This window comes from Oncorhynchus clarkii, chromosome 31, assembly GCF_045791955.1.
Source record: "Oncorhynchus clarkii lewisi isolate Uvic-CL-2024 chromosome 31, UVic_Ocla_1.0, whole genome shotgun sequence".
Taxonomy (NCBI): Eukaryota; Metazoa; Chordata; class Actinopteri; order Salmoniformes; family Salmonidae; genus Oncorhynchus; species Oncorhynchus clarkii.
Genome location: NC_092177.1, coordinates 24,547,328 through 24,619,416, shown reverse-complemented (window position 1 = coordinate 24,619,416; position 72,089 = coordinate 24,547,328). Strand labels below are relative to the sequence as shown.

Below are 72,089 nucleotides of genomic sequence, written 5' to 3'. Positions count from 1 at the left end.
TTGTGGGACGCTGTTATAGACCACCAAGTGCTAACAGTCAGAATCTGGATAATATGTGTGAAATGCTTGATAATGTATGTGATATCAACAGAGAAGTATAATTTCTGGGTGATTTAGATATTGACTGGTTATCATCAAGCTGCCCACTCATGAAAAAACTTCAAATTGTAACCAGTGCCTGCAACAGGTTGTCAGTCAACCTACCAGGGTAGTTACAAACAGCACAGGAATTAAATCATCAACATGTATTGATCACATCTTTACTAAAGCTGCAGATATTTGCTTTAAAGCAGTGTCCAAATCTATAGGATGTAGTGATCACAATAAAATAGCCATATCTAGGAAAACCAAAGTTCCAAAGGATGGGCCTAATATAGTGTATACAGTGCCTTGCGAAAGTATTCGGCCCCCTTGAACTTTGCGACCTTTTGCCACATTTCAGGCTTCAAACATAAAGATATAAAACTGTATTTTTTTGTGAAGAATCAACAACAAGTGGGACACAATCATGAAGTGGAACGACATTTATTGGATATTTCAAACTTTTTTAACAAATCAAAAACTGAAAAATTGGGCGTGCAAAATTATTCAGCCCCCTTAAGGTATTACTTTGTAGCGCCACCTTTTGCTGCGATTACAGCTGTAAGTCGCTTGGGGTATGTCTCTATCAGCCAAAGAGATCAGTCTTGGTTTAATCAGAACAGAGAATCTTGTTTCTCATGGTCTGAGAGTCTTTATGTGCCCTTTGGCAAACTCCAAGCAGGCTGTCATGTGAATTTTATTGAGGAGTAGCTTCCGTATGGTCACTCTACCATAACGGCCTGATTGATAGAATGCTGCAGAGATGGTTGTCCTTCTGGAAGGTTTTACAATCTCCACAAAGGAACCCTAGAGCTCAGTCAGTGACCATCGGGTCTTGGTCACCTCCCTGACCAAGGCACTTCTCCCCCGATTGTGCAGTTTCGCTAGGGGGCCATCTCTGAGTTATTGGGGACCTTCAATGCTGCAGAAATGTTTTGGTACCCTTCAACACAATCCTGTCTCGGAGCTCAACAGACAATTCCCTTGACCTCTTTGCTTGGTTTTTGCTCTGACATGCACTGTCAACTGTGGAACCTTACATAAACAGCTCTGTTCCTTTCCAAATCATGTCCAATCAATTGAATTTACCACAGGTGGTCTCCAATCAAGTTGTAGAAACATCTCAAGGATGATCAATGGAAACAGGATGCCCCTGAGCTCAATTTCAATTCTCATAGCAAAGGGTCTGAATTAGAGGTCGACCGATTAATCGGAATGGCCGATTAATTAGGGTCGATTTCAAGTTTTCATAACAATCAGAAAATCGATATTTTTGGACATCGATTTGTTTTTCTTACACCTTTATTTAACTAGGAAAGTCAGTTACGAACACATTCTTATTTTCAATGAAGGCCTAGGAACAGTGGGTTAACTGCCTTGTTCAGGGGCAGAACGACAGATTTTTACCTTGTCAGCTTTGGGATTCAATCTTGCAACCTTACGGTTAACTAGTCCAACGCTCTAATCACCTGATTACATTGCACTCCACGAGGAGCCTGCCTGTTACTCGAATGCAGTAAGAAGCCAAGGTAAGTTGCTAAAAAAAAAAAAAAAAAAAAAAAAAGCACTGTTGTTGCTCCAACGTGTCTTTCTTAAAATCAATACACAAGTATATATTTTTAAACCTGCATATTTAGTTAATATTGCCTGCTAACATTAATTTATTTTAACTATGAAAAATGGTGTCACTTCTCTTGCAACAGAGTCAGGGTATATGCATCAGTTTGGGCCGCCTGGCTCATTGCTACCTGTGTGAAGACTATTTCTTCCTAACAAAGACAGCCAACTTCGCCAAACGGGGTAATTTAACAAAAGCACATTTGCGAAAAAAGCACAATCGTTGCACGACCGATTTGGACATATTTGTATAAAAGACAGAACATACAGAGCTCCATGTACATTTGTGTAAATATATTAGTGTATATGATGAAATATTAGGTATGTACCTTTATGATTTATATTTATATTTACCTGTTTGAGATATATTCATTTGTTGTTAACTTCGTTTTTGGCCCCCCTCTTGCCCATTCATTGTACTGTGGTAATTGTGTTAGGATAAAGGCAGGAAGTTGGGCCTTCGGGGGGAGGAGTCCTTGCTAGACGCGGGAGCGGTCTTGTTTTTTGACCATACAGACATACAAACAGGTCATATTGTGTATTTTCCATGTCAAGTCATCTCTGCTTTAAGTTGATTGCAGAATGATTTTTTTGTTAGATATAAGAAGAATAAACATTTTTGTTGCACCATTTTTGTTGCACCACGTTTGGAAACGTTGAGTGTGGACTGTATGCGTACGAAACAAACCCGCTTCAGACTTGGGCAGTGGCTATGGTAAAGAGGAAAGGAAGCCACTACGGTACCTAACCATAAACATCAATGCCTTTCTTAAAATCAATACACAGAAGTATGTATTTTTAAATCTGCATATTTAGCTAAAAGAAATCCAGGTTAGCAGGTGTCACTTCTCTTGCGTTCATTGCACGCAGAGTCAGGATATATGCAACAGTTTGGGCCGCCTGCCTCTTTGAGAACTAATTTGCCATAATTTTACATAATTATGACATAACATTGAAGGTTGTGCAATGTAACAGGAATATTTAGACTTATGGATGCCACCCGTTAGATAAAATACGGAACGGTTCCGTATTTCACTGAAAGAAAAGTTTTGTTTTCGAAAGGATAGTTTCCGGATTCGACCATATTAATGACCAAAGGCTCGGATTTCTGTGTGTTATTATGTTATAATTAAGTCTATGATTTGATATTTGATAGAGCAGTCTGACTGAGCGGTGGCAGGCAGCAGCAGGCTCGTACGCATTCATTCAAACAGCACTTTACTGCGTTTTTCCAGCAGCACCTCGCAATGCTTCAAGCATTGAGCTGTTTATGACTTCAAGCCTATCAACTCCTGAGACGAAGTTGGTGTAACCGATGTGAAATGGCTAGCTAGTTACCGGGGTGCGCGCTAATAGCGTTTCAAACGTCACTCGCTCTGAGACTTGGAGCAGTTGTTCCCCTTGCTCTGCATGCGCTGCGGCATTTGTGGAGCGATGGGTAACACTGCTTTGAGGGTGGCTGTTGTCGATGTGTTCCTGGTTCAAGCCCAGGTAGGTGCGAGGAGAGGGATGGAAGCTAGACTGTTACACTGGCAATACTAAAGTGCCTATAAGAACATCCAATCGTCAAAGGTATATGAAATATAAATCGTATAGAGAGAAATAGTCCTATAATAACTACAAACTAAAACTTCTTACCTGGGAATATTGAAGACTCATGTTAAATGGAACCAGCAGCTTTCATATGTTCTCATGTTCTGAGCAAGGAATTTAAACGTTAGCTTTTTTACATGGCACATATTGCACTTTTACTATCTTCTCCATCACTTTGTTTTTGCATTATTTAAACATGTTTCATTATTTATTTGAAACTAAATTTATTTGATTGATGTATATTAAGTTAAAATAAAAGTGATCATTCAGTATTGTTGTAATTGTCATTATTACAAATAAATAAATCAAACATTTGTTTTTTTAAATTGGCCGATTAATCGGTATCTGCTTTTTTTGGTCCTCCAATAATCGGTATCGGCATTGAAAAATCATTTAAAAAATCATAAAAGAATCAAAATCATTAAAACCTGTTTTCGATTGTGATTATGGGGTATTGTGTGTAGATTGCTGAGAATTTAGGCATGTTCATCTGGTCAGTAGCCATAGATTTCACGACCAAGCACCTTCCAGATGGCAGAGGAAAAAAATGACGGCTACTCGGGCTCAGTAATATATAATTTCTATGCTGCACTAATGTGAAGTGGGGATAGCTGCAGGAACCGGACAACTCCTGCTTCATTCATTATTCAAGTCGTCACAACGCTAGCAGCATACTATTTTCAGGCTACTCTACTTAAAGTACCCAATAGAAAACATCACCTAACCTACTTGCCTGGCTTCTATAAATGTAACTGCGGACTATCATGTGTCGGCTACACGCGGCCTCTGGACACTTATGTTATTCATTATACACTGCTCAAAAAAATAAAGGGAACACTAAAATAACACATCCTAGATCTGAATGAATGAAATATTCTTATTAATACTTTTTTCTTTACATAGTTGAATGTGCTGACAACAAAATCACACAAAAATTATCAATGGAAATCAAATTTATCTACCCATGGAGGTCTGGATTTGGAGTCACACTCAAAATTAAAATGCAAAACCACACTACAGGCTGATCCAACTTTGATGTAATGTCCTTAAAACAAGTCAAAATGAGACCCAGTAGTGTGTGTGGCCTCCACGTGCCTGTATGACCTCCCTACAATGCCTGGGCATGCTCCTGGACAGTCTGTGGTGCAACGTGGCGTTGGTGGATGGAGCGAGACATGATGTTCCAGATGTGCTCAATTGGATTCAGGTCTGGGGAACCAGTCCATAGCATATATGCCTTCCTCTTGCAGGAACTGCTGACACACTCCAGCCACATGAGGTCTAGCATTGTCTTGCATTAGGAGGAACCCAGGGCCAACCGCACCAGCATATGGTCTCACAAGGGGTCTGAGGATCTCTTCTCGGTACCTAATGGCAGTCAGGCTACCTCTGGCGAGCACATGGAGGCCCCCCAAAGAAATGCCACCCCACACCATGACTGACCCACCGCCAAACCGGTCATGCTGGAGGATGTTGCAGGCAGCAGAACGTTCTCCACGGCGTCTCCAGGCTGTCACGTCTGTCACATGTGCTCAGTGTGAACCTGCTTTCATCTGTGAAGAGCACAGGGCGCCAGTGGCGAATTTGCCAATCTTGGTGTTATCTGGCAAATGCCAAATGTGCTGTAAGCACAACCCCCACCTGTGGACGTCGGGCCCTCATACCACCCTCATGGACTCTGTTTCTGACGGTTTGAGCAGACACATGCACATTTGTGGCCTGCTGGAGGTCATTTTGCAGGGCTCTGGCAGTGCTCCTCCTGCTCCTCCTTGCACAAAGGCGGAGGTAGCGGTCCTGCTGCTGGGTTGTTGCCCTCCTACGGCCTCCTCCACGTCTCCTGATGTACTGGCCTGTCTCCTGGTAGCGCCTCCATGCTCTGGACACTACGCTGACAGACACAGCAAACCTTGCCACAGCTCACATTGATGTGCCATCCTGGATGAGCTGCACTACCTGAGCCACTTGTGTGGGTTGTAGACTCCGTCTCATGCTACCACTAGAGTGAAAGCACCGCCAGCATTCAAAAGTGACCAAAACATCAGCCAGGAAGCATAGGAACTCAGAAGTGGTCTGTGGTCACCACCTGCAGAACCACTCCTTTATTGGGGGTGTCTTGCTAAATGCCTATAATTTCCACCTGTTGTCTATTCCATTTGCACAACAGCATGTGAAATTTGTCAATCAGTGTTGCTTCCTAAGTGGACAGTTTGATTTCACAGAAGTGTGATTGACTTGGAGTTACATTGTGTTGTTTAAGTGTTCCCTTTATTTTTTTGAGCAGCGTATAAATACAAACATACACAAATGTTTATTAATAAATATCATGAATTTGGCATATTATTTATTGGGACAAATCTCCAAACTTGCTGTGTGGCACTGCCAGAGGAGCAACATATCTGTGGCTCTTCCATGTTAAACACTGACTTTGAGATAAAATTGTGTTGATTAAATTGCAAATACAACAATAAAATTGTTAGCTACATATTTATCCATTTACAGTGCAATCATGTCAAATTTTTGCCATTTTCTCATGTAGGACATTTGGTGGAATTTGCAGAAAATGAAACACTACTCTGTTGTAGTTCTCTGTAGGTTCTGAGCATTCTGCTGCCTCCTGTTCTTTGTCTTCGCTATAGAGAGAAAGAGAGCGAGAGAGAGAGTTTACGTCACATGCAAAGTTACACATTTACAGTTATTCTTGGTTTCTCTTGTTGGGATCACTTACCAAATTCCATCTTCAGCATGATCTTCATGCCTATACCCATGGCCAGGATCAGCACCACAGCAGACACACCACAGATCACTATGACCAACATCGTCACGTCTGACACACATGGAGACAGCACAGAGGGACAGACATGGGGACAGCACAGAGGGACAGACATCGCCAGGAATTGGTAGGAAATAAAAATACTTTTCACACAATAGGCTCATTTGCAGAGTAGTAAGACAAAGCAATATCTTGACAGATCCAAATCTAATCATAAATGTAAACATTGTAAATATTCAAGTCTCAAATATGATTGGCGAATATGTCTACCTTCAACTACAATCTCCTTTGGTTCTGAGGTGAAGTTGCCACAGGGACTCTGGATGGTGCAGGCATATTTCTCCTTGCCAGAGGTATCTATACCAACCTTCTTCACGGTGAGCATGCTACTGTTCTTGCCCTTCAGGTGGACTCCATCCATCAGCCAGACAAACACCAGCGGGCTTTTTGGTTCCACCGGCAGGTTATGGGAACACTCAATGTCGAGGTTATCACCCTCCTGCACTTTGAACCCAGAACTGGTGTTGAGTAACACTTTAAAATCTGTTGGGTTAAAGAGAGGTTAAGAAATGGTTAAAAAGTGTTGTCATAGTTAGGGTCAAGAGTTGTGTGTGTGTCAACCCAAAAAAAAATAAAAAATCACACACACACACACACACACACACACACACACACACACACACACACACACACACACACACACACACACACACACACACACACACACACACACACACACACACACACACACACACACACACACACACACACACACACACACACACACACACACACACACACACACACACACACACACACACACTACCTTTTGAGCAGTACTGTTGAACTGAAAGAGGCAAATAAGAAAAAATAGAATATTAGAGTCCCTGCCTCTGGTGTACAATATATCATCTTCATCTCCTCCTCAATGTTATCTCAGAAACATAATGTCAGAGAGCCATGTAAACACTGCGTGTAAAACCATTTCCATGACAGACTGACAAGGTGAATCCAAGTGAAAGCAATGATGCCTTATTGATGTCACATTTTAAATCCACTTCAATCAGTGTAGATCAGGCGTGGGCAATTCCAGTCATCGAGGGCCTGATTGGTGTCATAGTTTTGCCCCAGCCCCAGCTAACACACCTGACTCCCATAATCACCTAATCAAACTGATCTTCAGTTTAGAATGCAATTTAATTCATCAGCTGTGTTTGCTAGGGACGGAGAAAAAATGTGACACCAATCAAGCCCTCGTGGACAGGAGTTGCCCACCCCTGGTGTAGATGAAGGGGAGGAGACAGGTTAAAGAAGGATTTTTAAGCCTTGAGACAGATTGGGTGCGAGTGCCATTCAGAGGGTGAATGGACAAGACAAAAGATTTAAGTACCTTTCAATGGGGTATAGTAGTTGTCGGTGCCAGGTAAAAATATTCTCAGTGTGTAATAGTTCCCAATCTTTCTGATTGTGACGTCATGTTGTATAATTCTTACAGCACATGCTTGCATTTGTGTGGATGGCTGAGCTCGTGTAGATGTCTCTCTCACACACTCTCCCTCAACCTTAAAGCTGTTCGTTGGGCATGTGCATTTCTACATCTGCAAATCTGGACTCGCGAGTCAAATTGCTGAGAGTTGGTTTGAGGAGATTGTTGCGATCGCAAAGACATGGCTCTGCTTTTTCTATTGACAGTGCATACAGTAAAGTTGTTCAAGACGGCTCTCTCAAAACAGGACCTGGGAACATCTGCTGATCTATCTACTAGGTTAGTGCTTATGTTCTATCTTTCAAAGTCACAAGTGATCGATCATAAGCTGACATTACTTCTCCTTCGCTAGCGAACCAATTCTGAATAAAGATGTTCAACTCCATCATATTGTTGCTGATGTATTACAGATGGCAGAACTGGAGGTTACAGCATTCGGGTGGAGACACAGGAACTCCATCAGTCAGCATGGTGGTGGAGGCACAGGAACTTGCCTGAAGAAATTATTCTGATTGTCTTGATGAGTTTCTAAACTACCATTTGCTTACAATTAACATGACTAACAGTACCCTTCCACGTAAATATTAACACTCCACAGAGCTGGGCTTTACAGAAGTGGCCAGAAAAAAAACATTGCTTAAAGACAAAAAATAAGCAAACACGTTTTTTGTTCGCCAAAAGGCATGTGGGAGACTCCCCAAACATATGGAAGAAGGTACTCTGGTCATATGAGACTAAAATTGAGCTTTTTGGCCATCAAGGAAAGCGCTATGTCTGGCGCAAACCCAACACCTCATCACGCTGAGAACACCATCCCCACAATGAAGCATGGTGGTGGCAGCATCATGCTATGGGTATGTTTTTCATTGGCAGGGACTGGGAAACTGGTCAGAATTGAAGAAATTATGGATGGTGCTAAATACAGGGAAATCCTTGAGGGAAACCTGTTTCAGTCTTCGAGATTTGAGACTAGGACGGAGGTTCACCTTCCAGCAGGACAATGCCCCTAAGCATACTGCTAAAGCAACACTCGAGTGGTTTAAGGGGAAACATTTAAATGTCATAGTCAAAGCCCAGACATCAATCCAATTGAGAATCTGTGGTATGACTTAAAGATTGCTGTACAGCAGGGGAGCCCATCCAACTTGAAGGAGCTGGAGCAGTTTAGCCTTGAAGAATGGGCAAAAATCCCAGTGGCTAGATGTGCCATGCTTATAGAGACATACCCCAAGAGACTTGAAGTTGTAATTGCGGCAAAAGGTGGCTCTACAAAGTATTGACTTTGGGACTTTGGTAAGTATTGTCTTTTATTTCTTGTTTTATTTTAATTCCAGGTTGTAAGGCAACAAAATAGGAAAAATGCCAAGTGTGGTGAATACTTTTGCAAGCAACTACGTGTGTATGTATATATGCGTAGTTGATGCCATGACACAATCACTCATATTCCACTAACATTTCAAACAACCGCCATATAAAAATTGATAACTCAACTATCCATTGGCAGTAGGGCATATATGAAATGAATACTTACCAGTAGCATTGAAGCATTGGTTAGTGTCTGAGCACAGGATGTCACAGATGGCTGAGGGAGTTGGATGGAGAGGAAGAAAGCTTTGAATATAGATTTTGTCTGAGTTTCAAGAAAGATCAAGTTAACACAGAAATACAAGCTAGAATACTGTAATGGTCTAATGTAAAAGTCTGAAGGTCAGGGGAAGGAGTAGGTTTGCAAGCTACCGGTAATTTAACAGTTACAGGAACATTCAGTAATTTAGGTCATTAACATGTAATCTATGGCAATCTATTAAAATGTATGTAATTTATACTTGAATACGTTTAAAAAATGTTAAAATATATATATATATATATATATATATATGATTTATTTGTATATCTGTGTCCATGAGTTTCTAGTGGATAGAGCATATGGTTCAAGACAAAAGCCTAATTAAATGAAAATAATGCATTGTTGATAAGATGCTTTTTTCATTAACTCTTCGACCTATTGACTTTCACAACTGCCACCAAATTAGCACATAAACATTTACTCCAAAGACATATTGACATAGAAAAATAAATTTAAAAAAAGGATGTTCATGCTGAAACCCTTTATCAAACACAAATATAAACCATCAACTTAGTGAATACCATTGGTTGATGGTTTATATTTAGGATAAGGTTTTACAGTTTCGTCATTCTATTTCTTATTTAAAAATTATCTAATTTGATTATCTTATATCACATGGAAAATAAGGCCACACAGAGGGCCAGAAATAATTACAGAAACCTGTCAGTTTAATGGTAAACTTAAAGTTACCAGTAATATGCCCTCCCTTTGCAACCCTAGGATTGAGTAATGAAGTGGAATGGTTACCATTGTCTGGTAATCCCGCAGCAGATATTCCAGGTGAGTGGGTTAAGTTGCACTTTAGACACATCAAGGGAACACAGGTAGAACATACACTACCTACGGAGAAATATATTGAGAAGGTTGAGGCGGAGAGAGGGAAAGGGAGGGAAGAATGACAGCAGGGATAAAGGGAAAGAGAGAGGTGTGTGTGTATAGAGGATTGGGTCACAGGAGACAGAGAAGGGCAAAAAGTGAAGGCTTCAACAGTAACTAACATAAATTAAATAAACATAAATCCAGAATATTCACGAGGTAATATCAAACTGGATTTTTTAAAAAGGGAAATGGGATTGTTCCTTACTGATCATGAGAAGGCAAGCAAGTGAATACAAGCCTGTCCCTGTCCTCGCCTTCATTGGTACCATCTGACAAAGATGAGATGTCATTCAGTTTCTATTCATTCAAAAATTCATCAAAATAGAAATGGGTTCAAATGTAAATGAAACCCACTAACAATATTTAATTCAGGACATTCTCAATGTCAAAAACCTAGAAATGTTACTAAAAACTTTAAAAATAAAACCTGTTGATAGGATCATTAAATACATTAGCCTACATCATTACATTGAATAAAATATTTTACCTCTTGTGCTGGATCTCTGGTCATGCACGGAGTTCCCTGGACGAGGAGTGAGTGAGCATCTCTACAGAAAGTTATTGTACACTGTGGCTGATATAAACACTGATATGAATGCAAATCACCTCACCACCCACAGCCCACTGCTACCAGACAGTAACACAAGCAATATACAGATAATACCGGAACATGTTTGTGCCCTGCTTGGCACCTGGAGTTTGATGTTCATGAAAAGGAGTGATAAGACTGTCGGTGCTGCTATTGGACTGTTTTACATGATTCAGAACACATTTAGTAAGTCTCCTTACCCGAGGAGCAGATCTTTAGTTTCTTTAGCATGAGGCAGTTTGATGGACCCGCTAGACAGGACTCTAGTCTATCGCATGGCCTTACCTTCAATCTAGCTCCTTATGTGGAGTGCCAAGCAGAGACGCATCGGGTTCCATTATTACACCCTTTGGTATGATTCAGCAGGGGATTGAACTCCCAACCTTGTGGTTAGAGTGTCCACCCTAAGGCCACCGAGTTGGTTAGAACAAAATGCCAGCGGTCAAACCTGGACATGGCTATAATATTTCATATTTTGGCATCATGTCTGCCTCCAACACATATTTGCACATGCACACACACTATAACTCATGAAGACTGATGTCAATGCACCTCTTATCAGAATTAATTGCTGACTTTATAGTTGAACCATGCAAATTGTGTGTTGACTTCCAAAGGATCAGGAGCCCTTTTCACAGACAGCACATTTCAAACAAATTATGAGCAGTACAGTACAAAAGTACACTGCATCATGGGATATGAATTTCAACTCTCCTCACTACCTGTCAGTCTGGCTCTGAAACCATAAAGGTCTGTTCTCTGGACTTCAGATTCACTTCCTCTGTGGCCACCAGAGAGTGCTGTTGATCAAACAAATACAGTTACCCATCACATTTCTCCCCCTTTTGGTTTCTTTTACCATTTAAAACTTGCAGTGATTTGCCGTCATTTATTCAGGCCTGCCTAACTGAGGATAAACACATTTTTCTCCTCCCAGAGAGCTCAAATAAATCAATTCCTATAAGTCTGGGCAGGAGAAGGTCCCCTGACCCATATATTCCTGTGACAGCCTCTCTGCTCTGCTCTCCTCTGCTGATGGAATGACATTCTATTGGGCTGAGAGATTACAGCACTGTCCCCTAAAGCAGCAATGTGGATGTGCCATGTCCTGCCTCATAAAAAAAGAGAATCTGTTCTGTAAACGTTGGTTTGTTACACTAAAAGCCACACTAGTACGAAAAGGTGAAGAATAAGAGAGATGAGCTGCTATTTCTTCATTTTGATCACGCGCCGGACAAATATTTAAGGTCCACTTGATTGGCTCCACTTGATTGGCTCCACTTGAATGGCTCCACTTGATTGGCTCCACTTGATTGGCTCCACTTGATTGGCTCCACTTGATTGGCTCTACTTCATTGGCTTTTAGATTTGATCCATAAGTGTTTCTAGCACCATGCCCTGAGCTTTGACTTGGAGAGAGGCAAGGTGAACTAAATTGGTGATCCAAACAGTTTTTGTAGGTAGGCTATGGGTCTATGTCTGAATTATAACGTATATTCTTATGTTTCTAAATAGTATATCTTCTTCAAATGCATCTTTCCTTTTCAATATTTGCAGACTCTTCAAGCAGTAGTTTATATTTTTAACTGCTTTCTTATCAAACACCTCTCTCACATAGTGCTATGCAAATACATTTTAATTCAGTCCCAAAAGCTTTTTCTCCGGAAGATGGTGGCCTTCAGCGGGCTCTGCCGAAGTCTCTCTCGGCTGGCGAAGAGAACTGCTCAGTACAAGTTTGGGAAACTGAACACCTACAACGATACCTGTCCACCAACTCAAATAAAGGTATGCCTAATTGTAGAAAGACTCAAACAACTCGTTGGCATTTTTGGAAATAAATTAGACAATTTTCTTCTGGAAGTATTTACTTTGAGTAGCCTATTGAATGTTTTAATCTTTGACTGGATGTGCCTTTATCCACTGGCAATTATAGGGCTGGCTGGTGACACCGCTATCTCTAATGGGGTGGGAAGCGCAGTCACAGCTCTTGTGGTTGGATCCACAACCTGTTCTCATAATGCACTGTTGGTGCTATATCAGGTAGCCATATTTGCTCTGGTGAGTTTTCACCTGAGTTAAGTCTCTCAGCCTACACTGTCTAGTCTGAAATACAGTAGGACAGGAACACAAGCACACCACCCACATCAGAGAGTTTCTCAAGAGCCAAGATGAAAGCAGTTTGATCACTGTAACCCTGCTTCCCCTTTTGCGGCCCATTGCCACAGCAACCCTTCCTTTCAGACAGGAAATGACAGGGAGTCCTGAATGAGGAGGACCTAAGTGTGTCAGTGCAGGGTGGATCACTTCGCTGTGACACCCTCAATGGGTGCGCATAATTTTGGATTCCCACCGGTACTTCAGCTATGTCTAAGAACATAAAGACTCTGGGTGTTCCTGGTGTTGGTCACATGGTAAGTTGTCTGTTTCTCTGTAGACTTGGGTTGAATTCAGTGAGGTGTAATGTTACATACTGTTCAGATAGATATATATCATGTGAACAGACATGCATCTCTGCCATGTATAGCAGGAGTCAACTCAACAAAATTCTATCTGCATTGTTCAAAACGTTGAGTCCTTCTGGATTGCTCTCCACTGCCCTATCTAGAGCTGGCCTCAAGTCAAGATTCCTTCTGGGTCACCTAAGGATCTATTGCCAATGCGCATGCCCCACCCACCTCAGGATCTGTTTTTTTTCAGCCATCTATTTCCTGTGTTTGAGGGGAGCAAAATTCATTTGACACAAATCTCGTAGGATTGATTCCTTTTGTTTTACTCCTGCAACTCTTCCATACTCTTTGTGCCATTTATTTTTCTTCTAAGGTGTTATTCCCTTTTAATTTTTGCTTAAAATGATATACCCAAGTCTAACTGCCTGTAGCTCAGGCCCTGAAGCAAGGATATGCATATTCTTGGTATCATTTGAAAGGAAACATTTTGAAGTTTGTGGAAATGTGGATGGAATGTAGTAGAATATAACACAATAGATCTGGTGAAAGACAATACAAAGAAAAAAATAACTGTTCTTTTGTACAATCTTTGAAATGCAAGGGCGAGGCCATAATGTATTATTCCAGCCCAGGTGTGGTTTGATTTTGGCCACTAGATGGCAGCAGTGTGTGTAACTTTTTAGCCTGATCCAATGAACCACTGCGTTTCTGTTCAAAATTTGGAATCGAGACTGCCTAATTTGTTTTAATTACTTCATGTTCAAAATTGTGCACTCCTCAAACAATAGCATGGTATTATTTCACTGTAATAGCTACTGTAAATTGGACATCGCAGATAGATTTTCAAGAATTTAAGCTTTCTGCCAATATCGGATATGTCTGTTCTTGTTACTTACAACCTCACGCTAATCGCGTTAGCTCAACAGTCCCGTGGAAGGGACAACGATCCCGACATTACAACTGTGGAAGTGTTTGTAATGACCTGTCTGTGCGTAATGCCTGAAATGGGATACATTGTCTTTCCTTTGAATCTCTAAGAACGCTAAAGCTTTTGACAGGGATTTAATGCATCGTCTAGACACTTGCATCACAAAGAGCTCCTTTGATGGATGTTCATTTTTTTTTATGCAATTGAAGTCATTTTATACAGTTTCAATGTTTACAAATGCGTTGAAATGAAAGCTACTTCTGAAAATGAACACTCAGATTAGTGATTTATGTCTGATCTCACAAATAATGTGAAGTGTGTAATCTCGAGCTAAGTTTATTTATAAAAAATTTAATAGGGTATCCTGATATTAACACACTTGGTAAATTCTGCAACAGAACGTGACAACCGTAATTAATGAGGAAGTATAGACAGTGCAGGTAGGCCTAGGTGATGGGTGGTTGCAGCTCTGTTTCTCTTATGTTAATTTATATAGGTAAATACACCCAGTGTAGTTATGCAAATGACGCAACATATTAACAAAATACCTGATACAATGTATGAGTGCGTTCGCAAAAAAAAGACTGACATTTGACAAATTGAAACCTTAATTCCCTGAAATTACTGAACTCCATCGGTCTGTGCCAGAAATGTTTTATGTGCTATAATTCAGTCAACATCTGGATTATAAACATTCTAAAAGTTTGGAGTGTCCATCCATTCTCCAACTGTTGACTTTATTAGAATTTGTTTTTAAAACGTTTTGATAATTGCTATTTCCATAGGAGATTTATCCTGCTTTTAAAGAGTTTCCTGACATTTGTGCTCCGCTATCAATGGAGAAAAGGGCTATGCTTTAAACCGCTGTTTCTGTTTGAGTAATGCCTTTCAGGCGAAGACCATGTGATTTTTATTAACTATGAAGCTGCTGCCAAGTAGACTGGGGTGTGATACCAAAGCTGCTACAAGACAATGTTGGCTGTTAGTGAAACTGACTAGGCATCTAAACCACTGTCAAAGTATACAGACATTGTTTACAGATTGCCCTCAGCGATATCACATCCAATCTCTATGGCATGTGGTGGTGTCTCCACCCGTCCCTCTGCCTCTGTGGCGCAATCACTGATTGAGTCACATAACACTGGGTGGTGATGTCAGGGAAATTACTCATATCCTCAGGAGGCTGTTGAGACATCTTAAGTGAGTCCGGGTGGATACGAGGAGTGGCGTGATTGGAGTGCCCACGCTCAAAGAAATGCATGCTTATGGTGGTCTCGTGGAAGGATGCATCTTGTCGTCATTTGCAGCATCACTATTGTACACAACACAGTGAGTTTAAGGATGTTGTCTTTCATCAGGGACCGTATTCATAAAGCGTCTCAGAGTACGAATGCTGATCTAGGACTAGTTAACTTCGGATCGTAATAAGACATGGACAGAGGGGACCTGATCCTAGATCAGCACTCCTACTCTAAGATGCTTTATGAACACCTCCCCAGAACCAGAACACTCCTATGTTTCCTCATCTTAGCAGTTAGCATGCACCTTATGCATGAGGCTGTAGGGTTTGCTTAGGTCCATCGAGTGTGCTCTGAAATGTAGAATGTCTGCTTGTCTTTTGTTTGCTTTCAGTACAGCATGCACATTCCTGTCCCGAATTCACCTTTCCTTGGGAAAGAACATGACATATAAGCTTCACTGGAGCTGAAAAAAAAAAAAAAAAAACATTCTCTGTCCTGAAAGCTGAATGAGAGCAGTACAGTGACACCCACTCTTCCTGTGTGAGCTGGGGCCTTGCCTGCTTGAGTGCTCTAACGTAGAGGAGAGCTGTCAGATCAAAGACATGCAGCTGTTTGTCTTCACTATCACTTCCTGATGCTGCATTGGTGTGTTTTTGTCCTTCATTCACTGCCTGAGATTTTTTCATTGTCAATACCTGGTTGAGTGATTGTAAGATTGTTCCTGTTTTGAATGGTATTCTGGTCTATAACGTTGGTCTGTATTTCTATTCCACGAAGTTGGTCTCCACTTTTACATTACTGACTTTAGATTTTAACGTCTGTGGAACTGTTGTATTGATGGATCATGTGATATTGTATTTGACTGAGACTGACACACTTTCCCCTTGTCTCTGCAGAGCCAGGCAGTGTCAGATGGCGGTAAGCCTGTGTGTGTTTGTGCCTGTCTGTCTCAGAGCTGTTTCTCAAATATGAGCATGCCTGTGCGGGTAGTAGTGTCAGTCTGCTTCCCTGAGGCTTCAGGGTGTGGATGGGTTTTATTAGTGTGTGTGATTTTTCTCAGAGCTGAACATGTCTGGTCGTGGCTCTGGGGGCAGTTGTACCAGTCTGCCAGAGGCCCAAGGGGGAGCTGCCCAGGCCAGCAGTGTCGTCAGCTGGGCTGTGTCCTTCGAGATGCTATTGGAAGACCCCATGGGAATATGCTACTTCAAGGTGAGCCACACGCACTCAGCTTCAGAAATCGTTGCTTTTAATTGAGAACTAGCTTATTTTGAAGAGCATGCTGTGCCCTAAACCTAATGACCATTAAAATACGTTGTTCATTATAAAATGTTAGGCCTCTTGAGTGACGCAACGGTCTAATGCACTGAAGTGTTTAAGGGGTAACTGCAGACCCGAGTTCGTTCCCAGGCTGTCACAACTGACCGGGAGTCCCATAGGGTGGCAGACAGTGTCGTTCGGGTTAAGGGAGAGTTTGGCTGAGGGGGCTTTACATGGCTCATCGCGCTCTAGCGACTCGTTGTGGCCTGCCAGGCCCCTGCAGGCTGACTTCGATCATCAGTTAAATGGTGTTTCCTCCGACACATTAGTGCAGCCGGCTTCCGGGTAAAGCGGGCGGGTGTTAAGTGTGGTTTAGCGGGACACTGTTTTGGGGAACGCATGACTCAACTTTCACCTCCTGAGCCCATTGGGGGAGTTGCAGCGATGAAACAAGTTCATAATTGGGGAGAGAAAGGGGTAAAAAAGTTAAAATACCTGCTAGCTGAGATCTACTGCTCAGATAAAAAAATTTAAAAAACGCAAGCCTATTTAACAATAACCTATTTAAAACAGTTGTGTACCGAGGTTTGTGCAGTAGGCTATAGGCCCAATGCATTATCCCTGCGTCTTGGCAGGGCAATTCAAGCATAGCCAATGTTATTCTCAGACAAGTAACCATTTCTAAATTTGAGTTTTATGATCACACTGGTAACAGATCACTTATATTATTTGCGCCACAGCTGAGTAAGCATACATTGAAATAATTGTTATTTTACCGAACTGATGCCTGTATCTGATTGGCTAGCCGTAGACCTATAGGTGCATTTTATTTACTCTCTGGACCTGCGGGATATGGCAGCGGTACAGCGACGCCTGATCATAACTCACAAATACTATTCCAGGTTGTACAGCTAAATATTTTGGAGCATACGGTCAGCTTTTAAATGTTATTTAGTGAATGTGTCATCTGTTGATCAGATCTGATGGGAGCTGTATGGTAGGTCATCTGTTCATCAGGTCTATGTTGTCACGCAGGCCTTCCTGAGGTCAGAGGTGAGTGCGGAGAATATCCTGTTCTATCAGGCCTGCGAGAAGTTCCGGGAGATTCCACCCACCCGGATGAAAGAGGTATGGGCTTATTCCTGTCTTCTCTTAACCTCTAGTGACTCCCCATCCCGCATGCAGGAGCATAATCATCGCCTGACACTAATTAGCATAACGCAAAGGACATAAATATTCCTATTCATGAAAATCACAAATGAAATATATTGAGACACAGCTTAGCCTTTTGTTAATCACCCTGTCATCTCAGATTTTCTAAATGTGCTTTACGGCCAAAGCTAGACAAGCATTTGTGTAAGTTTATCGATAGCCTAGCATAGCATTTTGTCCAGCTAGCAGCAGGTAACTTGGTCACGGAAATCAGAAAAGCAATCAAATTAAATCGTTTACCTTTGAGCTTCGGATGTTTTCACTCACGAGACTCCCAGTTAGATAGCAAATGTTGATTTTTTTCCAAAAATATTGTTTTTGTAGGCAACGGAAATTGCAGTCATGAAAACGGCGAAACATATTCCAAATTAGCTCTATACTATTGACGGAAACATGGCAAACGTTGTTTATAATCAATCCTCAAGGTGTTTTTCAAATATCTATTCGATAATATATCCGACGGGACAATTCGTTTTTCAGTAGGACCGATTGGAGTAATGGCTACCTCTGTATTTTACATGAGAATCTCTCTGGGAGCATCAGGTGACCACTTGCGCAATGTAGCCGATTACGGGTATTCTTCAACATAAATGCGTAAAACTACGTCCCAATGCTGTAGACACCTTCGGGAATACGGAGAAAGAGTAATCTGGTTGATAGCCCATTCACTGCTCAATAGGGACACATTGGAACGCAGCGCTTTCAAAACATGCGGCACTTCCGGATTGGATTTTCCCAGGCTTTGCCTGCAACATCAGTTCTGTTATACTCACAGACAATATTTTTACAGTTTTGGAAACTTTCGTGTTTTCTATCCTTAGCTGTCAATTATATGCATATTCTAGCATCTTGTCCTGACAAAATATCCCGTTTACTACGGGAACGTTTTTTTTTTCAAAAATGAAAATACTGCCCCCTAGTCACAACAGGTAACTGAATGTTAACAGTTGAATAGATGTGTTACAGTATGGACTGAGGAAGGAGAGTTGTGTGTGTGTGTGTGTGTGTCTGTTTGGACCAGATTGTAGAGCTGGACTGATGCATCACTGGTAATGGCCCTATTCCCTATATGGTGCACTACTTCTGATAGTGTACTACTTTTGACCAGGGCCCTAAATGGGGTATAGGGTGTCACTTGGGACTCGTCTTATTCCCATAGTTAAGTGAGGAGGCTCATGCCATCTTCCAGACATACCTGTCTGACCACGCTCCCTACGCTGTGAACATCGACGACACGGCTCGCGTGGAGGAGAAGGACCTGCTGAAGCCTACAGCTGGAATGTTTGACAAGGCCCAGAAACAGGTCAGCTCTGCTGCCATCTGCCTGCCATATACACAGCTCACAGAGACCAGCTAGCTAGTGCATGTTATACTCTTGGAATTCAGTTTTGTTTGAAGGCAATTGTAGAACACCTCAAACTCATGACCAACTCTAGTGTAATAGTGTTGAAAGTCCAGTGCCATTCCAGTAACTGGTGTCTTTGTCCCTGCCTCCCTGGATCAGATTTTAAAGTTGATGAAGATGGACAGCTACAGGCGCTTCGTCCGCTCCCCTCTTTACCAGAAGTGTACCCTGGCCAGTGTGGAGGGCAGGCCACTACCCAACATCCCCGCTGAACCTACCAGCACAGGATCATGGGAGAACATGGCCACCTTTAGCCGCTCCCTCAATGACAACAAGAAGGTGGGATGGATGGACTTCAACAATGACTATGAAAGCAACGTTTTGACCGTTAATGAGGACCATTTCAATTATTCAGTTTGGATGTGTGTGGTTGTGTGTTTGCGTAATAGCTTGTAACCTGTGTTCAGCAGAGGGATAAGCAACGGGAGAAGAGGGGATCGTGGGGAGGTAGGCTTCCCCTCAGCCATAAACCTCCAAATCTCTTGTCTAACTCTGTGATATTCTCTAGTTTATGTTTACCCTCTGTCTGGTTCTTTCTCCTCGCCCGTCACTCTCTCTCCCCTCTCAGTAGACTTGTCATACAATAAGGTGAATGTGTCTCGTAAGGACTATCGGATGTCCAACAGCAGTGTAGAGGTAAATTCATCATACTTGGTCATCTGGGATGTGGGAGGAGATTAGTTTAAAAAAAAATATATATATATAATGAATGACATGGAAGATTAAGTATAACCATTCATTCTCAACCCTCCCTTCTCTCCCTCATTCCTCACCCACTCTCCTCCTACTACACCCCTCCACCCTTATCTTTTCCTTCCCCTCTCTCCATCACTACCTCTACTGCTCCCCTTTCTCCCTCTCTACCTGCCCCCATTTCTCCCTGATTTCTCTTGTCTAGAATGGTCGCTCTGGTCCCTCAGACCAGGGGCAGGGTGATGGTTGCGGTAGTGTGGAAGGAGGTTACTGCTGTGTCTACCTGCCTGATGGCAGTGCATCCCTGGCCCCCATACGGCCCGGCCTCCCCCTCAGGGAAATGCTGTCTGGCCTCTGTGAGAAGAGAGGCTTCCCCCTCAAAGACATCATTATCTACCTCCATGGAAAGGACAGGGTGAGCCAAAATGAGAGGTTTAAATGGTGTCAACAATGCTCACGTCACCTCTCAACATCCTAAATGACAGTTACCAATATGTCCTCCTATAGAAGCCCTTATCTCTGGAGCAGGACTGTTCAATACTGAGGAACCAGCAAGTCTCCCTGGAGCTGAGGGTGACGTTTGCGTGAGTCATCTGTCACTTCCTCTTTCTGTCTTACTGACCCTCAGTGCTTGTGTGCTGTGTTGATATGTGTTTGTGTGTTTCAGGTTGGAGGTGGTGTTCACTGGTAAGACAGTGGGCATCATGGTGAAGTCCAGTAAGACTCTGCAGGATGCCCTGTCTGCGATACTACAGAAACACCAACTCGCATCACACCAGGCCCGGGTCACCATGGTGGGTGTGTATGGACGTGTTTACTTGTACTTGTAGGGAGGAGAAGTCCCCATGAATAGTAAACAAACACATTTGACCAACAGAGTACATTTTGTTCATCCCCTTAAGGTCAAATGCTATTTCTAGGGGGTTTAGTGTTAAGGTATGGGTTAGGGAAAATAAGATTTTGAGTGTGAGAGGTTTGTGTGAACATATCCTGTTTTGCAGAGTGGGAGTGATGTGCCACTGAGCATGAGCACTAGTGTGTTCAAACTGGCCAATAAGAAGCTGCAGCTGGACAAAGGTGAATACATACATATTAGCACACATGTTAACTAGTGCTTTGTCCCGATGGTGGCAGGGACCGGGCATTGTTCTGGTGTTGTGTATCCTAACTGGTGTTCCAGACCTTTTTAAACTCCGTAACCACAACTGCCTTCACTTTGGATAAGTGGTCACTCCCTGAGGACTACTCATTACTGGGAGATACTTGGTTGTGTGTCTTCATGTTTTATTCTTCTATGTGACACTTGGGATTTTCCCAGATATCAAACCCCATAATGTGTACAGTAGCCTATCTAGAACTTACTACTGTCTTGTCATTCCAGTTGGCAGTCCCAGGATCAGTGGCCAAACTCCAGTCGCACAGGTGAGTCCTGCACTGTTGACAGCCAGGATGTTTGGGAGTCCAAAGCTTAAAGTAAAATGTGTGGTGTTCTGAACACTTTTCAGGAGAGCGGTAGATCTCCAGTAGGCCCAGAGGTCCATGTGTCTCCTCAGGCAGACGGACCCGGAGCCAAGCCCAGGGTCAGGAAAAACCATGAGATGGAAGGTACGAGTCAGAACCATGGGGTCATGGCTTATTTACTGCCCCTGTCACCGGACTAAACCCTATAGACTACCTAGTAGCTGTAATGGGACTAAACCCTATAGACGACCTAGTAGTAGCTGTTAGCCCTAATCTGAGAAACTTCATGTATTTATCTTTCTCCATGCCTCCTCCCTCCCGTCTCTCAGTGATGATAGAGCTGTTGTCCAGGGCCCAGGCCTGTAGGGTGGATGACCAGAGAGGCCTGCTGACCAAGGAACACCTGGAGCTGCCCCAGTTCCTCCTGAAACCACCTGTCCACGACCAGGAGACTCAACAGGGGGAGGCTGGAGGCGTGACAGGGGGATGGAGCACCCACAGACACTGAGGAGTCAGAACCATCCCAACTCCACTCCCACCCCTGTTGGAGTCTGGAGTCTGTCACTCATCAGGTTCCAAACGTGTGGGGGGGTTAAAATTTTAACAAACTGTATACATGAAGACCCCAACTATTAAGAGCAATAGTCTAGCACTTTGCCTATGATTGGCTAAGCTCAGAGACATGTCTTGTCATACTTTTGTACAAAATGTAATGAAATGCAGAGTCTGTTATAGGTTCCAATTCCTCCCCTGAATTCAGTTCTTTTGGAATCAAGGAATGACTTAATTCATGAGGGTCTTGCATCTCTAAGTTGAACTTTATATTTAACTAAGCACTTTGAGTACATGTGATTTTGAGATTTAACTGGTTTTATTTTAGCACTTTTCTCTTGAGTTCATTTAATTGACTATCTGGCATGTAATACTTTTGAGCACATTGTTTGCTGTGTTTGCACTTTGAATGCCAGGTCCTCTGTGATGGTCAATCCTTTGAATGCCAGGTCCTCTGTGACGGTCAAACCTTCTGTCTGTTATCAGAGTGCTATTCAGGGTCTAACTTCAGTATTAACTTACCTTTCCATTCATTGCACATTAATAAATCAAGTATCATTGATCTATGTACCTCTAGCTGACTGGTTACACTCATGTCCGTCAGTGTAATATCTCAAGGACAGACTACGCGCATCCAACGTAATTACACACTATTTTAGTTCTCTGATCTGAGTGATGTCATCTGAATTCAACATGCCACTTGGACTGCGCTGTGACTGGTTCGTCACCTGTCTAGGAGCCAATCGCAGCTTGGCTTCATCTCCATAAACTTGTTGCTTGACGGTGCCCCTCTGAAGCCACTTCCCTTGTATGGGGTGTGTGTCTCTGGATGGGAATAGTGTGAAATAGTTTTGAAAGCATTAGTTATTACACTTCATTTTTGTTCGGTCAAAGAAAGACAATCCTTCAGAGAAATGTAAAAGTTAATGGAGTAGTGTCTTCACCTTTTTATATTACACACACCGGACTGATCAGAGGATGCAAACCACTAGATGTGCAATCTGTCATTTTCCTCCGGCAACTTCTGGACGTGTTCAGTCATCGGTGCTCCACGTGTACTCTCTCTCATCCTGTCTGTTTTATCTCGCTCTCGGATGATGCTTAGCTGTAATTGATGCTGTCAGCTATCTAGACCAAATTGCCTTATCTCATGCAGACCCATATGTAATATCCACGTAGTGCCATAAGACCAGGCAGGGGACAAGGTAAGCGTGGTGGGTGTGAGCGCTTTGTCATTTGAAAATGGTACTCACTGTAGTTAAAATGTGTTCCATATTTGCGGTAATGTACATTATCCCGGGCCTATGTATGTGTAGAATATAAATCAGGTGGTGGCATATTTGTCCTACCTCTTAACTCAATCCTTTTAATTTAACGGGTGCTGAGATACTCCAGCAGGCATTAGGCTATGCATTGGAATGCATGACTTGTGTAAAACTAGACCCATCCATTAGACAGTAAGTGCTTGTAGAAACAGTTGGTGAGTTAATGGCTATAGGCTCAACACAGCAGCAGGCTGTGTATGCTTGGCCAGTGGGGGAGAGACTGTTCTATGGTAACTCTGAAATGGTGGCGACTATAAGGAACTGATTTCAGGATCAGGTGAGCCGTTTATGGCTGAGCTGTGACTAAATGCCAGGGAGAGTGAGGCAGCATTGATAACTCTTTCAGGATTCGTAGAAAGGGTGGATATAACTGTAGTAAAGCTGCTGGCCAGTGATCATGTACTGTGTAGGACACGTCCTTGGACTCAGTGGGGTGGTTATGTGATTCTCATGACTTCGTATGTGTTCGTAGGCTGTAATAGTGACTCTCCAATTCCCACATCTCTGATAGAATTGTCACCAGCTCCGATGCTAGCTAGGTGGTGACACTCGGCCCTCCACGTTTCTGCTTGTCAGTTTCTTTATTAGGTATGAATTGACTATGACATTGGGGAACTGCCTAGTAGGTGTTTGGAACCACCTGAGTGACAGACCGAACTGTGGGGTTTTCTACCCACTCTAATACTCTGCTGTAGCTAAATGACACCCAATAGGTTGTCTCAAGTGATAATGTGCCTCTGACAGGTACTACTTTGTGGAGGAGGGGTGGTAAATGTCCTTTTTTGGGCGGGGGGGGTCGAATGAGTTTGAAAAGACCATGTGGTTGTGGGAATAAGTGCACTCAATACTGAGGTAAATATCAGGTCATATCTGTGTAAGAGTGGATGGCAGGCTGTCATCACTCAGAACTGCAGATTAATGATGTCTTCACTCAGAACAGCAGGTGGTGAATGCGTACTGTAGATTTGACCATGCAGCGTCTATAACTGTTAAATGTGCCTGCTATGGCACAGAGTAGAGCCAACAGATGCTGTGCGGGTAGGCGCTGCATGGTCAATCCAACATCTGCAGTTACGGTGATACAGCCTCTGCAGAAGTCAGGGCAACTTGTGCTTCGCTGAGCACCCCACCTACCGTTAACCAATCATTGTCCATACGGAGCCCTCAGCATTGTTACAAAATTTCGGAGGCACACAATGGTGCTCAATTTGACCTCTGCATTCCTCCAGAGGCTCTGCGTTTGTCACACCGTCCATACGAAGGCCCAGACCACATTTTTGGATCAAACATAAATTGTCTTGTCACCACCATCGGTAGAGCGAAATATAATGGAAACACATTGAACTTTTGATTTTTATTCAGTACATGAACACCTACGTGGCAGAAGTAAATGTTGTGTGCACTTAATCATCACGTACTGACTTATGTAAATCATTTGGTAGAAACACACAGTCGGTCAGCCTGGTCTCAGACTAAATTTAACGTAGTAAATGTAAATCCAAGATGCTCAAATTAGTATATGATACATTTGGTGTGGTTACAAAAAAACAGACGCCTACTTGAGGCGAAAACATAATTAGGATTACCGGGCTTATAACGCGTGTTCGAATTTCATGGAGATCTTTTAGGATTTTTGTTAATTAGCAACTTAGCATGTTAGCTAACCCTGACCTTAACCCCTTAACATCTAGCATAGCTAATGTTATCCCAGGGAAAATGCAGCAGAATTTAGAATATTTGCATAAATCTATCGCCAATTGGATGGAAACCTAGCTACCCTTTTCTGTCTCTCATGGTGGGGGGAAGAAACTGGAGTTGCAGCCAGGGTGAATTTTATATATATATATTTTTTTTTTTGCCAACCTAGCTGAAGTCTGTAAGGACATTCCTCATGTTGTGTTTGTGTGCCTATGATGCTGTGTGTGGATAGTACACACACCTAAGTGTCCAATTTGGATCTGTCACCTTGGCTGTTACGGAGTCAGTCATGTGGACTAATCGATAGGCGGTGTTTTCTGAGTCGGTGTTCCACTGGGGCAACTTTATTCTACAGGTCCTCATTTTAAATAGCACTTCTATAACACAAGGGATTCTGGGATGAGGAGGAAAGAGTCCAGTCAGGCCTGAAATCAACATCTAGATCAATTGCCTCAGACTGACAGACTACCGCAGAAAACTCCATCCACCTTTTGAGGGAGAGCTGCTCATGCCAGGAACTCTTTGTTGCGATACAACGTTACAGTATGATGCGTTATACATTTCAATACAATGTTGCACTGTGATGTACTATACATTGCCCCTTTTAAGAGTAATGAGGCATCAACTGTAGTGTGGCTCAGTGTATTGTGGCCCATGTATTTGTAAGGGTATACTAACTGTTCAAGCTGACGCTGGTGTTGGGGTGCAGCTCTTTGAAAAAAAGTGTTAATCGATTGCTGGGCTAGGAATATGTTTTCATTATTTTTTTAGACCAGATTAATGGTTAGATGCTGCATGGAAATGGAACGGTACATGTGGTGATTGTGGCTAATGTTTGACGTCATGGTAATAAGGAGTCAATTTATATTACCTCATCAATAGTTAATGAGATGGGGCTGAATCCTACAGGGAGCAGGAAGTTGGGGATTATAAACCCTTTAGCCACAGGGTGCCTTCACCTACACAGGCTCAACCGCTTGTCACTCTACCACAGCATGATTTGAAAAACACCATTCACAGGACTAGACTCTGGTCTTCTATAGGGAAGAGGTCAGAAACCTGGCTGTGTGGTGCCAGGATAACAACCTCTCCCTCAACGTGATCGAAACAAAGATGATTGTCGACTACAGGAAAAGGAGGACCGAGCATGCCCCCATTCTCCTCGACAGGGCTGTAGTGGAGCAGGTTGTGGACACCAAGGAACTTGAATATCTCATCACCAATAATCATGGTCCAAACACACCAAGACAGCTGTGAAGACGGCATGACAAAGGCTATTCCCCCTCAGGAGACTGAAAAGATTTGGCATGGGTCCTCAGATCCTCAAAGCTGTACCATTGAGAGCATCCTGACCGGTTGCATCACTGCCTGGCAGCTGTTCGGAGTCCAACCGCAAGGCACTACAGTGGGTAGTGCGTACTACCAGTACATCACCGGGGTCATGCTTTCTGGCATCCAGGACCTATATACCTGTCAGAGGAAGGCCCTAAAACTGGTCAGACTCCAGCAGTAGTCACTGTTCTCTCTGCTACCACATGGCAAGCACTACTGTTGCGCCAAGTCTAGGACCAAGAGGCTTCTAAACAGCTTAAAGCCACACGTGACCATCTAATCAAATGGCTACCCAGACTATTTGCATCCCCCCCCCCTTCTCTGCTGCTGCTACTACTCCCTGTTTATTATCTATGCATAGTCAGGGTAACTCTACCTACATGTACATATTACCTTGACTAACCTGTGCCCCAGCACATTGACTATGTATTGGTACCCCTTGTACATAGACTTGCTACTGTTATTTTACTGCTGCGCTTATTTTTCTTCCAGTGAAGTGAGTACCAGCTTTTATTTGTATATCTTACTTGCCTTGTTGATTTAGGGTTTGTGAGTAGGCATTTCACTGTAAGTTCTATTCGGTACCTGTGACCAAATAAAATATGATTTGAATACTCTCCCTTGGTGAGTGTCGCCACTTGGTGGACTTAGTTCATTGACATATATGCACTAACGAGCTAATCCTCTTATCCTCCGATTGGCCACAGGAGTTAAATAATTTGTGTACAGCCAACCCTAGATTTGATATAATTGTGGACCTAACGGAGGATTGCCCAGCCATTGAGCAGAAGATCAAAGATTGTTCCAGCTGTCTCATCGTAACTCCTGGATGGCATTTGAACAGGCCACACAAATCCGGTTTCATTCAGCACTTGGCTGTGCTGCTGCCTCCAGGCTTTATTCACTGGTGTGATTCTGATTGAGCCACTCTCCCTGTATTTTTTGTTCTGTCTATCCAGTCTATTTCTCCTCCCTCACCCCCCAGAAACAGTTGAAGAACAGGTCCAAATCCAGCCTACTAGGGGGGTGAGCAGCCTCCCCTTGCCTCATCCCTCACCTTCTCCGTGACACATCTCTAACCTATTGTCTATTTTGTCTCACAGGAATCCCTCCCAGGTGGACTGGACCTGGACAAAGTCTAGGTGTGTGGTTTGGAATCCTTACTTGCTAACAGCACTGCCAGAATCAATAGTCACTAATGCAAGATTTAATTGTGTTATTTTATACCGTGACGTCTCAAACTGTGTGCGCCTTTTTAGGAGGGCCCAGAAGGTTCTGAGACGCCCTTGTCCTCCACAGAGGAGCTGAAGTGACGACGGCTTGGCCCTGCAGGAATATCGGGCCATGAGCCTTCCATCTGCTCATTATTTATACATGCGTGCATACATGCATACAGTCACTTGCCTTTCCACATTTACTTTAAAGCAAACACTGAGTTGGTGAGTAATTAGAGAAACACACAGGGGTACTGATGGTTCTGTACTTACCAAACTGAATGTGTATTCTTCACAATAAAGCAATTCTGTTGAGTGGACCAGTCTCTTCCCTTTAGAACTGATCAAAATACTGAAGATAATTACACCAACAACAATGTTTGATCAGTAAGAAGCATGACATTTTCTGAGTTAAGCAAGAAAGTTTGTCAACATGGTTCACAGGAGAGGAACAAAGTTGGGCTGGGGAGAATTTGACGCCCTTGATAAAGATAAGCAATAATGACTACACTTGCCCTCAGAACAGCCGAGGTATGGACTCTTCAAGGTCTCGAAAGCATTCCACAAGGATGCTGGCCCATGTTGACTCCAATGCTTCCCGCAGTTGTGATGTGTTGGCAAATTCAGTGTGGCGAAACCCAGCAGCGTTGCAATTCTTAATGCAAACCAATGCGCCTGACACCTACTACCACACCACCACCACCACTGGTTCAAAGACGCGTACATGTTTTGTCTTGCCCATTCACCCTTTGAATGGAACACGCACACAAACAATGTTGCAATTGTCTCAACAAAAAAATTCTTTAACTGGTTTTCTCCCCTTCATCTAAATGCATTTGAAGTGGATTTGACAAGTGACTTCAGTAAGGGATCATAGCTTTCACCTGGATTCAAATCCAAATTTATTTGTCACATGCGTTGAATACAGTGAAACGCTTACTTTCAAGCCCTTAACCAACAATTGCAGATTTTTTTTTAAAGAAAATATACAATAACTGCAGTAAGAAAAGTAACACAAAGTGTAGCCCCTGCCTCATTTTGTTGTTACTTTTCTTACTGCAGTTATTTAAATACATTTTCTTTATAAAAAATAAAACATTGGTTAAGGGCTTGTAAGTAAGCATTTCACTGTAAGGTCTGCCCCTGTGATATTCTACGCATGTGACAAAATTGGATTTGAATCCAGGTGAAAGCTATGATTCCTTTATGTACAGGGGCTACTGGTATGTATGTACAGGTTAGTCAAGGTAATCTGTAGGTAGGGGTAAAGTGACTGCATAGATAATTAACAGCGAGTAGCAGCAGTGTTAAAAAGGGGCCAATGTAAATAGTCTGGTCAGCCATTTGATTAACTGTTTAGCAGTCAAAAGGCTTGGGGGGTAGAAGCTGTTAAGGAGCCTTTTGGACATAGGGTTGGCGATCCGGTACCGCTGGCCGTGCAGTAGAAGAGAACGTCTTTGACTAAGGTGGCTGGAGTCTTTGACAATTTTTAGGGCATTCCTCTGACATCGCCTGGTATAGAGGTCCTGGATGGCAAGACGTTTGGCCATATTGATGTACTGGGCTGTACGCAGTACCCACTGTCACGCCTTGCGGTCAGATGCCGAGCAGTTGCCATACCAAGCGGTGATGCAATCAATGGTGCATCAGCGTGGCAGATGTGTTGTTGCCCACCCTCACCACCTGTGGTTGGCCCATCAGGAAGTCCAGGATCCAGTTGCAGAGGGAGATGTTTAATCCCAGGGTTCTTAGCTTAGTGCTGCACCTTGAAGGCACTATGGTGTTGAAAGCTGCACTGTAGTCAACATCATTCTCGCAATAGGTGTTCTTGTCCAAGTGGGAAAGGGCAGTGTGGAGTGTAATGGAGATTGGGTCATCTGTGGATATGTTTGGGAGGTATAGAAATTGTAGTGGGTCTAGGGTTTCTGGGAGGATGGTGTTGATGTGAGCCATGACCAGCCTTTTCAAAGCACTTCATGGCTGCATACGTGAGTGCTACGGGGGTGGTAGTCATTTAGGCAGGCTACTTTGGAGTTCTTGGGCACAGGGACATTGGTGGTCTGCTTGAGACATGTAGGTATTATAGACTTGGTCAGGAAGCGGTTGAAAATGTCAGTCAAGACACTCGCCAGTTGACCAGCACATGCTCTGAGTACACTTCTTGGTAATCTATCTGACCCTCGGGCTTTGTGAATGTTGACCTGTTAAGTCTACCCCCTCCTTTTTCGAACATTCTGTTAAAAATCGCGCAACTTTTCAGCGTCCTGCTACTCATGCCAGGAATATAGTATATGCATATGATTAGTATGTGTGGATAGAAAACACTCTGAAGTTTCTAAAACTGGTTAAATCACGGCTGTGACTATAACAGATCGTGTGTTTCATCGAAAAGCGCAAGAAAAACTGCTCTCTGAAAGCTAAAAATTATTTCCATGCGTCACTTTCATGAGTTGTTAAAAGGGCACAAAATTAATTATGGACCTGCGTGCAATTCTTACAGATTCCACACGATGTCGCCATTGTCGTCATTTTCCAGGGACTTTTTTGTTGGTAAATCCAACTAACTGGATTCAATTTCTTCCGGTCTCCGCCAGGATGTTGTGAAGTGCACATTTTCAGCCATTGATTTGAAGACGAGGAGCTATTGAATACACATCGCCCTGTAATCATTTTGATAGATTATAAACGTTTACTAATACCTAAAGTTGGATTACAAAAGTATTTCGAAGTGTTTTGTGAAAGTTTATCGTCGACTTTTTTAATTTTAAAAAATGACGCTGCGTTTTAAAACAATGTTTTTTTCTGAATTACACAGCTTCAATAGAAAGCTATTTTGGGTATATATGGACCGATTTAAACGAAAACAAAGACCCAATAGTGATGTTTATGGGGCATATAGGAGTGCCAAGAAAGAAGCTCGTCAAAGGTAATGAATGTTTTATATTTTATTTCTGCGTTTTGTGTAGCGCCGGCTACGCTAAATCTTTGTTTACGTCGCATTCAGGCATTTTGGGGTGTTGCATGCTATCAGATAATAGCTTCTCATGCTTTCGCCGAAAAGCATTTTAAAAATCTGACTTGTTGGCTAGGTTCACAACGAGTGTAGCTTTAATTCAATACCCTGCATGTGCATTTTGATGAACGTTTGAGTTTTAACGAGTACATTTAGCATTTAGCGTAGCGCATTTGCATTTCCAGGTGTCTACTTGAGACATCTGCGTCTCAAGTAGGAGCAAGAAGTTAAAGGTCTTACGCACATCTGACATAGAGAGCATGATCACACAGTTGTCCAGAACAGCTAGTGCTCTCATGCATGGTTCAGTGTTGCTTGCCTCGAAGCAAGCATAGAAGACATTTACCTCTTCTGGTAGGCTTGCATAGGCTCACTTTGGAGCTCGCGTCTGGGTTTCCCTTTTAATGCTGCTTCTGGGTGAGCATTCTCTTGTTTGCTTATGGCCTTTACAGCTTGTTGAGTGTGGTCTTAGTACCTGAATTGGTTTGTGGTGGTAAATGGAGAGCTACAGAAAATATAGTAAAACTCTCTTGGTAAATAGCATGGTCTGCAGCTTATCATTAGGTATTCTACCTCAGGTGAGCAAAACCTTGAGACTTCCTTAATATTAGAGATCACGCACCAGCTGTTGTTGACAAATAGACATAGACCACCATCCCTTGTCTTACCGGATGTAGCTGTTCTGTGTTGCCGACGCATGGAAGACCCAGCCAACTGTGTATATTATCCATGTCCTCGTTCAGCCACAACTCAGTGAAACATAAGATATTACAGTTTTTAATGTCCCATTGGTAGGATAGTCTCGAACGGAGCTCATGCAGTTTATTCTCCAGTGGTCACCAGTATGACTGATTATCCACTTTCAGATTCATTTCACCAGGTCAGTCTGTCATGGAAAGAGCTTGTTCTGTACCAATACAAGTACTCAGAGAAAGGGATTTTATTTTAAAATATATATTTTTCAAAGGTAGGTGTCAAAATGGATCCCCCCATTCTTATAAAAAAGTAGTCCAACGTTTAGTATTTGTTCCCATATTCCTTGCATGCAATGACAACATCAAGTTTGTGACTTGACAAACTTGTTGGATGCATTTTCAGTTTATTTCAGATTTTTTCCCCACATATAAATGAATGGAAAATAATGTGATTTTGGAGTACCTTTTATTGTAAATGCTCTAACCGCTACCAATAACAGGGGAGGTTAGCATGTCTTGGGTATGATCTTTGACCCTCTAACTTGCTCACACATTATTGTTCATGGTTAATTCAGGATTATCCATAATCATGGTAGCATGCACATTAATGTAGAAGTGTTTAGAAACATTCTTATTTACAATAAAAGGGACTCCAAAATGACACATTATTTACCATTCATTTATATCAAGCACAAGATTTGAAACGCAACGAAAACGAACTGCAAATGCATCCAACAAGTTTGTAGAGTCACAAGCTTGTAGTCATTGCGTGCAAGGAGTACGGGACCAAACACTGAACTTTTGACTAATTGTAAGAATCTTTAGAGGATTTAATCATTTTGACCCCCCTTATTTTTGGGGAAAAAAGTGTTCTTAAACAAAACCTCTTTATCTCTGCAACTGTATTAGTAAAAGTACAGTACAGCTAAGTATGTTAATTATTTTATACAGTTATTATTGATCTTTATTTAAGGGTGTCAATCATTGCGGACTCCAATGTACTTCCACACTAGGTGTACGGTATATGGCGCATCCTTGATTTTAATGAAGTTGTCATGTTTTCATTTACCTTAAGTTGTTGCAATGTCAATGTCATGTTTCACTGTTCTCTTGGTACTGTTTTCAGTGTTACACTGGCATGTTTGAAGGTAGCAGTAGTTTGGCTGGCATGTGTTATGGCTGGCATGTGTTATGGGTGGCCCACTAGTGCTCTGTGTTGTTTCTCCCCGTGCCACACTGGGCAGCAGAGACAATGCCCAATGCCCTGGCACCTGAACTAGCAACATTACCCAGGATTTACCTGGTGATCCTGGACCTGTCCCAGACTGCCTCTATCACGGGTTTGTGTATGTGATGGTAAAATCCAGGATTTCTCTCCCACCTGCTAACCTCCATGTTAATCTCTTTTAAATACCAGCTGAAGACCTACAAATATCATGATCCTGTATCTTCCATGGGGGACCTTCCCATCTCCCCTGAGGAGGAATGGAGACACTGTGTCAGTTTCTCTCTTGTTTGTCAGGGGTTATTACTGGCCTGGGTTCAGAAGATCTGGGTGAAAATACTGCTGATATGAAAGTTCTGTGAACAGAGTAATAATTAACATCCGACAACTCCCACTCTCTGGAGGCCTTTACCCTGGGGAACTTACGGGATGCAAAGAATGTTCTATTTTTCTCTCCTGCTCGCTTGCTGTGTGTTCAGAAGATCTTCAGTAAGCCATCTTATTCCATTAAAGCATTAATTCTACAGAGTCTTCTCAGGTCACCAGTGCTGTTTGATGAGAAATACATAATAAGCACTCTAGATTCATAATGTGGAGAGAACCTCACCTTGAATTACCGGACAGTCTGTAATGGAGAATTTTTTGAATATTCCACTCTCACCAGTAGGTGTCAGATTTACCCTGCTTTTAGAAGCACATCATTTGAGTTATTAATTAAATAGAAAAAATCCCCCTCCCATGCAGTTTCTAATCTACACTCAGAGGGTCTATATTAAATGATGCCCTACTGAACAACCACCTCAGCTCAACCATGACATAAACTAACATGGTACAACACAACAGCCACTATCCTGAATACCTCAGTTTATGTGATATTAATGTTCTCAATTGTTGTTATTGATTAATGGTGTGAGGCCCAATGATGTGACCAGTTAATCAGTAAGACAAGTGGTGTCCCTTTTTAAACGTTAAACTCAGTCAGCTGGTATATAATACGGCTGGCTTTTCATTTTTCTCATGAAGAGTCTCTTCTTTGAGAGTGACTTTAGGTGATACACTTCATCAAAGGAACATTAAGCTAAGGGACAAACCAAGGTGAGATCTACTATAAGATCTATGTACTGTTGTGAGATCTACTTTATACGGTCTATGTAGTGATGTGAGATCTACTTTATAAGGTCTATGTAGTGATGTGAGATCTACTTTATAAGGTCTATGTAGTGATGTGCGATCTACCTTATAAGGTCTATGTAGTGATGTGATAGTATAATTTTGGTAGTCTACAAACTAAGGATAATGATCATCACATTACTTTACCATGGATGCAACCCCTGTGTTTCAAAGCTGTTCAACCTTTATACATAAGACATTAAATGAGTTGCATAAACGATTCATTTTTGAATGACTAAAATGTAAATGCGTAAATGGACTCCATTCCAATGAATACATATTGCTTTGTCTTTGGAGAGCTCCCATCCATCATGATGCTTGCTTAATTATATCCTATTAATAATTGATTCAAGGGATTTGCTGTGCTTCAAGAAACCCTCACAATATTACTCATCTTGGAGAGGTACACCATGTAGATAGAATTAGAAGGCAATCGCACATACTCACACGCACTTACACACGTGCACACACGCGCACGCATATACACACCCAAATTCCTAGCACGCAAGTACTACATCAAGCTTGTGACTTTGCAAAAATGTTGGATGCATTTGCAGTTCGTTTTGGTTGTCTTTCAGAAGATTCTTTGCCCAATAGAAATGGATGATAAATAATGTATTGTCATTTTGGAGTAACTTTTAACGTAAAAAATAATATAATATGTTTTGAAACACTTCTACAATATTTTTTTTTTTTGCCAAGACATGCTAATCTCTCACCATTACCAATAACAGGAGAGGGTAGCATGTCTTGGGGCTATTATCTTTGACCGTCTGTAACTTTCTCACTCATCATTATTTACAATGAATACAAACCACAAAATAATTCTCATCTTGGAGAGGTGAGAAGGCACACACAGACACACACACCCGCAGTCGCGCAAGCACACACACACACACACACACACACACACACACACACACACACACACACACACACACTCACATAAAGGAATTCAGAGTTGCACTCACATCTTTCTGTAGATTTATATATTAACCTGCTGTAACTTTGTTGGTGCCTGGATTCCTCACACACTCAGAAAACAGCTCAACCAGCAAGATGGCACAGAACATCTGAGTGCTACCGTCACTCTAAAATAAGTACTCAGCTCACAGTCACAGAAAAGGTTCTAGGCTTTTAAGAACACATTAGCTGTAACAACTCCGCAGGTGTCCCCAATCTGAAAACCTCTAAGCGACAGCTTAGACATGAAAAAAGCTTTCCCCTACAGAGAGAACAAGACAACTTTGAAGGAAGGGAGTCTGATTTCTGTAGAAAGTGTCAGCCGGCAGTCTGACGACCATAAGCACGGGAAATTTAGAGGGGAAAATTAGGAAAGAGATGTTTCTGAGGACAGTGATGTTACATTTATGTTTCTGAGGAGTGATGTTTCTGAGAACAGAGATGTTTCTGAGGACAGTGATTTTTCTGAGGACATTTATGTTACATTTATGTTTCTGAGGACATAGATGTTTCTGAGGACATAGATGTTTCTGAGGACATAGATGTTTCTGAGGACAGAGGTGTTCAAGGCCTTTACTGGTAGGGATCATGTCTACAAGACAAGTTTATCTGAGTACTGCCAGAGAGCAGAGGACTGTTGACCCCTTACATCAAGGACTGCTGTCAGTTAATACAATGTAGTCTTCCTTTGTTCACATTTAATTGGCTGCTATCGCTCCTTCTCTTTAGTTAGCTGGTGAAAGGATGAGCACAGTGAAAGCAGAGAGGGTTACGAAAGGTAAGGGCAGTGTTTGTCCCTGTTCCATGTCTCTCTGATATGTAGGTATTGCAGTCTGTCTCAACCTTGGAATTAAAGCTAGTGTTGACTTTTTTCCTCTTATAGCTAGTGACTAAAATTGGCATATTTGCAATAAATGAAGGACTCATCTGGAATTACAGAGGGTTGGCCTTATGGTTTCATTATTTAACTGCTCCCATATTGAGTTCGAATTGAATGTATGGCAAATAGCGCCCATGTCAATTATTTTTTCCCTGCTACCCTTGCCCACAAAAGAGGACCACAATGGCTATAGACAGTTGTTGGTATACAGTACCAGTCAAAAGTTTAGACACACCTACTCATTCCAGGGTTTTTCTTAATTTCTTACTATTTTCTACATTGTAGAATAATAGTGAAGACATCAAAACTATGAAATAACACATGGAATCATGTAATAACCAAAGAAGAGTTAAATAAATAAACATTTATTTTAAATGTTAGATTCTCCAATGTAGCCACCCTTTGCCTTGATGACAGCTTTGCACACTCTTAGCATTCTCTCAAACCAGCTTCATGAGGTAGTCACCTGGAATGCAAGTGTGCCTTGTTCAAAGTTCATGTGTGGAATTTCTTTCCTTCTTAATGTGTTTGAGCCAATTAGTTGTGTTGTGACAAGGTAGGGGTGGTATACAGAAGATAGTCCGATTTGGCAAAAAGCCAAGTCCATATTATGGCAAGGAGCGCTCAAATAAGCAAAGAGAAACGACAGTCCATCATTACTTTAAGACTTGAAAGGACTTGAAAAGACTACCCAGAGTTACCTCTGCTGCAGAGTATATGTTCATGAGAGTTACACGCCTCCAGAAATTGCAACACAAATAAATGCTTCACAGAGTTTAAGTAACAGACACATCTCAACATCAACTGTTCAGAGGAGACTGTGTGAATCAGGCCTTCATGGTCGAATTGCTGTAACGAAACCACTACTAAAGGACACAAATAATAAGAAGAGACTTGCTTGGGCCAAGAAACACGAGCAATGGACATTAAACTGGTGGATATACGTCTTTGGTCTGATGAGTCCAAATTTGAGGTTTTTGGTTCCAACCAAAGTGTCTTTATGATATTCAGAGTAGGTGAACGGATGATCTCTGCATGTGTGGTTCCCACCGTGAAGCATGGAGGAAGAGGTGTGATGGTGTGGGGGTGCTTTTCTGGTGACACTGCCAGTGATTTATTTAGAATTCAAGGCACACTTAACCAGCATGGCTACCACAGCATTCTGCAGCGATATGCCATCCCATCTGGTTTGCGCTTAGTGGGACTATCATTTATTTTTCAACAGGACAATGACCCAATACACCTCCAGGCTGTGTAAGGGCTATTTGACCAAGAAGGAGAGTGATGGAGTGCTCCATCAGATGTCCTGGCCTTCACAATTCCCTGTTTCCACCCAATTGAGAAGATTTGAGATGAGTTTGACCACAGAGTGAAGGAAAAGCAGCCAACAAGTGCTCAGCATATGTGGAAACTCCTTCAATACCGTTGGTAAAGCCTTCCAGGTGAAGCTGGTTGAGAGAATGCCAAGAGTGTGCAAAGCTGTCATCAATGCAAAGGGTTGCTACTTTGAAGAATCTCAAATCTAAAATATATTTTGATTTGTTTAACACTTTTTTGGTTAGTACATGATTCCATATGTGTTTTTTCATATGTCTTCACTATTGTTCAACAATGCACAAAATAGTAAAAATAAAGAAAAACCCTTGCATGAGTAGGTGTGTCCAAACTTTTCACTGGTACTGTGTATATTTGTTGCTGGGTGTAGCATTTATTTTTTTTTTTAATGGCCAAATAAAATAAAATACTCTTTCTTTACAGCCCTATACAGTGAAGTCATCATGTCCTCTCGTCTAATCACAATACTTTCATCCAGCGTGGAACCTATGATGAACTACAACGGTAAATTCCAAGAGTGATATTTTATCATATCAAAAAGTGTGCCCAGAGAATTCAAGGCACTTTGTCAATAAATACTTTGTCTTCAACCTCAAATTCAGAATTAATTGTTTGAATTCAGTGAAATGTCAACTGTGGTTTTAGGGGGACGGATCCATGGCGCTCCCGCTTCCCTGCGTCCCAAACATCTCCTGGAGGAGGACAGGGAGTCAGGCCTTGGGTCCACTCTGGACCTCATCAGCAGCTTGGAGGGGTACAGCCAGGAGGATGAACCAACCTCACCCACCTCCTCCCCCAAACCAAGGGAAGGGAACAGTCCCCCCAAAGAGCAAGGTACAGCACTCTGAAGTTCCAGACACATTTTCCCCCTGCATGCAATTATACTATATTTACGTCAACACTCCTACAAGAGGAGATACTGTGTAGTGAACGTGGAAGAGAGTCATTGTGATAACCTATTAGTCAGTCATTTTTATTTTATTTTATTAGGCTCCCAATGGGCCCACACCAATGCTGACAGCTAGTTTTCCTGGGATCTGGCACAGTGAATAATACATTACAGACACAAATACTTTACCATTTACATGCATTTAAAACATGAAAGGAAAATGTTCCTTTTTTTACAAACACATTTATGTAAATGGTATATTATAGAAGGGTCTAGACACCTTTTTTGTGATTTCATGTTTTTGAGAAACTTATCCAAAATAGTAAATCACTTCCTCATCCTCCTTGTGTACTATGGGGCCCCCGAAAAAACATGAACAAAGGTTCCAAAAACACCCTAATTCGTCCTTTTAGAAACAGCCAAGCTCTCAGTGAAGTGATCATCCAAATTTTATCTGCAATATTTTATTCCATTTTCTACGACTCAAGCCGTTCACCCTTTCCAGCTGTTCCATTCTCTGTGTAGCCTGCTGCTACAGGTAACTGCCACAATTGTAATGAATACTCAGGGAGAAAAAGGTGTAGATTCACGCACAGAGCGTGGCAGGTGTTTATTTCGCCTTCACAGAAGGCAGGAATTGTGGTCACAGGCAGGCAATGGTCATACACTGGTAGGCAAACAGGCAGGTTAATCAAAACCAGGACTGAAGACCATAACTGGTTCTCACAAATGAGCTAGGAAAAGGCTTAGTAGAGTCAAAATGAACAATACCTCACAAAGGCACAAACAGAATGAACTGAACTAAATAAGGAGCTGATGAGACCGGGTGAGTAACTAACACATGTGAAATCAATGAACAAAAATGAAAGACAGGGCTACATTGAAAGACAGGGCTACATTCAAGAACACAACAAAACAAGGTTGACTAAGAAAATAAATACAGAACCTTACAAAAATAAAATAAACACCAACATAAAATGTCTTAATAGGGCGTTGGCCATCATGACTTGCCAGAACAGCTTCAGTGTGCCTTGGCATAGATTTCTTCTGTCCTTAATTGTCTAGTGTTGGTGATCGCGTGCCCACTGGAGCCGCTTTCTTCTTGTTTTCAGTTGATAGGAGTGGAACCTGGTGTTATTGTCTGCTGCAATAGCCCATCCTTGACAAGGATCAACGAGTTGTGCGTTCCTAGATGCCATTCTGCACACTACCGTTGTACTGCGCTGTTATTTGTCTGTTTGTGGCCTGCCTGTTAGCTTGCACAATTCTTGCCATTCTCCTTCAACTTCTGAAAAGCCCAGCAGGGCAGCTGTTTCTGAGATACTGGATCCGGCGTGTCTGGCACCAACGATTATACCAAGTCGTTTAGGTCACTCGTTTGGCCATTCAAACGTTCAATCGAACAGTAACTGAATGCCTCGATGCCTCGATGCAAGCCCCGGCCATGTGACTCAGTTTTGGTACAAGCAATCCATTTTCGTGGTAAACTGGCCACTGAGTGTATATACTGTGTATATATCTAAATCTACAACTAAAGTCACAAATGTACACAATTAATAATAAAGAAACAATACAACTAAAGATTACTAATGAGTGTGTGTTAAGAGTGTGTGTGTGTGCATCTATCTCTTATATGTACAGTACATGTCAGTGCATACACACAAACATTAGGTCACAATGGGGAGAGGCTTGACTTATTTTGTCATTACGTTGTTGCCTTGTCTTGTCAAAGCGATACTGTTTCTAAACTAGGACAAATGTTGGTTTGTTCTTCAGGAAGAAACATTGTAATAATGCATTTGTTCTTTCTATCTTTTTCTTTCTTGTTCTTTCGTTCTCTGGTTGTTTCTCTTGTTTTGATCAGCAGCCACCGCAGAACCTGACATGGAGCTCAGTCCCAACAGAGTCAGAGAATTCTTCATCAACTGTTCCAAGATCCCGCTCCTCCTCCTCCTCCTCTTCTTCTTTGTCTGTTCATTAGACACACTAAGTTCAGCGTTCCAGCTGGCTGGGGGTGAGTAGATTACACTCAACTGTCCCTCCGAGATGAATTAGGTAATGAGGGATTTTGTGTCTCACTATAATTAGGATGTTTTGCACTCTGTCCTCTCCTCTCTGGGTGTGCTTTGTCAGATTAACTGACTCGTGCATTTTGATGACTATGATGAGAAAACCATTGCCATGGTGTAGGAGATGTGTTAAGAGCTGTACATCCTGTATGTGTGTGACTGAAGGTAAGGTAGCAGGGGACATCTTCAAAGACAATGCGGTGCTGTCTAACCCAGTAGCAGGGCTGGTGGTGGGGATACTGGTCACTGTATTGGTCCAGAGCTCCTCCACATCCACCTCCATCATCGTCAGCCTCGTCTCCTCAGGATGTGAGTACTTGGAGAGAGAGATTCTGCATCTGCGTGTGTGTTCGTGCAGGCGTGTGTGTGTGTGTGTGTGTGTGTGACTGCAGTCTTGTGGGTGTGTGCATACATGTTTTTGGGCTTGTGTTGGTCTGCATGAGGGTGAAAACATGGCTTGTAAATCTGAACTGAGTGAATAGGATTAAAGGGACCAGTGAAACAAGATGCTTATGAATTTGAAACAAAGTGGTGGAGCTCTCTCATCATTGTCAGTGCTTAGTTATGTATAACAGTCTCTTGGGGTGGACTGTCTGCTGCCAATAGGGGTTATCCACAGAGACCTCTCATTCACTGTGTGTATGTGACCAGTGGCTATGGTACATCAGTATGCCAGGACTGTCTCTGTCTCAGCAGCCAATCTCAGAGAGGACACCAGGGGAATTATGGGCAATTACAACCGCCCAGCTTCCCTGTGCCTCCTGTCTGTCTGTGAGCTGTATGTATGTGTGAATGCGCAAAGGGTCATCATCTGCATATTAGGCCCCAGCAATAATAAAACCAGTTCTTCAGTTAAAAACTGAGATGCCTCCACTCACCTGCAAATTACCTTTAGTTTTCCCTCCATTAAAAGCATTTTGAAATAGGAAGGGTCAGGTTTGATAATATTTAAGCCCGAGCATTACCATAATCATGGCACTTTATGCAGTCTTTGAGAAGAAGCCAAAGTCATTACATAAATATGGGAGGTTGTGTAACTATGTGTGTGTGTGTGTGTGTGTGTGTGTGTGTCTGTCTATCTGTCTATCTGTCTGTCTGTCTGTCTGTCTGTCTGTCTGTCTGTCTGTCTGTCTGTCTGTCTGTCTGTCTGTCTGTCTTCCTTCCTTCCTTCCTTCCTTCCTTCCTTCCTTCCTTCCTTCCTTCCTTCCTTCCTTCCTTCCTTCCTTCCTTCCTTCCTTCTGACAGTGTTGGAGGTCCGGTCTGCCGTTCCTATCATCATGGGGACCAACATTGGGACATCGGTTACCAACACCATCGTAGCCATGATGCAGGCAGGGGAGAGAAATGACTTCAAACGGTACAAGGGGATGAGAGGAGAGCAGAGCAGAGGAGAGGAGAGGAGAGGAGAGGAGAGGAGAGGAGAGGAGAGGAGAGGAGAGGAGAGGAGAGGAGAGGAGAGAGGCTGTGCAGTGAACTGTACAACTGTACTTCTCTCCAGTCCATGTGCTGTCATGTTAACAGTATAACATCATCTAACCACATATAAGCCTATCAACAGCAGCAATGACATTTCTCAAGCCTGTTGACCCCATATCACTAACCTTATTAACCTCTCTGGGATATGTGGGATGCTAGCATTCCACCTAGCCAAAAGCCAGGGAAAATGCAGAGCGCCAAATTCAAATAAATTACTATAAAAATCGAACTTTCATGAAATCACACATGCAAGATACCAAATTAAAGCTACATTTGTTTTGAATCCAGCCAACATGTCAGATTTCAAAAAGGCTTTTCGGCGAAAGCAAACAATGATATTATCTGAGGACTGCACCATAGTAAATAAAGAGAGAGAAGCATATTTCAACCCTGCAGGCGCGACACAAAAATCAGAAATACAAATATAATTCATGCATTACCTTTGACGAGCTTCTTTTGTTGGCACTCCAATATGTCCCATAAACATCACAAATGGTCCTTTTGTTCGATTAATTCCGTTGATATATATCCAAAATGTCCATTTATTTGTCGCGTTTGATCCAGAAAAACACCGCTTCCAACTTGCGCAACGTGACTACAAAATATCTCAAAAGTTACCTGTAAACTTTGCCAAAACATTTCAAACTACTTTTGTAATACAACTTTAGGTATTTTTTAACGTAAATAATCAATAAAATTGAAGACGGGATGATCTGTGTTCAATACAGGAGGAAAACAAACTGTAGCTAGCTTTCTGGTCACACGCTTCTATCTAACAGTACACTTCAAGTTACCCTCGGTCAAGGTGGCCATACTTCTTCATTACACAAAGGAAAAACCCCAACCAATTTCTAAAGACTGTTGACATCCAGTGGAAGCGATAGGAACGGCAAGAAGGTCCCTTAGAAATCTGGATTCCCAATGAAACCCATTGAAAAGAGTGACCTCAAAAAAATACATCTGAATAGTTTGTCTTTGGGGTTTCACCTGCAAAAAGAGTTCTGTTATACTCACAGACATGATTCAAACAGTTTTAGAAGCTTCAGAGTGTTTTCTATCCAAATCTACTAATAATATGCATATCTTATCTTCTGGGGATGAGTATCACAATGACCTTTCTGCTCCGAGTTAAAACACTTTATTGTCCATTTAAAGTGAAATGGACACTTTCACTAAACTAACTTAAATAACTCAGTCACATAACTCAGTCACATAAGTACATGACGAAACAAGTAATGCGTAAGGGCATATTATTAAAAGTCATCAGTACAATTACCCATAACACCGCTAAGGTAAATTATTGGAGGAGATCAAACACACAATTAACCAACACACAACTGGGTTCTGTCTCTGTGTTCAGTGCGTTTGCTGGGGCTACCATCCATGACTGTTTCAACTGGCTGTCTGTGCTGGTGCTGCTGCCGATGGAGGTGGCTACAGGGCTGATGACCCACCTGGCCCACATCGTAGTCACCAGCTTCAACATCCAGACTGGAGAGGACGCCCCTGAGCTACTGAAGGTCATCACTGAACCAGTCACTAAACTTATCATACAGGTATTAACCAGTCATTAAACTCATCATACAAGTGTTAACCAGTCATTAAACGTATCATACAGGTATTATCGAGTCATTAAACTTATCATACAGGTATTAACCAGTCATTAAACGTATCATACAGGTATTAACCAGTCATTAAACTCATCATACAGGTATTAACCAGTCATTAAACTCATCATACAAGTGTTAACCAGTCATTAAACATATCATACAGGTATTAACCAGTCATTAAACATATCATACAGGTGTTAACCAGTCATTAAACATATCATACAGGTGTTACCAGTCATTAAACTCATTATACAGGTGTTAACCAGTCATTAAACGTATCATACAAGTGTTAACCAGTCATTAAACGTATCATGCAGGTGCTAACCAGTCATTAAACTCATCATACAAGTGTTAACCAGTCATTAAACTCATCATACAGGTGTTAACCAGTCATTAAACTCATCATACAGGTGTTACCAGTCATTAAACTCATCATACAGGTGTTAACCAGTCATTAAACTCATCATACAGGTGTTACCAGTCATTAAACTCATCATACAGGTGTTACCAGTCATTAAACTCATCATGCAGGTGTTACCAGTCATTAAACTCATCATACAGGTGTTAACCAGTCATTAAACTCATCATACAGGTGTTAACCAGTCATTAAACTCATCATACAGGTGTTAACCAGTCATTAAACTCATCATACAGGTGTTAACTTCTCTGGGATATGTGGGACGGTAGCGTCTCACCTCGCCAACAGCCAGTTAAATTGCAGGGAGCCAAATTCAAAACAACAGAAATCCCATAATTAAAATTCCTCAAACATACAAGTATTTTACACCATTTTAAAGAAAAACTTCTTCTAAATCCATCCACAGTGTCCGATTTCAAAAAGGCTTTACGGCGAAAGCACACCAAACGATTATGTTAGGTCAGCACCTTGTCACAGAAAAACATACAGCCATTTTCCAGCCAAGGAGAGGGCTCACAAAAATCAGAAATAGTGATTAAATTAATCACTAACCTTTGATGATCTTCATCAGATGGCACTCACAGGACATGTTACACAATAAATTAGTGTTTTGTTCAACAAAGTTAATCTTTATGTCCAAAAACCTCATTTGAAATTGGTGTATTATATTTTTATTTATTTTTATTTCACCTTTATTTAACCAGGTAGGCTAGTTGAGAACAAGTTCTCATTTGCAACTGCGACCTGGCCAAGATAAAGCGTAGCAATTCGACACATACAACAACACAGAGTTACACATGGAATAAACAAAACATACAGTCAATAATACAGTAGAACAAAAGAAAACAAAAAGTCTATATACAAATATAGGCCATGGTGAGGAATATAGGCCTTAGTCCAAGGTGAGGAAGTAATTACAATATATTAATTACAATTACAATATATTACAATATAATTACAATATAGCAATTAAACACTGGAATGGTAGATCGGCAGAAGATGAATGTGCAGGTAGAGATACTGGGGTGCAAAGGAGCAAAATAAATAAATAAATACCAGTATGGGGATGAGGTAGGTAGATAGATGGACAGTTTACAGATAGGCTAAGTACAGGTGCAGTGATCTGTAAACTGCTCTGACAGCTGGTGCTTAAAGCTAATGAGGGAGATGTGAGTCTCCAGCTTCAGAGATTTTTGCAATTCGTTCCAGTCATGGGCAGCAGAGAACTGAAAGGAAAGACGACCAAAAGAGGAATTGGCTTTCGGGGTGACCAGTGAGTTATACCTGCTGGAGCGCGTGCTACGAGTTACCTAGCAGAGACTTGTAGATAACCTGTAGCCAGTGGGTTTGGCAACGAGTATGAAGCGAGGGCCAGCCAACGAGAGCGTACAGGTCGCAATGGTGGGTAGTGTATGGGGCTTTGGTGACAAAACGGATGGCACTGTGATAGACTGCATCCAGTTTGTTGAGTAGAGTGTTGGAGGCTATTTTATAGATGACATCACCGAAGTCGAGGATCGGTAGGATGGTCAGTTTTACGATGGTATGTTTGGCAGCATGAGTGAAGGACGCTTTGTTACGATATAGGAAGTCGCTTCTAGATTTAATTTTGAAATTGGAGATGCTTAATGTGCATCTGGAAGGAGAGTTTACAGTCTAACCAGACACCCAGATATTTGTAGTTGTCCACGTATTCTAAGTCAGAGACGTCCAGAGTAGTGATGCTGGACGGGCGAGCAGGTGCCGGCAGCGATCGATTGAAAAGCATGCATTTTGTTTTACTTGCGTTTAAGAGCAGTTGGAGGCCACGGAAGGAGAGTTGTATGGCATTGACGCTCGTCTGGAGGTTAGTTAACACAGTGTCCAAGGAGGGGCCAGAAGTATACAGAATGGTGTCGTCTGCGTAGAGGTGGATCAGAGAATCACCAGCAGCAAAAGCAACATCATTGAATTATACAGAAAAGAAAGTCGGCCCGAGAATTGAACCCTGTGGCACACCCATAGAGACTGTCACAGGTCCAGACAACAGGCCCTCCAACAACAGGCCCACTTAACTCTATCAGAGAAGTAGTTGGTAAACCAGGCGAGGCAATCATTTGAGAAAACAAGGCTGTCGAGTCTGCCAATAAGAATGCTGTGATTGACAGAGTCGAAAGCCTTGGCCAGGTCGATGAATACGGCTGCACAGTAATGTCTCTTATCGATGGCGGTTATGATGTCGTTTAGAACCTTGAGCGTGGCTGAGGTGCACCCATGACCAGATTGCATAGCGGAGAAGGTATGGTGGGATTCGAAATGGTCAGTAATCTGTTTGTTAACTTGGCTTTCGAAGACCTTAGAAAGACAGGGTAGGATAGATCTAGGATAGGTCTGTAGCAGTTTGGGTCTAGAGTGTCATGATCAGAAATGCATTGTCTCAAACAAACATCTGGTGAAAGTGGAGAGAGCCACATCAAAATACAGAAATACTCATAATAAACCTTGATAAAAGATACAAGTGTTATGCATGGAAATATAGATAAACTTCTCCTTCATGCAACCGCTGTGTCAGATTTCAAAATGGCTTTAAGGCGAAAGCACACCTTGCGTTTATGTTAGGTCAGCGTTAGTCACAGAAAAACATCCAGCCATTTTCCAAAGAAGGAGAGGTGTCAGAAAAGTCAGAAATAGCGTTATAAATATTCACTTACCTTTGATGATCTTGATCGGAATGCACTCCCAGGAATCCCAGTTCCACAATAAATGTTTGTTTTGTTCGATAAATCCATCATTTATGTCCAAATACCTCCTTTTTGTTCACGCATTTAGCCCAGTAATCCAAATGCATAATGCATGATCACTTGTTCAGACGAAATGTCAAAAAAGTTATATTACAGTACGTATAAACATGTCAAACGATTTATAGAATCAATCTTTAGGATGTTTTTAACATAAATCTTCAATAATGTTCCAACCAGATAATTCCTTTGTCTTTAGAAATGCAATGGAATGCAGCTACCTCTCACGGGCGCACGAGTGATCAGCTCATGGCACTCTGCCAGACCTCTGGCTCAAACAGCTCTCATTCTCTCCTCCTTCACAGTAGAAGCCTCAAACAAGGTTCTAAAGACTGTTGACATCCAGTGGAAGCCTTAGAAAGTGCAATGTAACCCCATAGACACTGTATATTCAATAGGCAATGACTTGAAAAACTACAAACCTCAGATTCCCCACTTCCTGGTTAGATTTTTTCTAAGGTTTTTGCCTGCCATATGAGTTCTGTTATACACAGACATCATTCAAACAGTTTTATAAACTTCAGAGTGTTTTCTATCCAAATATACTAATTATATGCATACTCTAGCTTTTGGGCCTGAGTAGCAGGCAGTTTACTCTGGGCACCTTTTTATCCAAGCTACTCAATACTGCCCCCCAGCCCCAAATAAGTTAACCAGTCATTAAACTTATCATACATGTATTAACCAGTTATTAAACTCATAATACAATATAAAAAACTGTCAATATAACACCTAATGAATACCTGTCATGAACATGTTGGCTGGGCTCCCCCTGTTGGCTGTGCTCCCTGCTTATGCCATCAAACTCCTGCAACTTATCCCGAATGTTGCTTCCGGCCTGGTGTTCAACCTTCCCAAGTTCTCCCATGTCACCCACTCCTCCGCACACTCCAATGACTTTCACTCGAAGCTCGCATCCTCTACAAAAATATATTTACTATGACTGTGATATGTGGTTGTCCCACCTAGCTATCTTAAGATGGATGCACTAACTGTAAGTCTATCTGGATAAGAACATCTGCTAAATGACTCAAATAAAATAAAAGTAAACAACCAATCTGTCTTGTCTCCATCAGTTGGATAGGCAGGTGATCACCGGCATCGCCATGGGAGATGAGAGGATGAGGAACAGGAGCCTAGTGAAGAAGTGGTGCCACACCGGGCTAGTTACGGTACAGACCCTCAACACCATCAATGTCTCAACACTGTCATCATTGTCATCACTGTCACTCCCAGACCCTCTGCCTCACCACATCACGGTCTCAACACTGTCACGGCCAACACCGTCATTATCATGACTGTCACCACCGTCACTCTTGAGCCTGTCACCCCCACCAGCTGTTAAGGCTTTGGTGCGATAAGCTCTGTCGCTGATGAGTCTTTCTCTGTCACTATCACAGTGATTTATGAATATACTGTCTGTGAATGATAAGACATAAGGCATACTGTTTGCTATGTTTATCTTCTCTCTACCTCGCACTCTCTCTCCTATCTATCTTATATGCTTCTAAACTCTCTCCCATTCTCTTTTCTATCAGTCCTCTATGAATATCAGCATCCCTGGTTCTTACAATTGTAGCTCCGCCCACCTCTGCTTGCAGGAAGGTGACATCACCTGGACCACTCAGAATCTCCCCTCCGAGGTTAACATCCAGAAATGTAAATCCAACATAAATTACTTACATTAAACTGACATATGTATAGTTTTATATACTATTTTTGACATCACACTTATTTTACTTATTATTTCTTTAAGGTTATTAGATTATTTTTAGATTTGGGTAATTTATAGTTAATTGTCATTGTTTTAGCAGAATAAGAACTTTATACATATGTAGAATCTCAATTTCAGCTAGTTTGCTACAGCAGGATAAGAATCCTGCAGCAACAAGAAATGTGAATTATATTTAATGGATATTTTTTGTAGCGCAAATCTGACATTTTTAAAATGGAAATTACAAACTTCAGAAGAATTAAAACCTTGAATACACTACACTTTTGCTTTTCCTGCTGAGCAGGAACATTTTCAGCAAAAAAGAGTGCTCAAGTTAAGATCCTACATCTTAAAGAAAATAATGCATGCCATTTAGCAGACACTTATCTCCAAAGAGACTCACAGTCATGCGTGCATACATTTTTTACATATGGGTGGTCCCGGGAGTCGAACCCACTACCCTAGTGTTGCAAATGCCATGCTCTACCAATCGAACTACAGACAAGAACATTGTTGTGTTATTTGTCGGGTGCTCCTGGTTTTCTCCAGGTAGGCATCTGTTTGCTGATGCCCATCTGTCAGACCTGACGGTGGGGCTGATCCTCCTGGCTGGCTCCCTGGCCCTGCTCTGCACCTGCCTGGTGCTACTGGTCAAGCTGCTCAACTCGCTCCTCCAAGGTCAAGTGGCAAAGGTCATCCAAAAGGTCATCAACACAGGTGGGCGCCGGTCGGAGATAGATTGAGAATGCCAAGTTTGAACATACTAAATATAACCTCCACTAGCAATACATTTTACATGGACAAGACAGACAGACAGACAGACAGACAGACAGACAGACAGACAGGCAGACAGGCAGACAGGCAGACAGGCAGACAGACAGACAGACAGACAGACAGACAGACAGACAGACAGACAGACAGAGAGAGAGAGTGTAGACGGACACGCCGATAGAGAGACAGACATACAGATGGACAGACGGACAGACAGACGGACAGACCTAATCAGGGTCGTCACTAGTTACCACAGCAACAAAGTCTAATTTTGTCTAAATCCAGCCTATTTCTGAAATCCACTAGCAAGATTTACAGACAGACAAGAAAGACAGACAGGTAGACCTAATCAGGATCTTGCTCTAACCATTTCAATGTAGACTTGCCGCATCCGTTTGGCTGGCTGGCGGGCTACCTGGCCATGTTTGTGGGAGCAGGGATGACCTTTGTAGTGCAGAGCAGCTCTGTGTTCACCTCTGCCCTGACACCACTTATAGGTGAGTGACCTCTGGCTAGGGGAACATCTACCTACCCCATTCTTGCATGAATAACAATTAAAGCAACATTTGTAGGTTTTCTATAATGATTGATTGTGATTGTTATAGACAGAATAATCATAGATAAAGGCAATTTATCAATTTGGTTTATTCAAATCAGTGGTTCAGGGGGTAGAAGAGAAGGTCAATAGTTTGGACAAGACAAACAGATTCACATGGGTTATGAAATCTATTCTTAGAAAAAGCATTGATGTATACCTGAAATACCTAGCCTACAAACACAATCTATGAACTCACACAGAGACATACATTCTAGTTTTATCTCATTGCTGACATGCTGGTCCATTCTAAAACCCCTGTGGTCTGTGAGATAACATGTTAATATACCTTAGAAAGACAGCAGGCAGGTAAACAAGTACAATCAGATAAACATTGACCCACTTCACATCACATAGTTTGATGAAGCCAGAGTAAAACTTCCTCATGCATCTTCATTTGATATATGGTTTGAATATTTACAAAAACATGAACAATGGATTAATAGGTCTTTTTTTGGGTTATCATCAGGTTAACCAGTTATGCAAATCTTAGTAAGGCACAGCATAAATCACGTTTCTTAAATCAAAGGGAATATTTCATTGGCTGATATAACAATAAATGGGTGTACATCTTCAGTTGATCAGTGACTTGTAAGACACATTGGAATCATACTGTTCTCTGGCTGGATGTTTCTGGATGTGAAGGTGTAGAGGAATGGATCCAAGCAGCTGTAGGTCAGAGATCCAACAATTATCCAATTGGATTTCCAGAACCCTCTCATAGTCTTATCCCCCACAAAGATGGCTGCCACTCCCAGCACATTCATTACATGGTGAGGAGTGCATGGAATGATGAAGGTCACAATGATGCTGGTCACTAACCTAGTCATCCTGGGACTCCTGAAGAAGGCTGTTTGGTTCACCTTTCTGTGGAGGTGGATATAGGCGGTGGCCACGAGAAGGGAACAACAAATCCCAGGACAGTATTGAGGAGTATACCGGCCATTTCCTGAGTGTCTGATGTGAAAACATACTGACACTGTACCTGTCCACTCTCATCTGGCTTCAAATCCGGTAACATCACCCTAGAAGACATATTCACAACCCCTGTTAGTCCCCAAAGGACAGCCAGCAGACCTGTCTTCCCTGCCCCTGACTCTGCCAGTCTGACCCAGCTGTGGGGTAGAGAAACAGGAGGTAGCATTGAATGCTCAGTAGTGTCACAGTAAGCAGGCTGGCTGGAACTACTGAAGAATAGCATGGAAATGTGATCCTCTGTAGCTCAGAAACTAGAGCATGGAGCTTGCAATGCCAGAATAGTGGGTTTGATTCCTGGGACCACACGTACGCAAGCATGACTATGTCGCTTAGAATAAAAATGTCTGCTAAATGGCATATATTCTATATGAACATACAAAGAGACAGGGTTTCAAGTAGATCAGAAACAGTCAGCATCTGGCTCAAACTGGCTATATCTTGGTTTTAGCGAAGGACAACCAATCACTGGGATGTTCTTGGGAATGCTGATTAGGCAGCAGAGAGACATGACCGCGCTAGGCTGTCATATAAAGTACTGTTCTCATCTGACAGGAGGTACAGTACTCTGAAGAGCTGTTTTTCTGTCCAGTGAATTTGCTATCCAAATATAGTCTTAGTGAGTTGGTAGTTATGGAAAGGCCCTGGTTAGATGTTGTGTGTCTGTGGGACTTTGCATGGGCCCTCTGAATATCCTGAACTTCTTATGTGAAACCACAAATGACGATGTGTTTATTTTAATTTACCTGGAGAATGTTGGATAACCAAGCAACCAATGAACTATCAGAGTTGTTTCTGCTCTAACATATGGAAAGTAAAATCAACCCCTCATATCGATTTCATATCTGATCTCTGGAGAATTTTAGGAAATGGAAATGGAAATGTTCTTTCATTTATAATGTAAACAATGTACATTATCCCAATATCACAGAAGGTTGGTGGCACCTTAATTGTGGAGGGTGGGCTCGTGGTAATGGCTGGAGCGGAATTGGTGGAATGGTATCAAATACTTCAAACACACGCTTTCTATCTATTCAATGCCATTCCATTTGCTCCATTCCAGCCATTATTATGAGCCGTCCTCCCCTCAGCAGCCTCCACTGCCCCAATATATCATACTTATATTTGCATCTAAGACTCAGTCTAAGACTCATTATTCCTCATTTTGACGGTGTGCAGATCTCTCTCTTCTTATATTTCAATTACCTTCAAATACATTCTTAAATAAGTATTTAGCCAAATTTTGTTTGAAAATAGTTGAATGTTGGAATGTATTTGCAAATACATTTGGAAAGTATTGGCATGTATTTAAACCTACTTCTAATTTAAGTAGTTGTAGTGGGCTGTGTATTTGAAAATACTCAAATACACAGAAAATAAGTATATCAAATACAAATACTTAAGTAATCGTACATTCGTATATTACACTGTTGAAATAACCAATGAGTGTCTGGAAATTCTACAAGATTGTGGCTTTCGGATGACTGGTGACTACTGGTCAGTGGTGGAAAAAGAACACAACTGTCATACTTGAGTAAAAGTAGAGATACCTTAGTAGAAAATGTCACATAGTAAAATACTACTTCAGTAAAAATCTAAAAGTATTTGGTTTTAAATATACTTAAGTATCAAAAGTAAATGTAATTGTCACGACTTGTTCGGGCGGCGTTCGGCAGTTGACGTCACTGACCTTCTAGCCATCGCCGATACACTTTTCATTTTCCATTTGTTTTGTCTTTGTCTTACACCTGATTTCAATCCCGCACTTGTTCATTATTTACCCTCTGTTCCCCCATGTTTGTTTGTGAGTAATTGTTCGTTGTAAATCGGTCCGTTTTTGTGGGCTCGCTATACTGCTTTGTATTTGTGTATTTTTGAGTAAAAGACCTTGATTACTCTCATATCTGCTGTCCTGCGCCTGACTCTCTACACCAGCTACACACAGGACCTTTACAGTAATTGCTAAAATGTGACTGACCGGATCGATTCGGTCTTACGTAGCAAATCAAATCAAATTTTATTAGTCACATGCGCCGAATACAACAGGTATTTCACCTTACAGTGAAATGCTTACTTGCGAGCCCCTAACCAACAGTGCAGTTTTAAAAAATACGGATAAGAATAAGAGATAAAAGTAACAAGAAATTAAAGAGCAGCAGTAAAAAATAACAATATGTACAGGGGGGTGCCGGTACAGTGTCAATTTGCGGGGGCACCGGTTAGTTGAGGTAGTATGTACATGCAGGTAGAGTTATTTAAAGTGATTATGCGTAGATGACAACAGAGAGTGGCCGTGGTGAGGAGAGGGGAGGGTGGGCAATGCAAATAGTCTGGCATTTGACTAGCAACATTTGAAATTGTGTTTTTTACATTGGATATACAGTAAGTAGAGACTCAGAGCTAGAAAATTGTATATCATACAATATAGTTGAGGAACAATGGGAAAGTAATTCTGCTTTGAAAGTTGATCAACTCAGTCTCCGGCTCAAACTGGAAAGATTGTGGTTTTAACGAAAGTTGAACATCACTGCGATGTTCCCTGGAACTCCGATCAGGAAGCAGAGAGGCAGGACTATGCTAGAGGCTAGATGTCCACAGTTCCAGGAGAAGACTGAATGACTGAGGAAGGAAGCATAGAGACAGGACCACGCTAGAGGCTAGTCGTCCACAGTTCCAGGAGAAGGCTGAAGGACTGAGGAAGGAAGCAGAGAGACAGGACCACGCTACAGGCTAGACGTCCACAGTTCCAGGAGAAGGCTGAAGGACTGAGGAAGGAAGTAGAGAGACAGGACCATGCTAGAGGCTAGACGTCCACAGTTCCAGGAGAAGGCTGAAGGACTGAGGAAGGAAGCAGAGAGACAGGACCACACTAGAGGCTAGTCGTCCACAGTTCCAGGAGAAGGCTGAAGGACTGAGGAAGGAAGCAAAGAGACAGGACCACGCTAGAGGCTAGACGTTCACAGTTCCAGGAGAAGGCTGAAGGACTGAGGAAGGAAGCAGAGAGACAGGACCACGCTAGAGGCTAGACGTCCACAGTTCCAGGAGAAGGTTGAAGGACTGAGGAAGGAAGCAGAGAGACAGGACCACGCTAGAGGCTAGACGTCCACAGTTCCAGGAGAAGGCTGAAGGACTGAGGAAGGAAGCAGAGAGGCAGGACCACGCTAGAGGCTAGACGTCCACAGTTCCAGGAGAAGGCTGAAGGACTGAGGAAGGAAGCAGAGAGACAGGACCACGCTAGAGGCTAGACGTCCACAGTTCCAGGAGAAGGTTGAAGGACTGAGGAAGGAAGCAGAGAGACAGGACCACGCTAGAGGCTAGACGTCCACAGTTCCAGGAGAAGGCTGAAGGACTGAGGAAGGAAGCAGAGAGACAGGACCACGCTAGAGGCTAGACGTCCACAGTTCCAGGAGAAGGCTGAAGGACTGAGGAAGGAAGTAGAGAGACAAGCCCACGCTAGAGGCTAGACGTCCACAGTTCCAGGAGAAGGCTGAAGGACTGAGGAAGGAAGTAGAGAGACAGGACCACGCTAGATTCTAGACGTCCACAGTTCCAGGAGAAGGCTGAAGGACTGAGGAAGGAAGTAGAGAGACAGGATCACACTAGAGGCTAGATGTCCACAGTTCCAGGAGAAGGCTGAAGGACTGAGGAAGGAAGTAGAGAGACAGGATCACGCTAGAGGCTAGATGTCCACAGTTCCAGGAGAAGGCTGAAGGACCGAGGAAGGAAGTGTTGGAGGTGGAATAGTTTAAGGTGGACAAGTTGCTCCATTTCTAACAGAGAGATTAACGGACTGGTTGACTGGGACGAAGTCAGCTCCATGTTTAGACCTCTGCTCTACCAGAGGTGGTACCGAGTTAATGACATCAGACAGTTTTTAGAACAGCTGGTTTTCTGTCATGTGAATATTTCCTATTCAAATACAGTCTCAGTGAAGTGGTGGTTTGGGAAAAGCTCTGGTTGGATGTTGTGTGTCAATATGTATTTTCATGGGACATCTGAATATACTGAACTCATGACACATGATTATCTTGTTTGTCAGTTCATCTTGAATTTTCTAGTTAGAATCTTGGACAACCTTTGGACAGGAAGGTGGGTTCCTATTCTAACTTGAAACATATTGGGTGGATGAGTGTTGTTATACATGTTCAGATGACGGGCTACACGTTGGTGGTGTAAGCCAGTGGTTCTCAAACTGTACCAGTATCACCAATATGTACCTTTTTATGTGCATTTTACCTGTAAGCCTATGGTCATCTTACAGCAGACACGCTTTTCTGTGTGCCACATGAACAATGATGAACCCTGCTCCTGGTTTGCAGGTATTGGTGTGATCAGTCTGGAGAGGGCCTATCCACTGACTCTGGGCTCCAACATCGGCACCACAACCACAGCCCTGCTGGCAGCCCTGGCCAGCCCTGGGGACAAACTGGCTGCTGCCATACAGGTATGGACCGTTTGCAACTTGCATTCAAATAAAAGGGCTGAGAAACAGCAAAAGATACCTTTCCCCCAATGTCCATCTAATACCGTCCATCTTGTCTTTCCTCTCAAATGTCCATCTAATACCGTCCATCTTGTCTTTCCTCTCAAATGTCCATCTAATACTGACCATCTTGTCTTTCCTCTCAAACGTCCATCTAATACCGTCCATCTTGTCTTTCCTCTCAAATGTCCATCTAATACTGACCATCTTGTCTTTCCTCTCAAATGTCCATCTAATACCGTCCATCTTGTCTTTCCTCTCAAATGTCCATCTAATACTGACCATTTTGTCTTTCCTCTCAAATGTCCACCTAATACCGTCCATCTTGTCTTTCCTCTCAAATGTCCACTTAATACCGTCCATCTTGTCTTTCCTCAAATGTCCACCTAAAATGTCCAAATGTCCACTTAATACCGTCCATCTTGTCTTTCCTCTCAAATGTCCACCTAATACCGTCCATCTTGACTTTCCTCTCAAATGTCCATCTAATACCGTCCATCTTGTCTTTCCTCTCAAATGTCCACCTAATACCGTCCATCTTGTCTTTCTCTCAAATGTCCATCTAATACTGACCATCTTCTTTCTTCTCAAATGTCCATCTAATACCGTCCATCTTGTCTTTCCTATCAAATGTTCATCTAATACTGTCCATCTTGTCTTTCCTCTCAAATGTCCATCTAATACCGTCCATCTTGACTTTCCTCTCAAATGTCCACCTAATACTGACCATCTTGTCTCCAGATTGCTCTGTGTCACTTCTTCTTCAACATCCTGGGAATCCTGCTGTGGTACCCCATCCCTGTGACACGTGTCCCTATCCGCATGGCTCGTGCCCTGGGTGAACGCACCGCCAAGTACCGCTGGTTCGCTGTCCTCTACCTCCTCATCTGTTTCCTGCTCCTCCCGTCCCTGGTCCTAGGCCTCTCATTGGCTGGCTGGAGAGTGATGGTGGGAGTGGGCGCACCATTTGTGGGTGTGACTGTTTTCATTGCCTTGGTGAACCTGATGCAGGTGGGTTAGAAATACTGTAATCAGCCATTCTTGGAGAACATTTGAAGTCGAATTGATAATGGAGACTACATTTTTACAAAGATTTTCTACGCAACTTTCATTGTCATCCAAGAGTGGTTGAATAGTTCAGATGTATCAAATTTGATTGGTCTATGGTTGGTTGGTAACAACATTTCTCTGTGCTGCAGGCTCACAGCCCCGGCCACCTGCCCGCCCGTCTCCAGAGCTGGGACTTCCTGCCTCGCTGGATGCGCTCCCTCAAACCCCTTGACAGGGTCATCACCAAGGCAACTGGCTGCTGCAGCACTGGCCAAGCAACCGGAGATGACCAGGCGGCGCCCATGAACGCGGTAACGACCCATGTTGACCCCAAGATTGCATCCGCCCAGAGGAAGGCTGACCTGGCGTATGATCACCCCGTTTTTGAGTTCCTGGATGAGACGAAGCCAGGTGTACCTGTTTTTAAACTGAAGGGTCTGGAGAGGTGTAACAGCACACCCCTCTAAAGGAGATGGGTCTTGGTCTGACATGGGAAGGGTTGGTTTAATATTTTCTATTTAATCTCAGGAGTGCACTGCTCTGGGCCTCAGGGGCCATAGAGTGTTCTCGTCCTTGGCTTATAATCTATGATTGATTTCTGCCAGCTGTGCAGTCTCTCTATAGCTAATCAATGACACATATTGATAAATTAAGTGCCTGGGAGATTACTGTACAGTATAAAGCCCAGAAGGAGATCTTATAGTCCTTGAGGACTGGAGTTGTTCACCCTCTTCTGTGAATATGTTTTATTATCATAGTGAACCAGACTGGATCCAGTAGTCTAGATTGAAGATAACAGAGGTTAAGACAACATATTCTAATATCCCATAACTCTTTGCAAAAATGGGACCAGCTATGCTAGTTAACATCGGTGCTGGTCCAATGAATTTGTTTATTTTCGAACGCTGTCACATGGAATTATTCTATTGTCCTAACCAGTATATTTTCTACCTAGCCAGTATCTAGTTCCCTAAGTGGGGTTGGGATGGATAAGCACTCCAAGACATCCCAGTGGAATCAAAGAGGGCTCACTTCACAGATAATCTAAACCAGATGGGTGTACATGAAATGAATGTGTACTGTGTGGGTTAGAATATTCATCGTAGGTGTGTTTTGTCTGTGTAAATGTGTCTGTTTGTGGGTTTGCTTATGTGTTCGTCATACAAGCGTGCACCTACTCTAGCAAATGTAGCTTCACAGAAGTCAGTTGATTATGCAGAAGAAGATCATGCTTTAAGCCCCTTGATGATGCTGTTCCCTGTAGGGGAGAAATACTTTGCTAGCACTTTGGGAACAGAATGAAATGTTCAGATAAACAGTGTCTCTCTTTGCTCCATGAACAAAACCAGAGTGCAGAGTGTGCAATGATATGAAACACTAAAAGGAACGTGTTTGTCAGACAAGGGTGGAAAAAATATTTAGAAGAAATTCAAAGATACTAATAAAGTGCTTGCTACCGTATAATACAGCTCTCTGTATATGCCATTGATCGTTTCCTTGACAAGTGTCTATCTAATGATATAGCCACATTTATATAAAACAATGATATCTTGTCAAACATTGTGTACATACATTTGATTGATATATCGGTAGCCAGTCCTTTCAAATAAAAAAAAGCAATCATAAGTAACAAAAATCCAGAGAAAAACACTGTCTTTGCCGTGTCATGTCTGAAGTCATAGCTAAGTCAGTATCACATCATATAGCTACAAACCTGTGTTGTAGTTAGTGGGCAAAACAGTAGAACAGTTTCTAAAAGGTTATGCTAGTTAAACTTCCCAATAAGAACACAGAAGATAATTTTCCATTTTGAACATCTACTTTATTTCTGGCTACTCAACATGACCCTAGACTCCTCCACATCATCCATCCCCCTCAGGATCCCTCCACCCGTCATTCAATCAGCAGCCCTCCACCCTTTCACCCCATTGGTCATTCAATCAGCAGCCCTCCACCCTGCCACCCCGTCGATCATTCAATCAGCAGCCCTCCACCCTGCCACCCTGTCGATCATTCAATCAGCAGCCCTCCACCCTGCCACCCCGTCGGTCATTCAATCAGCAGCCCTCCACCCTTTCACCCCATCGGTCATTCAATCAGCAGCCCTCCACCCTTTCACCCCATCGGTCATTCAATCAGCAGCCCTCCACCCTGCCACCCCGTCGATCATTCAATCAGCAGCCCTCCACCCTGCCACCCCGTCAGTCATTCAATCAGCAGCACTCCACCCTGCCACCCCGTCAGTCATTCAATCAGCAGCCCTCCACCCTGCCACCCCGTCGATCATTCAATCAGCAGCCCTCCACCCTGCCACCCCGTCAGTCATTCAATCAGCAGCCCTCCACCCTGCCACCCCGTCGGTCATTCAATCAGCAGCCCTCCACCCTGCCACCCCGTCAGTCATTCAATCAGCAGCCCTCCACCCTGCCACCCCGTTAGTCATTCAATCAGCAGCCCTCCACCCTGCCACCCCGTCGGTCATTCAATCAGCAGCCCTCAACCCTGCCACCCCGTCAATCATTCAGTCAGTAGCCCTCCACCCTGCCACCCCGTCAATCATTCAATCAGTAGCCCTGCACTCCACGCCGGCAGTGAGTTACTTTCCACCCTGTCCCCTACCCTCCAACCTCCACCCTGTCAGTCCCCTACCCTCACCCTGTCAGTCCCCTACCCTCCAACCTCCACCCTGTAAGTCCCCTACCCTCACCCTGTCAATCCCCTACCCTCCAACCTCCACCTTGTCAGTCCCCTACACTCCAAACTCCACCTTGTCAGTCCCCTACCCTCCAACCTCCACCCTGTCAAATCAAATCAAATCAAATTTATTTATATAGCCCTTCGTACATCAGCTGATATCTCAAAGTGCTGTACAGAAACCCAGCCTAAAACCCCAAACAGCAAGCAATGCAGGTGTAGAAGCACGGTGGCTAGGAAAAACTCCCTAGAAAGGCCAAAACCTAGGAAGAAACCTAGAGAGGAACCAGGCTATGTGGGGTGGCCAGTCCTCTTCTGGCTGTGCCGGGTGGAGATTATAACAGAACATGGTCAAGATCTTCAAATGTTCATAAATGACCAGCATGGTCGAATAATAATAAGGCAGAACAGTTGAAACTGGAGCAGCAGCACAGTCAGGTGGACTGGGGACAGCAAGGAGTCATCATGTCAGGTATTCCTGGGGCATGGTCCTAGGGCTCAGGTCCTCCGAGAGAGAGAAAGAAAGAGAGAATTAGAGAGAGCATATGTGGGATGGCCAGTCCTCTTCTGGCTGTGCCAGGTGGAGATTATAACAGAACATGGCCAAGATGTTCAAATGTTCATAAATGACCAGCATGGTCGAATAATAATAAGGCAGAACAGTTGAAAGAAACTGGAGCAGCAGCACGGCCAGGTGGACTGGTGACAGCAAGAAGTCATCATGTCAGGTAGTCCTGGGGCATGGTCCTAGGGCTCAGGTCCTCCGAGAGAGAGAAAGAGAGAATTAGAGAACGCACACTTAAATTCACACAGGACACCGAATAGGACAGGAGAAGTACTCCAGATATAACAAACTGACCCTAGCCCCCCGACACATAAACTACTGCAGCATAAATACTGGAGGCTGAGACAGGAGGGGTCAGGAGACACTGTGGCCCCATCCGAGGACACCCCCGGACAGGGCCAAACAGGAAGGATATAACCCCACCCACTTTGCCAAAGCACAGCCCCCACACCACTAGAGGGATATCTTCAACCACCAACTTACCATCCTGAGACAAGGCTGAGTATAGCCCACAAAGACCTCCGCCACGGCAAAACCCAAGGGGGGGGGGGGGGGGGGGGCGCCAACCCAGACAGGATGACCACATCAGTGAATCAACCCACTCAGGTGACGCACCCTCTCCAGGGACAGCATGAGAGAGCCCCAGTAAGCCAGTGACTCAGCCCCTGTAATAGGGTTAGAGGCAGAGAATCCCAGTGGAAAGAGGGGAACCGGCCAGGCAGAGACAGCAAGGGCGGTTCGTTGCTCCAGAGCCTTTCCGTTCACCCTCCCACTCCTGGGCCAGACTACACTCAATCATATGACCCACTGAAGAGATGAGTCTTCAGTAGAGACTTAAAGGTTGAGACCGAGTTTGCGTCTCTGACATGGGTCAGTCACCCTGTCAGTCCCCTACCCTCCAACCTCCACCCTGTCAGACCCCTACACTCCAACCTGTCATTCCCCTACCCTCCACCCCGTCAGTCCCCTACCCTCCAACCTCCACCATGTCAGTCCCCTACCCTCCAACCTCCACCCTGTTAGTCCCCTACCCTCCATCCTCCACCCTGTCAGTCCCCTAATCTCTACCCTGTCATTCCCCTACCCTCCACCCATCAGTCCCTTACCCTCCAACCTCCACCACGTCAGTCCCCTACCCTTCAACCTCCACCCTGTCAGTCCTCTACACTCCAACCTCCGCCTTGTCAGTCCCCTACCCTTCAACCTCCACCCTGTCTGTCCCCTAGCCTCCAACCCCCACCCTGTCAGTCCCCTAATCTCTACCCTGTCATTCCCCTACCCTCCACCCATCAGTCCCTTACCCTCCAACCTCCACCATGTCAGTCCCTTACCCTTCAACCTCCACCCTGTCAGTCCTCTACACTCCAACCTCCGCCTTGTCAGTCCCCTACCCTCCAACCTCCACCCTGTCTGTCCCCTAGCCTCCAACCCCCACCCTGTCAGTCCCCTACCCTCCAACTTTCATCCTGTCGGTCCCCTACCCTCCAACCTCCACCCTGTCGGTCCCCTACCCTCCAACCTCCACCCTGTCAGTCCCCTACCCTCCAACCTCCACCCTGTCTGTCCCCTAGCCTCCAACCTCCACCCTGTCAGTACCCTACCCTCCAACCTCCACCCTGTCAGTCCCCTACACTCCACCCTGTCATTCCCCTACACTCCACCCTCCACCCTGTCAGGCCCCTACCTTCATGATACTGTCTGGGTCAGACTGGAGGGGCCATAGACCTGCTGGTCTCCCTCCTCATGATACTGTCTGGGTCAGACTGGAGGGACCATAGACTTGCTGGTCTCCCTCCTCATGATACTGTCTGGGTCAGACTGTAGGGACCATAGACCTACTGGTCTCTCTCCTCATGATACTGTCTGGGTCAGACTGGAGAGACCACAAACCTGCTGATCTCCCTCCTCATGATACTGTCTGAGTCAGACTGGAGGGACCATAGACCCGCTGGTCTCTCTCCTCATGATACTGTCTGGGTCAGACTGGAGGAACCATAAACTTACTGGTTTCCCTCCTCATGATGGTGTCTGGGCCAGCCTGGAGGCTGTTATGGAGCCTTTTGGTTCTAGACTTGGTGCTCCGGTACCGTTCGCCGTGCGGTAGCAGAGAAAATAGTTTATGACTTGGGTGACTGAAGTCTCTGACAATTTTATGGGCTTTCCTCTGACGCTGCCTATTATATAGGTCCTGGATGGCAGGAAACTTGGCCCCAGTGATGTACTGGACCGTACGCACTACCCTCTGTAGCGCCTGACGGTCAGATGCTGAGCAGTTGCCATACCAGGGGGTGATGAAACCAGGATGCCCTCGATGGTGCAGCTCTAGAACCTTTTGATCTTTCTGGGGACCCATGCCAAATCTTTTCAATGTCATGAGGGGGAAAAGGTTTTGTTGTGCCCTCTTTACGACTGTCTTGATGTGTTTGGACCATGATAGTTCGTTAGTGATGTGGACGTCAAGGAACTTGAAACTCTCAACCCTCTCCACTACAGCCCCTTCGATGTTAATGCGGGCCTGTTCGGCCCGGCTTTTCCTGTAGTCCACAATCCTCTCCTTCGTCTTGCTCACATTGAGGGAGATGACACTATACAGATGTATTTAGGAGGACTATTTGCACATGCGCGCACACACACACACGAAGCGTCCACCTGTACGAGGAACCTCTTCTGAAAATCAGGGCTCTGGAGAACAAGGGATGAGCAAAAGCATTTTATCAGTGTCAGCATGAACGCTTCCTCACACTGAAACTTCTTGGAGTGGTTGTTGCAAGGTCGTGGTGGGCTCCCTTTACATGAGTTAAGGTTCGGAAGCGCCAACATGGTCGCCATAAGCCCATCCTTGGGCTCGTGCTCTCGGACCCAGGTCCGAGTGTCGTTTGGGAAAACTTGTAGAAGTTGCTCGAGGATGACAACTTCACCAATCTCATCCTGTCTTCCCCTCCGGTCAAACCCATCGTCGAACCCATCGACATCTCCGTTGGTGACTCACCCGATGGCATCGATGCAGCTCTGACGCTTTGATGGTAGGTTCTCTGGGGAGATGTCAAACTTCTCCAACACCGCTTCCTTCAGGTCCTTGTAGACGTTGGACAACCCCTCATCCTTTGCTGTGTAAGCCTCTAAGGCCTAGCCCATGAGAAATGGGACAAGCCTGCAGGCCCACTCCACCTCTGGTTAACGCCACATCTTGGCCATTTGCTCAAACCTCAGTAGGAGGTTATCAATGTCCTCTCCCTGCTGGTATGAAGGCATCTTCGGCTCCTTCCTCGGGAATGCTAGAGGGTGGACGTTAGTGTGGCTGGACTGGTCTCCTGGTGCTGGGGACCATGCTGTGGAGTTGAAGTCCCTGCTGTGTCAATCCTCCGTTGTCCTGGTGTTGGCAGACCCAATCTCTGGCTCTCACTGAGTTCTGCATCATGAGGAGATGTGAGGATAGATTGTCGTAGGCCCCGGAACTCCTGCTTGAGGTCTTCGTCCCTCCTCTCAAGGCAGGTGAGAAGCTGCTGGAAAAGGGCTACCATGGTTGGGTGTCATTCTGATTGATCCCCCTCCTTCAGTTGGCTGCTCCCGCTGCCCTTCTATGGCTGTATTGATGGTGGTTCTATCGGCAGCTCAAGCAGTTCTGTTTGGCTCCTTGGTCGGGTTCGTAGTTTCTCATAATTTACCTCTTCTTCACCGGATGATTCTATGGTATTATAGGGACAGCTAAACAGTGTTGTCCAATCAACAGTTCAATGAAAAAGGTCCCCCTTGAACTGAAAGAGAGGCTCCTTTTGTTGGTTGAAGCCCCTCACATCAGAACATAATAAACTCATTAATTTATTAATTAAGCCATTACAAATATCAAAACATATATTTTCCACTCAGCTAAATTTATCATGAATTATCTTCATTGAACCTTTGCAATTGGTTTATCACAATACAATATAGCACAATATAACACATTTACAAAAACCCATCTCTACTGTCATGGTGTCTTCCAATACGCCAATCACATGAACGCGCGATTCGGGACAGGCACTACAAACCCAGCCCGATTGTCTTAGCTGGGGTCCTTATTCCGGCATATCCGGAAGCTACAGATATGGAAAGAGAGGAACAGAAACAAATACAGAGCGCCCATCCAAAACATTGATAAGTACAATAAACGTCACTTAAGTTAAAAATTAAGGCTTGTCTGCGTATTCCTTATACCATACCAAACTGTTACTGACGGGAGGTAAGAAGTATGTGTGTAATGCATGAACTGAGATCGGTAAGTTAACTTGTATGTCGACCCACAATGGCAACGTAACTAAAAACGGAGCAGGGTAGGGGAGAGGAGTTTGGGTGTGTTAGCTTACCAAATGATGCCCGCGCCAGTGACGGACTTCTCCTCCACATTCAGCTTGTAGGGGCCACAGAACTGCTGGTCTCCCTCCTCCATCACGGACTTAACCAACAGCCTGGAGTTTGTCAGCATTGCAGCCAGGAAGAACAGGAGATGAGCCTAATGAATGAATCGATACAGACTGATGTCTTCACTAACGTCTGACTCACAGACAGATGTATACAGGAGGACTATACAAATACACACACACCGCTGTGATGACAGGCTCTTTATGTACTTTGTGAGTGGGAGGACATGAGAAGATGTTGGTACTATACAGAGGAGGTTAATTGTGGAGGTGGACCATACAGTATAAAGAGGTTTATGGTAGAGGTGGACCATATAGTATGAAGAGGTTTATGGTAGAGGTGGACCAGGCAGTATAAAGAGGTTTATGGTAGAGGTGGACCATGCAGTATAAAGAGGTTTATGGTAGAGGTGGACCATACAGTATAAAGAGGTTTATGGTAGAGGTGGACCATGCAGTATAAAGAGGTTTATGGTAGAGGTGGACCATATAGTATAAAGAGGTTTATGGTAGAGGTGGACCATACAGTATAAAGAGGTTTATTGTACAAGTGGACAATACAGTATGAAGTTAGAACATTCGGCTTGAGTACAAATTACCTACTTGTAAATCCCCTGTGTGTCTCAGGGGCATGCCACTTGCCTCAATAACTAATTCCACAAATGTACAAACCTTAGCCCCAAATGCTTTTGAACCTGTTCATTTCTGCTTCCATGGCATTTCTTCTTACAAATAACTGATCTCTACAGTACATCAATAATCTACTAGGAGAGTAACCTTTGGTCATTATTAAGACACTTTAACTGCTGATCTAAAAGGCAGAATAAAATTAACTATCAAAGACAAGAAATATAGCTGAATATAGATTTTGGGCTCCCGAGTGGTGCAGCCGTCATAGGCACTGCATCTCAGTACTAGATGCGTCACTACAGACCCTGGTTTGATTCCAGGCTGTATCACAACCGGCCGTGATTGGGAAACCCAAAGGGCGGAGCACAATTGGCCCAGCGTTGTTTTACATTTTTTTATTTCACCTTTATTTAACCAGGTAGACCAGTTGAGAACAAGTTCTCATTTACAACTGCGACCTGGACAAGATAAAGCAAAGTGGTGTGACACAAACAACACAGAGTTACACATGGAGTAAACAAACATACAGTCAATAACACAATAGAAAAATCTAATATATATATTGTTAGGGTTTGGCCTGGGTAGGCCGTCATTGTAAATAAGAAATTGTGAAATAAAAATAGATGACGCGACACTCTCTTCTCATAAGGTTCAGCCAGGAAACTATAAACCTGATGACCTGCGATGACTGCTATTCATTAACAGAGTAGTACTGGGTGACCCTGTTAACCCTGTGGGAGTCTAATAAACATATTATGTCGTCTAAATGCTATACTCCTGGACAAGGTCATTGGGTTGCAGCGTCAATGATTCTTATTAGAAATCAACATGACTTGTCAAAATGAGTGAGAGTTGTGCTTGTATTGTACGTTGTAATAATCCTTGTTAAATGCGCTCACATTCCATCACTAATGTGCTTGGCTGGAGGTGAGGCTAGTCCTAGTGAGAGGGTAGGCCATGCTAGTGTGAACCTCTGATGGCTGGGCTGTTTCTCTCACTGTGAAGGATCAGCATGCTAGCACATGTCAATAGAGTACCACCGGATGAGTTATAATACCCATAAAACCTAGTGGTGAAACAGGGAAATGGTTCCAATCGTTTTCCACCATACATTTTTCCCATGGGAGATTTTAAAAACACTTACAACTTACAAAGGGCTGTGTTTTGTGTAGGCTTACCCTGGTATGACATTTTGATAACCATGTAAAGTAAGTATTTCTAAAATGAATGGTGGAAAAATTATTGAATCCATTGCCCTGTTTGATCTCTAGGTTTTATGGGTATTATGACACCTCCACTGTGGAGCTCTATACAGGATAAATCCGATGTCTGTATGAAGAAGCCAATCAAAGGAGTTGGGGATTTGGTGTGATGTATCAAATCAAATCAAATTGTATTGGTCACATACACATAGTTAGCAGATGTTAATGCGAGTGTAGCAAAATGCTTATGCTTCTAGTTCCGACAGTGCAGTAATATCTATCTAAGTAATCTAAAAATTCCACAACAACTAACTAATACACACAAATCTAAAGGGATGGAATTAGAATATGGACATGTAAATATATGGATGAGCGATGACCGAGCGGCATAGGCAAAATACAATAGATGGTATAAAATACAGTATATACAGTGCCTTGCGAAAGTATTCGGCCCCCTTGAACTTTGCGACCTTTTGCCACATTTCAGGCTTCAAACATAAAGATATAAAACTGTATTTTTTTGTGAAGAATCAACAACAAGTGGGACACAATCATGAAGTGGAACGACATTTATTGGATATTTCAAACTTTTTTAACAAATCAAAAACTGAAAAATTGGGCGTGCAAAATTATTCAGCCCCCTTAAGTTAATACTTTGTAGCGCCACCTTTTGCTGCGATTACAGCTGTAAGTCGCTTGGGGTATGTCTCTATCAGTTTTGCACATCGAGAGACTGAAATTTTTTCCCATTCCTCCTTGCAAAACAGCTCGAGCTCAGTGAGGTTGGATGGAGAGCATTTGTGAACAGCAGTTTTCAGTTCTTTCCACAGATTCTCGATTGGATTCAGGTCTGGACTTTGAGCTAGAAGTAGTTTTTCAGGCTCTCGGTCCCAACTTTGATGCACCTGTAATCACCTCGCCTTCTGAATGATAGCGGGGTGAACAGGCTGTTGCGCCTTCTTCACCACACTGTCTGTGTGTGTGGACCATTTCTGTTTGTCCATGATGTGTATGCCAAGGAACTTAACACTCTCCACATTTTCCACTGCTGTCCCATTTACGTGGATACATGGGGGGGTTGCTCCCTCTGCTGTTTCCTGAAGTACACCATCATCTCCTTTGTTTGTTGACGTTGAGTGTGAGGTTATTTTCCTGACACCACACTCCGAGTGCCCTCACCTCCTTCCTGTAGGCTGTCTTGTTGTTGGTAATCAAGCCCACCACTGTTGTGTCGTCTGCAAACATGATGATTGTGTTGGAGGCGTGCATGGCCATGCAGTCATGGGTGAACAGGGAGTACAGGAAGGGGCTGAGCACGCATCCTTGTGGGGCCCCAGTGTTGAGGATCAGCGAAGTGGAGATGTCGTTTCCTTCCTTCACCACCTGGGGGCGGCCCGTCAGGAAGTCCAGGACCCAATTGCACAGGGCTGGGTTGAGACCCAGGGCCTCAAGCTTAATGATGAGCTTGGAGGTTACTATGAGGTTGAATGCTGAGTTGTAGTCAATGAATAGCATTCTTACATAGGTATTCTTCTTGTCCAGATGGGATAGGGTAGTGTGCAGTGTGATGGTGATTGCATCGTCTTTGGACCTATTGGGGAGGTATGCAAATTGAAGTGGGTCTAGGGTGGCCGGTAAGGTGGAGGTGATATGATCTTTGACTTGTCTCTCAAAGTACTTCATGATGACAGAAGTGAGTGCTACGGAGCGATAGTCATTTAGTTCAGTTATCTTTGCCTTCTTGGGTACAGGGACAATGGTGGCGCAATCTTAAAGCATGTGGGGACAGCAGACTGGGATAGGGAGAGATTGAGTATATCCGTAAACACAAGAGCCAGCTGGTCTTTCCATGGTTAAATGCGGTGGTTCGTGTTTTCAATTTTGCGCAAATGCCGCCATCTATCCACGGTTTCTGGTTAGGGTAGGTTTTAATCGTCACAGTGGGTACAACATCTCCAATGCACTTCCTTATAAACTCACTCACCAAATCAGCATATATATCGATGTTATTCTTTGAGGCTATCAGGAACATTTCCCAGTACGTGTGATCAAAACAATTTTGAAGCCTGGATTTCGATTGGTCAGACCAACGATGTATAGTTCTTGTCATGAGTATATCCTGTTTGAGTTTCTGCCTATAGGACGGTAGTAGCAAAATGGAGTCGTGGTCGCATTTGCTGAAGGCATGGCGGGGTAGGTCCTTGTATGCATCGCAGAAGTTAGAGCAGCAGTGATCCAGTGTATTACTGCACGAGTGCTACAATCAATATGCTGGTAGAATTTAGGTAGTCTTGTTCTCAAATTTGCTTTGCTGAAATCCCAAGCTACAATAAATGTAGCCTCAGGATATATGATTTACAGTTTGCATAGAGTCCAATGAAGTTTCTTGAGGGCCGTCATGGTATCGGCTTGAGGGGGGATATACAATCACCGTCGAGAATTCTCCTGGTAGATAATATGATCTGCATTTGATTGTAAGGAATTCTAGGTCAGGTGAACAACAGGACTTGAGTTCCTGTATGTTGTTATGATAACACAATGAGTTGTGAAGCATAAATCCCCGCCCTTCTTCTTCCCAGAGAGAAGTTTATTTCTTTCGGCGCGACGCATGAAGAATCCCGGTGGCTGTACCGACTCCATATCCCGAGAGAGACATGTTTCTGTGAAACAGAGAATGTTACAATCTCTGATGTCTCTCTGGACAGCAACCTTTTCCCTAATTCCGTCTACCGTCTTGTCTGGAGACTTGACGTTGGCGAGTAATTTACTTGGAAGCGGTGGGTGGTGTGCACGCCTTTGAAGTCTGACCATGAGGCCACTCCATCTACCTCATCTGTGGCGACATTGTTTTGGTTCGGCCTCTGGGATTAGATTCGATGTCCTGGGTGGTGGTGCGAACAAAGGATCCGCTTTGGGAAAGTCGTATTCCTGGTAAATTGACGTCGCTCTGATATCCAATAGTTATCCCGGCTGTATGTAATAACAGAAAGCCGGGGCTAACAATGTAAGAAATAATACATACAAAAACAAAACACTGCGTGGTTTCCTAAGGACTAAAAGCGAGGCTACCATCTCTGTCAGCGCCATCTTGCTTATGGAGGAAGTGGTAATGGTAATGTGAAACCCCTCTCTGCAAGAGTTGGGCAGTGCGAAAGCACGTGAAGGTGCTTTGACAACCAAGGTATGTGGTGGTGAGGAGAGGTGGCTATTTTCAGCAAATATGTCAACCACTGCTGGAAGGTCGTTTTCATTGGTCATGCAGTGAACAAGAGGGATAGGCTTTCATTCGAAAGACAATGTAGTACAGTACAATGAGAGCACACACAACACAATTCACAGCCTGTTTTGAATGTCTCTCTGTCTGCCTCTTGTTATATAAGTATTCATACACATAGCTCATATAAACAAAGACATTCCGTCGTAAGAACACATACACCCAGCCACAAGACTGACCCCCTCTATTGGTCGGATGCTCAGGATAAGGCTCTGCTGTGCACCAATGGGGCTTCTGCTCTGGCTAGAGCAAGGCCCACCTCCAACCCTCCGACCAGTCAAGAAGACCGAAACGACAAGACTCCACCTACTTTATTCTATGTATAAAAATGAATGTAACCGTTGTATAAGGCCTCTTTTTCACCTGGCTCCTTGCCGAGTTATGTGAACTAGGTCCGTGCACGTAAAACTGCAGAACAAGATATCTTTGACTCATTAAAACTGTCTTTTGTTACAACTGAAATCCACTCTGTCCAGCGTCCGTGATTGGGTCTCAACTCTCCAGTATTTAAACACTAACACTCTCCACCTCTCCCTCTTGTTCACTTCCCTGGTCCTTCACTGGCTCTGATAAGGTGCCTCAAAGTCAATGTTTGTCTCTTCTGTCTGGTGTTTCTCTCTTCAGCTGTTGATTACCCCCCCAGCAGCTCAAACACACTGCTACTGAATGTCTCACATCAGCCCAGGAGCAGGGCTGGTAGAGAGAGGGAACAGATAGAGAAAGAACAGATAAAGGGGAAGAGGGAATACCAGATTATGTAATAGAGGAGAGAGGAGGCTAGTTATGACTTGTAATGACTCTAACTCGCATTGATCTAACACAACGACTTCTAGGAAACAAAGAGAGTGCGTGACTCCAGGTTCACATGTAATAACACACACTCCTAACTTCCATAAGCAGCATCCCCCACACAGAGAGACACAGTTAGCTGCTTGCTCAGATAGATTCTAGTATCTTCATCCTCATCAGGCTGTAATTCATTAAAGTGCTGTATTGAACCAGGGATTGATCCAGGGAGATGAGGCTGAGATTCATCAAACTAGACTAAGACCTAAACCTAACTAAAATCTTTGTGAACGATGGGAAGCAACACCAACCGACAAAGGGTTCGTTCACTTACAGCTGTTGATGCTGATAGCAACTATTATCCTACTGTTATCCTACTATAACCGGTATTTCCCAGCACATAGAATATATTTTACAATATGAGATATAACAAAAGATGGCTGGGTGGATGGATGGCTAGGTGGGTGGATAGATGGTTTTGTGGGTAGATGGCTATCTGGTTGGGTGGATGGCTGGGGGGGACGGGTGGATGGCGAGGTGGATGTGTGGCTAAGTGGGTGGGTGGATGGCTAGGTGGGGAATGGATGGATGGCTAGGTGGGTGGGTAGGTGGATGGATTGATAAATGGGTGGATAGATGGCTAGGTGGGTGGGTGGCTAGGTGGATGTGTGGCTAAGTGGTGGGTGGCTAGGTGGATGTGTGGCCAAGTGGGTGGGTGGGTCGGTGGATGGATTCATAAATGGGTGGATAGATGGCTAGGTGGGTGGGTGGGTGGCTAGGTGGGTGGCTAGGTGGGTGGGTGAATGTCAAGGTGGGTGGGTGGGTACCTAGGTGGGTGGGTGAATGGCAAGGTGGGTGGGTACCTAGGTGGGTGGATGGATAGGTACATGGCTAGGTAGATGCTAGGTGGGTGGATGGCTAGGTTAATGGCTAGGGGGGTGGGAGTAAAGGTGGGTGGGTGATATGGGTGGGTGTCTAGGTGGGTGGGTGGGAGTATAGGTGGGTAAGTGGGAGTCTAGGTGGGCGGCTGGGTTGGAGTAGGTGGGTGGGTGGGCGGGAGTTTAGGTGTGTTGGTGGGTGTCTAGGTGGGTGGGTATGCATGCACACACACACTCAGTCACAATTACATGAGCTAGTGTGAGCAGGCTTACACTCCCGCACACACATACACATATACACACTCACTAAATTATCCATCAAATTGCTGAAGGAGAAGTTGGACACCATGTTTGTTTATCTCTAGGATCTGATAATAGAAATAAGTGGCCACTCTATCACAATCCTCCCTGGCTCTCACACACACGCGCACACACGCACGCACACACACACACACACACACACACACACACACACACACACACACACACACACACACACACACACACACACACACACACACACACACACACACACACACACACACACACACACACACACACACACACACACACACACACACACACACGCAATAATTACTTCCAGATATAGGATGGAAGAGAGACAGAGGCTGAGCAATGTGCAGCAGGAGATGGATAACCATTAAAGTCCAATACAGTACATTGATTTGGTTGCATTGCTCAGTAAGTGAAGGGATCTAGTGTGCGGTGAACATTTGTCAAATCTCCTGTGTTTGTATGCTCTATGTCAAGAAAGTCAAGAAAGTAATGGAAATATTATCCAGAGTAGAACTGTTGATTGGCTCTTGATTATTCTGTCACTGGGTTGAATCAGTGTGTGTGTTTAAAGTGGTGTTACATCATCTCACTTCATCCCTTTCATCAGCTGCTATCTGTCACTCAGAAAGAAGACAGAAGTGAAGAGATTGAGGTCGGGTTTCAATCCAAGGCGACTTTTCGAAAATGTTCCCGACGTTTGCAGATATCACATTAACGGTAAATGCTGTGGATGTCAGCGCTGCAGATTTTGGCGCAGGATGTCTGTGTGTTGACTTTTAAATGACCTTTTAAAAGTCAAGTGCAATGCGCTTCCCTACAACAGACCTTGGCTTGAATCCTGGCCAGAGAGGCCTTGGTGGAGGCCTGTCCAAGTTTGTCTGGGATTCCATATCTAATGTTCATACAGGTTGAACGCAGTGGGAGTTTGATTCAGCATAAAGATGTTCCTGTTTTGTTCTGGTCTCTCTCTCCCCTTTGTTATCAAAGACTGTGGAAGTTTGTTAGCTTGTCTTACTGATCAGGGAATTTAATCAATTACTCCTATAAACAGTGGCCCGGATAACATTAATGTTAGCTTTCCTTTGGTACTCACCTTAGCGTGATGTGCTGGGCCTGAAATGAATAGTCTCCTGCTGTAAATATATCATTTTGATATGAAAGAACAATCACCTAATGAATGACACCTTACCCCAGCAAGTTTCAAATGTATTAAAAATCCAGACCTATTGTTTGGTTTCGCAGCTACATCATTGAAAGTTGAAACATATATTTTTGGGGAATAATGTTCAATTTGAGCGTTTTTCAAAACGTTTGTAAGAGATACGATAAGAAAGCTTTGTTTGCCTATTTGTCCCCTGACTAAGATTAAACTCCCAGAGCTCCGAGGCACTTTCCGCAGAGATGACAGATAACGTATGCAGAGTCGAATAGCTGTTTGTTGTTCGTCATCACATTTTCCACCAGACCACTTTGCATGCAAATAGACCAGTGGACGTGTGTCTCATGTGGCAGTATGCGTGTTATGGACCAAAGAAGAAGATTAGAAGAAGTGCAAGTGTACAGAACCAGTGTGGGAGGCATAGAACCATGAGGAAGTATCTAAAGTGGTTGTGTTCATAAAGATAAGGCCAACGTTTTCAGCATGCCTTAACCCTTCTGTGTATTGCATCATAACATATCCAATCACAGCACACAACAACTGAAACCCTATCTACTCACATTAGTATAGAGTAAGATAGAGACCGCTGATGTTTCTTGTACAGGAGAATTGCATAGGTAGAAATCCCCGACTCACAACCCCCAACCCCCGACCCACTCACTTGTTTAACCGTAAGTACACAGGTTTTCCAT

At 43.4% G+C, this 72,089-nt stretch overlaps 3 protein-coding genes and 1 pseudogene across 4 annotated transcripts; 2 read left to right on the top strand and 2 right to left on the bottom strand.

The window, feature by feature from the left end:
• Nucleotides 1–5,859: 5,859 nt before the first annotated feature.
• Nucleotides 5,860–10,300, bottom strand: LOC139390832 (uncharacterized). Its single transcript, XM_071138229.1, has 7 exons — nucleotides 10,259–10,300; nucleotides 9,922–10,014; nucleotides 9,079–9,129; nucleotides 6,888–6,908; nucleotides 6,332–6,604; nucleotides 6,017–6,115; nucleotides 5,860–5,921 (listed from the first exon to the last, which is right to left on the bottom strand). Exons 1-7 carry the CDS (start codon nucleotides 10,263–10,265, stop codon nucleotides 5,860–5,862), a joined length of 606 nt encoding a protein of 201 aa, XP_070994330.1. The 5' UTR covers nucleotides 10,266–10,300.
• A 2,629-nt stretch (nucleotides 10,301–12,929) lies between these two features.
• Nucleotides 12,930–22,402, top strand: LOC139390809 (regulator of G-protein signaling 14-like). 2 transcript variants are annotated; one of them, XM_071138211.1, is made up of 15 exons: nucleotides 12,930–13,053; nucleotides 16,155–16,176; nucleotides 16,319–16,467; nucleotides 17,551–17,643; nucleotides 18,887–19,030; nucleotides 19,232–19,411; nucleotides 19,543–19,579; nucleotides 19,701–19,768; nucleotides 20,031–20,240; nucleotides 20,333–20,409; nucleotides 20,493–20,619; nucleotides 20,827–20,902; nucleotides 21,207–21,247; nucleotides 21,331–21,430; nucleotides 21,616–22,402. In XM_071138211.1, exons 1-15 carry the CDS (start codon nucleotides 13,006–13,008, stop codon nucleotides 21,792–21,794), a joined length of 1,551 nt encoding a protein of 516 aa, XP_070994312.1. In that variant the 5' UTR covers nucleotides 12,930–13,005; the 3' UTR covers nucleotides 21,795–22,402. The 2 variants fall into 2 exon arrangements, with proteins under 2 accessions (XP_070994312.1, XP_070994311.1); XM_071138210.1 differs by having other exon boundaries at nucleotides 19,540–19,579; nucleotides 21,616–22,400.
• Nucleotides 22,403–37,131: 14,729 nt separating this feature from the next.
• On the top strand, nucleotides 37,132–57,151 carry LOC139390667 (sodium-dependent phosphate transport protein 2A-like). The gene is made up of 13 exons (XM_071137939.1): nucleotides 37,132–37,192; nucleotides 37,334–37,522; nucleotides 39,442–39,591; nucleotides 39,812–39,955; nucleotides 40,892–41,003; nucleotides 42,483–42,678; nucleotides 47,004–47,099; nucleotides 47,466–47,586; nucleotides 48,191–48,358; nucleotides 48,793–48,909; nucleotides 54,302–54,426; nucleotides 55,207–55,476; nucleotides 55,665–57,151. The coding sequence occupies exons 1-13, from the start codon at nucleotides 37,132–37,134 to the stop codon at nucleotides 55,980–55,982; spliced, it is 2,067 nt and encodes a 688-aa protein (XP_070994040.1). The 3' UTR covers nucleotides 55,983–57,151.
• LOC139390448 (N-formyl peptide receptor 3-like) lies at nucleotides 49,589–50,303 on the bottom strand (annotated as a pseudogene).
• Nucleotides 57,152–72,089: the final 14,938 nt, after the last annotated feature.

Bases quoted from the DNA above. Each gene is read 5' to 3' on its own strand.
- LOC139390832 (XM_071138229.1), bottom strand. The intron at 6,605-6,887 runs GTAGTGTGTGTG...TTAACCCAACAG, and splicing joins TCAACAGTACTGCTCAAAAG to ATTTTAAAGTGTTACTCAAC. The intron at 6,116-6,331 runs GTAGACATATTC...CATGTGTGTCAG, and splicing joins AAAGGAGATTGTAGTTGAAG to ACGTGACGATGTTGGTCATA.
- LOC139390809 (XM_071138210.1), top strand. From the start codon at position 13,006: ATGTCTAAGAACATAAAGACTCTGGGTGTTCCTGGTGTTGGTCACATG. The intron at 20,620-20,826 runs GTGGGTGTGTAT...CCTGTTTTGCAG, and splicing joins ACCAGGCCCGGGTCACCATG to AGTGGGAGTGATGTGCCACT. The intron at 21,431-21,615 runs GTACGAGTCAGA...CCCGTCTCTCAG, and splicing joins GAAAAACCATGAGATGGAAG to TGATGATAGAGCTGTTGTCC.
- LOC139390667 (XM_071137939.1), top strand. From the start codon at position 37,132: ATGTCCTCTCGTCTAATCACAATACTTTCATCCAGCGTGGAACCTATG. The intron at 47,587-48,190 runs GTAAATCCAACA...GGTTTTCTCCAG, and splicing joins CGAGGTTAACATCCAGAAAT to GTAGGCATCTGTTTGCTGAT. The intron at 48,910-54,301 runs GTGAGTGACCTC...CCTGGTTTGCAG, and splicing joins TGCCCTGACACCACTTATAG to GTATTGGTGTGATCAGTCTG.